This window comes from Nicotiana tabacum, chromosome 17 (assembly GCF_000715075.1).
Source record: "Nicotiana tabacum cultivar K326 chromosome 17, ASM71507v2, whole genome shotgun sequence".
In the NCBI taxonomy this organism is placed as follows: Eukaryota; Viridiplantae; Streptophyta; class Magnoliopsida; order Solanales; family Solanaceae; genus Nicotiana; species Nicotiana tabacum.
In genome coordinates, this window is record NC_134096.1 from 143,446,288 (window position 1) to 143,517,491 (window position 71,204).

The window sequence follows — 71,204 nt, forward strand, 5'->3', positions numbered from 1 at the left end:
AGAAATTGTGAAGTGAAAAGGAAAAGAATGGCGCGTATAAGTAAAATTTTGACGGCTAAATTTATGGCCATGATTACCTCGATAATCGGCAAAAGTTGTGCTGAATCGTGGGATGACGCATTTTTGGGGCATTAAATGCGGAGAGACGTGCGTCTAATTAACCGTCAGAAACCTTCAGAGGGAGTTATAGTAATTCCAGCCAAAAAGAGTGTTTCTACCAATTTTTCGGTAACACAAAGTTATGTCACCGGAAAGAAGGGGGACTATCTGTATAGGGTGAAATATGATATGACACGTGGTCATCTGAAGGAAAGACACATGGAAACCTAAACGGGGATGGCCGAAGACTGCATACTCATTCCGCTTGTCACCGGAAGGGATTACGTTCATAAATGTATATTAAATGCTCTGCGCCTAAGGGTGACAAATGGGTGAGTTGGGCTGAATTTTGGCGGGTCAAGATGGGTTAGGTCAATAAATGAGTCATTGCCCAACCCAGCCCAAAGTGTACTTAGGCTAAGATGGGTTGGGTCAAGATGGGCTAAATAATGGGTCATAGCCCATACCGCCCAACTTGACTCATGTTTTAGAACCATGCTCATCTTGCATAAACAAAGTCTTTTACCTTTTATACATAGGGTAAACCTTAAAATGTGTAAGTTGTGAGGGGGTTTGCGGGAGGTGAGGTGGGTGGTGCAGAAAAACGAAAAAACAGAAAATTGAAAATACAAAAAAAAAGAGTAAAATTGGGGCAACTAAGTAAATTTTTAGATAAGTTGGGTTGAGATCCTTTTGTTTTAGGTGAGCTTCATGGGGTGATGCAGAAAAACGAAAAAACAGAAAATTGAAAATACAAAAAAAAAATATTTTTGCGGGGGTGGGTGGTAACTAAGTAAAATTTCTAGATAAGTTGGGTTGAAATCCCTTTGTTTTGGGGTGAGCTTCACGAGTTATAATTGGGCTACTTCATGGGTCAGAATGGGCTATAAAAAATAATGGATTAACTTGGGCTCAACTCACATAGACCCATGAGCTAAAATGTTATAGCCCAACCCATTAATCTCTGGACGGGTTGGGCGGGTTGGATGGGTTTGAGCTCAAATTGCCACCCATATCTGCGCCCGGTAGCATTTAATAAGGAATTTTCTGCAGCATTAAGAGCGACGGCCCGTTACAGAGAATTTGATATTTATATTCACCGTTACATCTTCGTCAATGACCCTCATAATTGATATTAAAGGAGGGCATGATCCTAGGACCTCCTTCCCTAGACATAACTATAAATAGCGAGCCTAGTTATCATTGTAGAGGACACGAAATTATTTGGCAAAACGTACACTACATTCTATACAAAACTTAATATAACCTTACTTTCTTGCTTTTTGATCTTATCATTGCTGTGTCCGTAAACCTTGTTCCCAGAACTGCCATCTCTGTTGTTTCATCTACATTTTAAGGCTAAGTATTGTACATTTCTTCAATTATTACATTATTTCAGGATCAAATTAGTTTAATTGTCTAGAAACCACGTATAAATTCAATTGTACTATTTTACGGGTAAACAACGCCCCTAGTCAGAGCGCGCAAAAGATGAGTTCGGGCTTCGGATTTATTTCCAATAACATTTGTACCCATTATGCGTACTTCAATTATTTCAATTAGCCATTTTTACAAGAGATGTAATATGTAGAGTTGATGAAAAAGTTCAATTTATATCTATGAGTACGTAATCTGTGACATTATGTACATGTTAAATTTTGCAAATATCAAAATTTCCCATTGGCAATGGAGTAATAAACTAAATCAGACGTTAGCCACCCAAAAACATTATCAGATAGAGATGATTTTTTTATTTTGTGCTTCATACAACTGACACTAATTGTGTGATATTTCTTTTTTGTCTTATAATTTTGTGAACCCAGAATTTTATAGACCCAAAAGTATAAGATATTAGTCCATATATTTGTGAAATAAAAGAGGTCTCATACAACTAATATCATTTGTGTGAGACATACCTTAAAACTTTTTCGATAGAGATACATATGTACTTACTCTATCCGTCAAATTATTTATGATTTTTTTATAAATACAAACTTAAATAAGTTTGTATTCATAGTCACAAAAAGTACCAACTTTCCACTTTGCACACATCAGTTTAGAGGGCAAATCCAGGATTTAAGTTTTATGAGTTCAAACTCATTATACTTTTTTAAGTTATGAGTTTATATTTGTTATTCTTGTAATTTTATTAGATTTTTACACATAAAATTATATTTTGCATATAAAATATAAGGTTCAAATGAACCCAATGCTTTTCAAGGTGCATACGCCCCGATTCATTTAGAAGTTGTTTAGTTCGTGTTCTAGTTGTGCCAAGATTATAGGGTAGGAATGACTACATATAGAATAAACTACTGTACCGATTATTGTTTAATTGATGTATTATTGTCAAATATAGGTTGGTAATGCAATGTAACGTTTATTTCCCTCCTGTAGAGTTTAATAATAGCTTCATTAATTGTATGTAACATTATATTTTATTAATAATTAATAATAATATAGGAGTACGTAATAGACTAATTTTTCTGAATGTCCCCACAAATCAAACTATTCCTTTAACTCGTGGATCGCGTGTATAAACATGACACATCTCCTGAGTACTTGGACCCCGACCCGAGAAAAGAAATAAAGTAGTAAACAACTGATGACCACATGATGAAACTAACGACGAACCCCCACCGAGATCATAACGGCGTGCGTGACTCTTCAGCAATTTCCTCTTTTCTGGATTCTAGTTTCTACTACGGCAGTACACAGTACTGTACCCAATTCTACGATAACCCCAAGTTACTCTCGTCACTTGCTTTTGTCCAATCCTATTCCAACTGTCCTTCCCTCCCTCACAAATTCATATATTCTCCCCTCGAATGGAAAGTAGAAGCAACTTTCAATTTCATATATTCTCTTCCTCTTTAAGTTCCCCTTTTCTTTATATACTTCTACTTCTCTCTTTCTCTTTCCATGGAGGCTGAGGCTGTTTCTGTATCAGTGTCAACAACTATGGAGGGTTTTAACTTTAATGGGCTTTTGAGGTTAACGGGTTGTGTCAAGAATTACGATTGGGGCCGGAACGGGAAGGAATCTTGTGTGGCACGACTCTATGGGCTCAATACTGGGGGAAAAATCGATGAGAATCAGCCCTATGCTGAATTTTGGATGGGGACTCACGACTCTGGGCCGTCTTATGTAGTGGAAGAAGGAAGAACAACAACTGAGAATGGATTTGCTAATGGCGGAGAAAGAGAAAAGCTTACTTTACAAGATTGGATTGAAAAGAACCCTAGTGTTCTTGGTCAAACTGTTCTTCACAAGTGGGGTACCCACCTCCCTTTTCTCTTCAAGGTGACCTTCTATGTTCATTGCTTTTAATTTGCTCAAAGTTTTGGTTTTTTATTGTGATATTGATAAAATAATGCAAAATAACAGCAAATTACGATTTTTGATATTTGGACTAGATAAGGAACCTTTTTTCTTCTGCTATTGATCAGTTCTAGGCTTTGATTTGCGTTATAGGTATTATCCGTTGCAAAAGCTTTGTCAATACAAGCCCATCCGGATAAGGATTTGGCTACTCTTCTGCATAAGGAGCAGCCACTTGTTTACAAGGATGACAATCATAAACCTGAGATGGCTTTGGCGTTGACCGAATTTGAGGCCTTGTGTGGCTTCACAAGTCTTGAGGTACTACTTTTGGTTTGTATATTTGGAGTTCTTTTAGGTTTATCTAGTTTGGGGTAATGCATATATCAGATGCTTTTAAATTATGATATACCCAGCAAAACGTTCCAGTAGAGTTAAGCAACTTGTTTTACTGGATATATATGTAGTAATTATTGGTGCTGTCTAGACTCTAGAGGCTCTGATGTCATAATGATAGAATATCTCTTAGCTGTGAGTATTTATCAGGCTCCAGCTTATTGGGAAAATATTCATTCTTAGAGCACGGTGGGGACTCTAAGCTGATTGTAGGGTTGTCTGACTTAATAAAAAATTGATGTTGAGTTTTTAAATCTTGAAAGTTTGTTTTGTTTGCCTTTTCCTTTTTGAGTATTATTAACTGGACCTTGTTGTTTTTCCCACAACCGGAAGGAATAAAGTAAGGGGAAAGGTCCCACTTAGCTTCTTTTGTCTTCTATAAATAAAAGATTAATTACTGGTTGTGCTCTAGTTAGAGCTTGTATATAATAACTAACATGTGTATGTTTTATTATTCTCTTCCTGTTATATCGTCTGTACTGCAAATTTTGGTAGGAGCAAGTCTATAATGATCTAGAAGTGGGGGCTGGCAACTGGTGTAATTAATAGAGTGCTTTATCACGTGGTTGACAAAAACCTAGCTTTTTGACTTGAGATGATCGAGTGGACTTACACTTCTGTAACTGTTTGGAAGAATTAAAAATACTAGATGTGAATTTGATGACTTTTTTCCAGGAGCTTAAAGTGATTGTTCAGACTGTGCCTGAGATTATTGAAGTGGTTGGTGATACGCCTGCAAAGCGAGTATTAGACTTGAACGAGGATGATGGAGAGGAGAAAGTTAAATTAGTGCTCAGAAAATTATTTACGGAGATGATGTCAGCTAACAAAGATGTGATCACGGAAGTTCTTGCCAAGCTGATTAGTCGTCTAAATATTAAAAATAAGGTAAAGTCTGATTGCTCCATGATTATATGAAAGTTCAAGGTTCTTTTGTTTTTCTTTTGATGTAATTTAACTCTCTTTCTGCGCTTCTACATGGTAGTGACTCATTGATGTGGCAATCTGTAAATTTTTGCTCTTCATTGTCTTAGTTAATCATTTGTGTCTTATTGCACAATTCTCTACCCATCTCTCAATCTAAAAACAATCACTATGCCTCCCCTGATTAAATTTGAATTTTTACGTGTTTGTTTGTATATTCTTGAAGAATGTGGAGCTTGTCCTTACTTAACAGTGTATTTCTATCTAAGCACTAAATTCTTCTGTTTTAGGGTAACTTTTGGTCGTATCATCAGAGTTAAAACAGATTCTTTTGGATTTTATCCCCAAAACAGAATGTCCTGCCTATTTTCTTTTATGACACATGCATGCTCAGCTGATCACTGAGAAAAGTCGGCTATCAAATTAGTATGTAATTGGGAACTCTGTGTCTTTAACTCAAATTTTATGAAGGAGTAGCTCAAATACCCCATTCTTTTGGTTGTGTAGCACATGGGTCATCTCTGTCTTAACCTGGGACACATAAGATATTCTGAAGTAAGTGATTTGCTGAAGATGAACCACATGTTGTCTTGTTTTCTCCTCAAGCATATCTGGAACTGTTGCTGTTTAAATTCATGTTGCACGTTGTTTATTAAAGAAGATGCTTGCACTTTGGTGTTTAGGCAAGGCGGCTGACGGACAAAGAACAACTGGTCCTAAGACTTGAGAAGCAGTATCCAGCTGATGTTGGTGTTTTAGCTGCATTCTTGTTTAATTATGTGAAGCTCAATCCTGGTGAAGCTTTATATTTAGGGGCAAATGAACCTCATGCATATGTATATGGTGAGTGTGTCGAATGCATGGCAACCTCAGACAATGTGGTACGTGCTGGCCTAACTCCCAAACACCGGGATGTTACAACTCTCTGTTCAATGCTCACATATAGACAGGTACAGTCAGAGTCACTATTAGAGGCGCTCTTTCATCCTCCATGTTTTATTAACCTTTGTCATATAGGTTGAGACTGCAGATCATTTGAAGGGGAATATCCTTCAGATCGATCATAGTATACGAGCCCAAGATCCACCAAGATAGTGCTATATTCATATTAAAATCACTTGTATCTTTGATTGAGGCATAAAAGTTCCTAAAGTAACAGTACTAGTGGAAATTAGTCAGCAACATTTAGAATATCGCCCAATACCCCTAATAGGTAGATTTTATTGGTTATGGAAGGCAGGCTAGTTATTTGGCAAGACTACCGAACATGCAAGTTACATGGCATTATGTATCTTTTGATCTAGGAACTAAAATTAGTGTTTTCTGTTACAGTGTTACCCTGAAATTCTGCAAGGTACGAAACTAAATCCGTTCACGATGAGATACCTCCCTCCCTTTGATGAATTTGAGGTGGATCGTTGCATTCTTCCCCAACAATCAACTGTTGTCTATCCTTCTTCTCCTGGTCCGTCCATTTTTGTGGTCATGGGAGGAGAGGGAACAATGACCACATCAGCAGAAGAGACTGTTGCTGAAGGTGATGTCCTATTTGCACCTGCAAATACCAATATTACCATTGCAACCTCCTCTGGTTTGCACTTGTATAGAGCAGGAGTAAACAGCAGATTTTTTGAGGAATGACAATAATAGCCACGTACGCTGGCTCATAAATATAGTGAATCTGTGTTATATTGGCTGGCTCCACTTTGTAATATTAGCATGTGCAGGTATATAACCACTTTATTAATGTATTGTTGTAAGCAAAAACTATCATTGGAAGGGTGGAAATTTTGCTCTACTTTCTTTGTTTCTTCATGGTCTAATATCAACTTTTGAGAACAGATATGGTAAGGATGAGAAAAGTACAAATGCTAGAAAAATAAATAAACTCAGAGGGACTAGGGGTGAGCAATGACTTGTTAGTCTCAAATTTTGGTCGTATTTCTTGTCTTTATCTTCACACTGTATTTGGTTGTGCAAGAATCCTTGCTGATGTGTTGTTGATACCTGGTGCGATTCATCCTTTGTCTGATGGACTCTGCCACTCTTCTCTTTGGCTGTTTCATTCATCTCTTTTGGGTAGAAGATTAATAGTTGCACAGCAGTTAAAGCTCACTCGTAGCAAATGCCAATATTTCATGAAAAGTGAAGCCAAAGAAACCCTGAATGGAATAACTAAATGTATAAATGCCAAACCAAACAATTTAATCATTAAAGTGAAAATGCATATCACTTAAGTGTCTTATTTTAAAGGCTGGACATCTTGGAAGCTAAATTTATATGTGGTACTGATTTAATAGAGTTACAACCGATGAGCATCCAAGCGGATCAAACTGTTAATGATTTTGATCGTTGATCTGCCATCATTGAAGTCGTGCTTATTCATCCCTGAGACTATTCTGTCTAACAATTGGACAGAACTACTGTCTCTGTCCTGTTAGTATCTTGAAGATCATCTATCTCCAAAAGCGATAAAAGTACAAATTCAATCCTATTCTAAAACCTCTCAATTGTCAATATCTTGATTGAATCACGGGCCAAGGCAGTGGTTCTCGAAAATATCCGGAGGCAATATCCCTTCATAATTTTGTCCCAGCTTTATTTAAGCCGTTCATCCATGATAGAATCGATTGTGCACCCTTTGTCCATGAGCAATCTAACATCATATCATGAGCAACCCCTTCAATACAGATCGTCGGGATGCCGTAAAATCTTCCTGTTTCATTGAGTCCCTCCATGTCCTGAGAAAATCACATCATTCATACGTTACTTCCAGAGCACCTGAGATATTTAGCTCTCACAAAGAGTACTTTAAATGCACTTACCACAATGAAATCATCCTTTGCACCCACTACGAGTACTTTAAATGCAGGATCCTCGAGTCGAGGGACAGGAAGAGCTGCGTTGAGCTTTCTTAGATCAAACAAAGGCATCCTTGAGCTTTCAGTCATTAGCTGTTGGTAACTAGAAAAAAGGAAAAAAAGAGAACAAGAAATATTGTAAGAATCTTGCTTGAGCGGCAGGGAGAAATCATGATTTTCCAATTGCGTCAATACAATAAAATAGATGCCTGAATCGCTCCGTGTCCAATTAATCAAGGTATTATTCCAACTTAAAATAAAACTAAACTATCAAGATTGAAATATAAACAAACTTACTAACATAACCTAGGAACTCATAAAACAAACTGTTCACATAAACTCATTCGCTACTATTTGAACTGGATATTAACTTAGGAAATGGCCATTAATGGATTGTTGATAAGGAGGAATCCTCAAGCTGACAGTAGAGTAGTATATGCACCAGTAGCCAGGTCTTTACAAATCAACCAGGAATACGTTTAGTTCAAACTACTGATATTTTTGGGAAAGTGGTAGGAATAACTCAAACGGGTAGCATGTTCAAGAACTAACTTCTTTTGCTACTCTTTGATTGTCCAATAGTACACATAGACATCTTCAAAATTAGGTCAGGCAAACATAATAATATGTTTTATGAAAAATATCGTCTATTTTAACCCATTTTCTTCTTTCATTTGATATCCAAAAAAGTAATAAACATCTAAGTTGTCATTGACTGACCGCACAACCAGCTGATCCTCCATTGCTGCTGAGAAAAATGTTTCTTTACAAAGAGGTAAATCAGTTTGAAAAGCTTTGGCTGCCAGGCTCCGAGTTACCTGCTCGAAGTATTAAAGTCACCAATTTGAAAATCACAAGAATGCAGGAATTAAAAAAAGAAGAAGAATGCAGACATTTTATGCACTTAATAAGGATATAACCACTTACTGATTTTACCACTGACAGTATAGAGAGAAAATTTGAAACAGGAAACAAGAAGCAGACGAAGTGGCTTCAATATGTATATCTGTATGCCTTTGTAAATGCTAGGAAAGGCAATTACTTTGATAGTTCATAGCTGAGATAAGTGTGTATAGCATTTCTTTTAAATTAAATAGACAAACCTTGAAAGCAGCAATAGGCTTGGAAAAGAGATACCGCCATACTAAACCACTGAATAAAACAAAAGAGAAATAAGTTATTGAGTGGAAATAAAATTCGTATCGAAAACAAGCTTTATACAGTACAGGAAGTCACCTATTACCCGAAGGGGGTACTGAGCAAACGAGCACAGCTCCAGCAAGATAGGGCAATAAGCTTTTATTTTCTGAATTAGATCCTGTAGCACCAAAAAGAAAAGAAATACGTATCTGTTTTGAGTAAAAACAACCACTTTAAGAAACTTTTTTTTTATAAGGTAACCACCTTAGAGGAACATGCTTTTGATAAGGTAACCACTTTTAAGGAACATACGGATTTGCTCTCATTGATATGAGATGTCCAACAAACAGCTTAAGCGGTTAATGTGCTTTATGATACAAATAGAGTAAGCACCTTAAATGATACTTCAGGGACCAGAAACCTAGGCCTACAATGTCACCCATCAACATACACACAAATTCTACCCCTCTTTTCGTAGGTGAATATAATGAGGTAAGTCCATGTGGGCACCAAGAGGGTGACAGCACAAGAGAGAGCTATGCAACCCAATGAATAATGAGACTAAACTGTAAAGCTTAGAAGACATATGATGTCTTAATACCATGCTGCTCTATTAATCAACTAGAGCTCAATTGCGAACTAGTTGGTTGTCGACTTTATGAATCCTTTGTAACCATTCTGCTCAATTTAAACCAAGTGCTGCTTAGAGAATGCCATATTTAATTCTTCTCTTTTGAGTAAATGACCTTTTCAAATGAAATTTCTATGTCATTGTACAGGTCTGTGCACAATAAAGTTTCTGTAGCGTGTACATAAAGTGCAAAATCTTGTATTGACCATGAAATATTTTTGGAAAACCTAGAAGCATGAAGGTGAAAGTGTAGATACCCACACAAAAACATTCTTTTTTAAGGGCAAGAAAACACTCACACCACTCCTTCACCTGCCTACACTGAACAGAGTTTGGATCCCTACCCTAATATCACACTTTCTTGAAGAAGTGCAATTTAATACGACAAACATGAAGCCACACAACTCTGTGTGGTCGGGCAAATCTCTACAATCTGAATTTAGTTTCACATCATATAGCCTAAATTGCAACTCAAGACAAATTTCCACTTGGGAATTACCTAGACCGTGCTTAAACAAATTTCCTGAATGAAAGAGATAAATAGCAACAGATCTGATTCTATTTTCATTTTGTATTTGGCCAAAACTAAGAGTTGGCTAAATTAGCCAAATAACGATTTGCATAAGAAGTGGTTCACCTGAAATTTGACCAAATAAGTTAACCACCAAAATGTCTCAAACCACAATTTCAAGTAAACAAAGACTTATATCAGAACTAGACCCCCATTCTTAAGATCCTGCGTGGACCTTCTTTCTTTTGAGGAACTTGAGTTAATAACATGAATAACATTCATTGGAACTAATCTATGAGCTAATGGGTAAACCTACAAACAATGTAGCATGCCTTAGTTTGCCAAACAATAAAGAAAACATGATTACCTTTTACTGCTTCGCTTCTAATATTTGCAATGTAATACTGAACAATAAGCCCACCAAATGAATGTCCAAGCAATACTGGTGGCAACTTGATCTCTTTGTGGATGAAATCAGCTATATTACCCGCATGTGTCTACTGAAAGCACCAGAGTACAGAACTATAAGGCACTGAAGACCATTTCGGTAATGTACTAAGAGAAACTTGAATGAGAATGTCAGCTCAACTCAAGGTCATTACTCTAGTAATTTCCTACCTTCCAATTGACACTCAACTAAAATCTCTAAACACAGAGAAATGTCAAATACCTGGAGCGTACCTGCAACTGCTGCAGCAGGTGAATCACTTTCTCCCTGGCAATGTCAAAAAAGGTAGAAATATATTAATAACGTATATTTGCTACTTTGACAGGGTTGCATTTCTTTTTTGCCATTTATATGATAATGAAATATCATCGCAAAATCACTAGGGGATTCCATTTAAATAAGTACATTAAAGCCAACAAGAATTTACTTTAGGTAGTTGTGAACTCCTTCCTAAATTTATCAGGTCTTGTTTACAAGATAAACAGTAGTTTGATCATTCAACCAAACAGCAAGTAATTCGGTCGGCTAATCGGTCATCAGTATCAAATTAAACATTATCTGGATATTAAAAAGAATTTAAGCAGTTAAACCTACAGCCTAAAAAGAAAGTTAAAGCCATAATATCCATCATATTCGGGCTTTCAAAATACCATGATTAAGCTACTCTATAACTGACCTAGTACTGGCAAATATATGAAAGTCTTAACCTTTTTTTAGCAAAATTATCAATTTTTGAATTCTACATTCTTTAGTCCATGCAATTGCAGTTGTTGAGAACACAGAGTACCTGGCCCAGCAAGCTGAGAGCGTAACAATCATATCCGTTTTGGGAAAAGAAAGGAAGCCAATGTTCAGCCCAGCACCAAGCTGCATGAAAACTTCCATGAATAAAAACTAAAGGTGGGTTATGAGATCTTTTCTTTTCCTCATCTGGGTCACTGAATTGAAGTCCTTTTTGGAAGAGAACCTCCATGTTTAGTCCAGATGGAAGCTTGTGAAAAAGACGGGATTGTCCCTGCTTCAGTTCATAAGGAACCTTCATTTTGTAATCTCCTGTTAGAACAGCACGAGTTCTTGTTGTTAATTTGGTTTGAGGAAATTTGGGGAGAATCAAATTACAGAGTGTAGCCATTGTTTCTCCGATACTCTTTCCTCTGTCGCAGTTTATCGCTTGGAAACTTTTTGTTTCTTTATTATCCCTCGGTTTTTTTGCATCTCGCCCAACTTTACTGATTTTTCTTGATTATGCATTTCACTAAAAAATGATAGGAGTAACAAAAGCACCTTCCATCTTAAATTAATTGTCTACAAAGGGTTTAGTCAAGAGGTTGTTAGAGGTAATGATTCAAACAGTAACATTGGAAAAAATAAATTAAGGATACACGAGTCGGTAATCTGGTGGTGCACTGGTTATTACCTCCCATTCCGTAGTTACGAGTGAAATGAACAAAAAATAAAGATAATTACTCAAGATAGCGGCTAATTTCGTATATAATAATAATAAGTAAATAACATTCTGTTTTTTTTTTCGATTCGCGCCGGAATGTTCCACATTGGGAGTAAAGCGCTCCCCAAAGGCAACTTCATATCCAAGATTCAGAATATGAGACCTTTAATTAAAAATGAATGAATATTTATCACTACACCGCAATCCTTGTTAGTAAATAACATTAGGTACCATCATTATCCATTGAAGTACTATCTAAAACGCAGGCACCATTTACAATTAAATTTTAGTCAATTCATTGCTATTATCTTCTATTGCAATTTTTCTTGTCATCCTCCTCCTTGTAGAATTCATGTATACATACTAAAGACTTCTAACAAAAAATAAGATTGTGCAATATTTTTAAAATAAAGATTAGACATTCACATAACTTAAAGTCTTAAACTATCACAATTATCAAGTTAAAGCACTCTAAAAACTTGAATTATCATGTCAAGGAAAATTGTTGTTGCATGGGTTGTCACGAAATTACAATTCGAACTAGAGGTGTTTAACGGGCGAGCTGGGATGGGCTGTACACAAACAAACCAGCCCGTCCGTTTAATATTTCGGGCTATTAGCGGGTTGTACTTTTTCGAATTTTTTTTGGTCCGTCCGGTTTCGGGCTTAGCGGGCTGGACCGAGCCGGGCTATTATTTTTTTTTAAAGTAAATTTTATTTTTCTTATTCAATGTTATTGATACTTAAGTATTTGTAAATTTTTAAGGCTTAGAATTAAAATTTAAAGTTTAAAGTTTTAAATTTAAAATTTAAAATTTTAAAATTAAAATTTGAAAGTAAGTGACTACAAAAAATTATTTAATAAGACCAATAGGCAATATGTAAGGATCAAGCCCCGAAGGCTTTCATTTGATATTTTTATTGAATTATATATAATACTTCAAATTAAGTTGCAAGTTCTTTTTTGATTTTTTGATTTTTGAACTTGTAAATTAAAAGTTTACAACAATTATAAAAAATAAGAAATAGTACATCAGAAACTGAACTTGAAGGAATATTTGCATCTACAGCAGAAGAAGCATCAACAATGTTAGCATAATAATTATATAATGTTTCTAAATGTTTGTGTAGATCAGAAATACAAGTGTCAATATCAAGAGTTTCAGTTGGTCCAATATCCATTTAAGAATATAAAGCACTGATTAATTGGTGACAAGTGACCATTTTGATAGTAGGGTTTAAAATAGCACCAATTAGGTAAATAAGGAAAATTGGGTAGAAATATTTTTTAAACTTATCTAGCATAGATTCAACAACAGAAGTATATCCTTCTTTCTTCTTCAGATTATGTAGTAAAAGAAAATTTTCAGCAATATGAACTAAACCATTTGCAATAGTAGGATAATAAGCTCCATAAAACTCAAGTGTAGCCACATAAAATTTTTGTAAAATTTTTACATCTTCAATGACATCCCAAGTTCTAGATGTTAACAAACGGATAGGATCGGTACAATGAGAATTAACAACTTCACTTATAGGCATTCTATATTTATAATAATATTTTAAGAATAAATAAGTATAATTTCACCTAGTAACTATTTCTTCATGCATGAGTCTTAGTTTTGTCTATAGTGTACACATTTTTCTTTAAATGTATTTAATCTAGCACTTCTATTATTTCCTTGATACCGAGTTGAACCGGGCTGTAGCCCTTTAAAAACTCTTTAGCGGGCTTAACGGATTCCGGTGTATCGGTATTGAAAAATTATTCGTTTGAAACTCGCTCCCCGCCCAACCCGTCAGCCCGCCCCCAATGTTACAGTATCGGGCTGAACCGGGTTATAAACGGGTCAGCCCGGCCCCGATTAACAGGTATAATTCGAACTTTAGGATAGTGTCCTGAAATTTGAATTGCCATAACTGAACTTTAGGATACTGTCCCGAAGTTTGAACCAAAAGAAGTGGTTTATTTTAAATTGTGACTATATTGAAAGGGAATACATTACTAATTCTGGTTATGTTCTAAACAAGTCCTAAAAATGGCCACTGGTTAGGGGTGTTCGTCGGTCGATGTGGTACGGTATTTAGATATTTCGGTTCGGTATTTTCGGTATTCGATTTCTTAAAATGCTATACCAATACCGTACCTAACTAAATTCGGTATGGTTCGATTTTTCTCCTTTCGATTTCAGTTTATTCGGTTCGGTAATTTTGGTTCATTCGGTTTGAATATTAACTAGTGTATAGAGTCATAGACCGTAATATTCTTAATTAAAGTACTCAAAAGTACAAAACTAAAAACGTTTGTTGACAAAAGTTTTGTCCAAAACTAACAAATATAAACCCAGAGAGAGAAACTGTAGATAAAGGAATAAATTTGATCAATAAAAATGTCTTGTTACTTGCTCAGAGTTAATTGATGAATTCATATTTAGGTTTTTTATATTTATATTATAATTAATAATATGTGTATTGAATGATATATATACAAAATATCATACCTAATACTAATTTTTTTAAAATTTAAATCAAATATCATACCGAATACCAAAATATTAAATACCAAATATCAAAACTTTTGGTTTCGATACGGTAATTCGGTATTTAACAATTTATGCACGGCCCTGCCACCACTGGTGCACTTAACCTAAAGTTTGCACCCGAGCTTGGCCCTTAATGCTTGGCCCAATTACTGATCCAAATATCCAGAATCTGACCCGAGGTCCTTTGCTACCGAGATCAACATCGGCTTTCATGGACTTGTACTCCTCCACAAGGCAAATGAATCTTCTCCATTGTTTAAGTCATAGTTTCGCATTCAGTTTCTTCTTCAGTGTGCATTTACCACTAAATTCAGTTTACATTTAATCGCTTCATTGAAGCTTAAACAGAATAATTGTTGCAAAAATGATGTCCCCAAAGCCACTTCCAGAAAATCGAGGTTCATCTCACTCGGCTACCATTAGGTATATCAATATCCTTTGAGAAAAACTCGCATGTTAATCGTATTTTGATCTTTATGTAGCTTCTCTCCAGAATTAATACTAAGTGATCGTTTTCCATTTCACTGCATTCTGCTTACTTTGATTTGGCATTTCCTGATACAAATTTATGCTTCATTCGTTTAAATTAATCGCTGTGATAAGTATTTGAAGCTATGTGAATTTTATCTCCTCCTAAGACCGAAGGTAATTGACCCCCCTTTCTCGAAGATATCGCAGGAATATTTTTCTTTTTTTTGGTTGAATATTTCTATTTGGAGTTTCGAGGGTTTACCAAAGAAATGTGCTGATTCATTGTCCAATTTACGCCTTGTATTAACTGGTTAATCATTCGAATGTTCTTTTTCACATATTAATTTATTTGTTTATAGAGGCAAGCAAGATTTGAAAGCATGCACATTTGACCCTGTTTAGTGTAGTTTTTTTTTTTTTTTTTTAATTTTTTTATTTAAGTCTTAGAGAATTATCTCCTAGTTAATTTTACAGTGTTTGATGGTATAATGTAGTATTAGTAGAAGGTGATAAGCGAACTCTATAGAGTGGAGTCGAAAATGACTTAAAGATGATAGATATATTTCTCCCTCCTATTTGGTGAAAGTTTTTCCTTTAAGTACAGAATTTAGTAATATTGGCAATTAAGCACCGTAAAATGCTTTTGCCAGGAATACCTTTTTCTTTATGTCATACCAAATATAGGGCCGTTGTTTTCATCAGCTGGTTGAGTCTAAACATGCCAGAGAATTAGTTAAAAATCCTGGAACAACAGATTGAAATTTTGGTCTTACAACAAAAACAACAGCAACTAAGCCTAGTCCCAAACAAGTTGGGGTCGGCTATATGAATCCTTACTTCTCCATTTAAGCTCAACCCATGTCATCATCATACTAAATAAAATAAAAGTGAAAATAAGTTAGATATAAATGAATAATAGCAATAATATTAATATTAGAAGTTCTTTAGCAAGACTAATAATAACGAAATTTGGTCTCACGGAGTACTAAAGTTGTCCAAGCCGATGACTTCCCGCAATATTATGTTTGTATAGATGCAACCTTTATTTTCATAATGGACACACTATCGTTTTATCCAAGAACAGGGAGGGAGGGAGGAGGGGGAGAGAGAGAGTCAGAGAGAGCATTTTCTAACTTCTATTTTACCTTTTATATCTTCAGCGGCTTATTGGGCTGATAGTATGTTTTCCTTGTTTGGTGTGTTCTACTGTTGGTTTTCGGCAAATCGTGGCTTCCCAAGAATTCTGCTAAGTTTATGAATAGTCAGAACATTTATGGCTAATCCTGTTATACTATTAGTATTGAATTCAGAAATTTTAGTTAAGCAAGTTTTCCAACACTCTTATATAAATAAAGCTATCAGTTGTTGATCTTTAAGTGGAAATGGTGGGAAAAAATGAATTTATCATCCTGCTTAAGAAAATGAATTTATCACTGTAGTTTTGAGTCATGTGTGAAGTTTTGCGTACTGTACTGTGAGGCCTCCTGCTCCGTGTTGCCCCAGAAGCTATTACTGATAGACTTGTCCCATTGCAGGCAAACCCCGGTGCAGATAATCCATATTGTTGGGAACTTTATGAGAATATGGTCAGTTTACTCCATGTACCGCTATTTGTCTCAGACAGGGGCTTCAGTTGTTCTTTTTATGTTCTGCTGTCTTCTTCCATCGTGCATATGGTTTCTAGTAGCGCAAAAGCCTTGGAAGGGCAGGGCACTTTCTAATACACAGGTCTAGTAGAGCTATCATTTTCTTCCTTAAATAAATATCGAAAAAGTATTGGAAGGTCATTTCATTGTCACTTATGCTTTTTTGCTGATAATCTTTCTTCCGACAGGTTGTCCCTTCAGTTGTAAATGGTGGTATAACAGCTCTTTACTTCATCTTGTGGGGAAAGGGGCTTAAATCTTGTGGTCCTGTTCGGTAAGTTCAAGGCTGAGTGATATTTTACTGTTCCTTTTTTCCTATCTTGAATTTGGTTTTTGCATCGTCCCTTTTTTCCTGTTCGGTAACTCTGGCACTAATATATCCTGAACTCCTATTTGTGTACATTGCATAAGCACATGGTAGGTTATTCTGGTAAGCAAATTCTTTGGCATATTGTCATTATCTCTTGCGGCCTCTTGTGGTAGTCTATACATGAAAGATTATGATCGTTTTGCTATGGTCATCTGTTTGAATTTGTTTTTCTTCTGTTAATCATCTAGTACCTTCACTTGCCATAAAAAAATTCTTATCCAATCAGGGCCATATTGGGTGAGTATTCTGGTGCTGTTCTAGGAGTATTATCTGGAGTACTGTATGGCAAGAGGGGCCATGTTTGGAAAAAGGTACACTTTTTGATTAACTACTGTTTTATTTATTTGCTTTGAAATTAGAAAAAAGCCTCATACTTTCATGCGACATAATTCTCAGATTCTTGAAAGCATGAACTTGTGGTGGATCTGTTTCTGTCAAATTTATTGTGTATCTTTCATACTGGACTTACACTAGGAAATTTAATTTCTTCTTTTAATGATCTAGTACTATAAGTTTATTTTCGTGGTAGAAAATTGAAAATTCTCTTACTTATTAGAAAGAAAAGCAATTGTAAAATTTTCGACTTTACTCTTTTCTTGGGTGGTAACTCATTGCTATTTTCCCCATCATCAGGTTGGCGGACTCCTTGCAATGCTGGCATCTTTCTACTTTTTATCACAAGGATGGGCGATGGCTTCATATTCTCCATTTCATATCCTTTCTATATTGAACTCTTCTATCTAGTGAACTCATTCTACATACCATTTTGTTCTTCAATTTCCTTCCCTGTTTCTCCCTAGCAGTCTCTTATTTAGCAGCCAACTTAACAAACAATTACCATTTAGCAATGCCTTTGATGATGAGGCACGGACCGAACAGCTAGTAGGAATGAAGGAAATGGTAGTTCCCATTCTCGCTGGAATCTTGTCAGCACTTCGGAGGGTGATCGCAAGACGGGTCTCACTTAAGGTTTGATCCATTCATTTAGCCATATGATCCATTCCACTTTCTATCCTCTCAAGACGGGTCTCCCATTTAGCCATATGATCCATTCCACTTTCTATCCTCTGGTACTTAACTGAGCAAGTAAAAGCTACCCTTGAATATTTTCCATGTCATTTGCACAGAACCAACTGAAGAGGCGACTCCATGCCATAACCCTTACTTCTGCGACGTGCTTTTTGTTTCCTGTTGCCATGTGGGACATGATTATAGTGAGTACATTTTGATACTTTCGATGGCTATGTTGTTAAGAATCTTCTGTTTTACTGTTTTCAACATAATTTAGGAACATTTGGTCCTCCCTGCCCCAAGGGTGTTCCCTTTACCAATTCTTTTATCTCCCTTTTTTCTTCTTCGTCTTCATCATCTTCTTCTACTTCTCCTACTGTTTCTTCTCTTTTAAGTTGCTTGCCCTCTTTGTATGGAGATATTCAGGGATCAAACAATGTAGAGTTGCCGTTTTCAGCATGGGCTTTTTCAAGCAGCATCTTATTTGGGATGATATTGATATTTTACATTGATAGCATTGCAGAGGAAAGGTAGCTTTTTGTGATCTCTGGCTGATCCTTGTGAGATCCTTTTAATTTACTAACACTTAACTGATTGCTATTGCAAATACGGTTTGGTCCTCATCTGACCTTATTGATTAATGTTTAATGTTTTGGCCTGATTGTCTAAAGATCTCTGTTTGTGCAAGGAGTATGAATTTATGTGTATCTTATCCATAACTTTTATCTTGGGGATACACGCCCATTATTGGCAATTAACTGGCAGCATTGCTTCATGGCTTCTTACTTCGAATGCATTTTTTCCCTCTCTTTTGCTTGCATTTCCCTTTTCCATCTTTACTTTTTATATCGTGGCCCATTGCGAGGTAAGAACGACTGTTGTGGAGTAAATAAGTTCCCTTCGTGCTGGGTAATTACTTTTATCATCTTTGATGCCTCTCAAATAAGAGGCATATATTGTGGTCTTTGTTATGTCTTTGGGTATGTTAGATCATATCTTCTCTATTCTGACGCCTTTCTTATATTCTTTGATTTCTTCACTAGACCTGCAAGTCAACGGTCTCATATGGAAATTCTATATTATTGCCAATTTGTAGGTTGCATATGGTTTTCTCTTCTCCAAGGCACTTAATGGTTGCGGGAGGATGCATCATTATCATGGAGATAATATATAAAATGGACTTCTCTTTACTCGGCTTTCTTATTTGTGCTGCCATCTTGGGATTTGGTATGATGCAAATGCGCATACTATTTGTTGCTTTTAGTTAGTATCATAAATTTCTTTCATTGAATCGATATATGTTATTGCATGATATTTACTTTATTGGTTAGTGAGTTGATCTCACTTTTGAATTTTGTAGGCATATATGAAGCTACGTCCTTGGATCGTTCTAGGAAAGATTCTTTCCAAGGATCAAGCTCCAATGGCATCTTGGACGATCAAACTGAAATGTCTCCACTTCCTACTTGATGTGAGCAACCATTTCTCAAAGAATTTGGTTACTTAATTTATTTTCGCCTTTGTTCAGTTGTTGCCTGCCATGTCTCTTTCTGGAAGATGTCACAAGGATGCGCTTTTGGATGAGTTAATGTTATCCAGATTCTTAGATAATGGAGTTAAAGAAAAATTTCTTGACTAGTAACAAAGTGTTTGTAAGCACATAATTTTTGTCTAAACGTATGTTTTGTCAAGCACTTGATTTGCTTCATTAGGAATTATAAGCCTACAGTAAGCAGTAATGAATTCAGATCTTGCTGACGAGAATATTGATGCTTTTGTTTGTCCAGGTGCAATACCAATCATACTTTTGACTCTAAGACAAGTGATGCAAACGAGGAGAACATGTTTTCTGGTATACTCCTTATTGTGTCATGGTAATTGACTCTAAGACAAGTGATGCAACGAGGAGTACTTTCCATGTTATGCCCAAACCATCGAGTGCCTGGAGTCGTGGAAAGCACCGCAGGAATATATAACAAGCAGAAATGTTATGTGCATGTTCCATTTGATGGTTGCCATGTTGCATGTACATTGAATTTATGTTATGATTTGATTTATTTGACAGACAAGGTTAGCGAAATATTTGTACAAACAGTATATATTCCTTTATGGATTTAATTTTATTTTCTCCGCTAGTCTTTCATTATATTATGAAGGGTTAGTAGAATGCAATATGTTAATTCAAAATAATAAAATGCAATTATTTATAATATAAAGATTTGAGTAGTTTAATTCAGAGTTCTAAAATATTTTTACTATTAAAAAGTATAAGTATTTCTATCTTTCTTAATAAAGATTTTGTACCTAAGCCAAAATAATATTAGAAAATCTATTAAAAAAATTTCGGGTCCCAAAAGTTGTGGCTAACGCAACCAACCCTCTTGAGCCACCCATAACTTTCTTTTTTCTTGATGAGGAGATGCCCTTTAATTAACGATAGCTCAGTGTCAGATATTGGCACTAAAGAGAGCTAAGTTATGGATGCGAAATAATCACCGTTTCAAGAAATGAAAGACTTGGTATCCATTGGATCACGGTTTTCTGAAGCAGCTAGTGGAAGGCAATAAGGAAATACTTGGTTAGGTAACCTTTATGAGATTTGAAGTTCTTACCTCGAATACTATCAGTCTTTGAATGAGAGAATAAATGCATTTCATTTAGGACACAGAATCAAGGAAGAAATTCTAATAGTCCACCTTCTAAAAAGGATGTAAATTCACTGAAAAGTGAGTAGATTTCAACTGTTTCAAGCAGTGTTGGATCAAAGATGCAGCTTAAACAAGTTTGTAGTTGAATGAAAATTACACTTTGTTCAGTTACATTAGCCGAAAGCAGGCAAAAATGGGTAAATCTGTCAGTTAGTTCTAGGCTCTGTTTTCTCTGCACTACTTAGTACAGCTTTGGTGAGGAGATGAATAACAATTCCCATGGGGCAAAATAGCAAGCAAAGAGACACAGAATGGCGCGTTTCAATATCGTTTTGCAAACCATCATGATATACCTGCCTGTTTGAAAGAATAAAAAATAGCATTAGAATAGTTGGTCAGTCTGGAAGAGAGTGACTTCTACAGCAAATTCAAACTATGCTCAACGGATTGGCTGGGGCGGGGGGATTCAGGTGGCCTTTTTGAGGGCACGTTTATCTTATCTACAAAGCATATCATCTCGTTCAATTCTAGAAAAAGAAAAGATGAAATTTTTGCAGTTCTATATTGGAGTATTCGGCCTTGGAAAAAGTGATCAATTTTTCATAGGGGTATTGAATAGAGGGACCCCCTTCCTTTTCCTCATCCCAAAAGAGACAGAAAGCATACAACTATGAGGCGTGAGAGAGAGAGAGAGAGAGAGAGACCTCGCAGCAAAAAGATCTACAGCCAATAGGTGAATCCATGCAGATGCTAATGTCATCTCACTGGAAAACATCTTTGCTATACCAGGCAGCTGAACAGAATGAAATATCAAAAATCCGAACCACAACATCAGCACAAGATAACAAGTATCATCTGTTGACCACAAGAACAAACCTCTGGAAGCCAGTATTTACTAGCAAACATCAACCGAATTGTATCTGGTGTCCAAGAGAGGTATAATAGAAACCCGTACAGAAGTCCAAGCACAACATATAGTATGGTGCTTCTCATCAATTTTCTGGTCTGCATTAATTATTTAATCAAGCCTTAACGCAATATATCTAGGAAAGAAGTAAATCTTCTCAACCTTCTTAATTTAAAACTTGTATGCTCTTAACCCAAAGTCAGTATCTTGCAATTAGATGACAAATCAATGCAACTGAAACCATGCCCCAGCAGTTCTACTTCCATGCATGACATAATGGGAGAACTTGGACCAAGTGTTTTTTAAGCTAATGATATAACCACAGAGTTTAAGACGAAAAAACGAAATGTTGCTTTACAGAACTGAGATAACTTACGAGTTGAGCTTTAGGTGCTACAACCATGAGGGTGTAAAACGGAAGAACAGCTGCTGTCCCCAGCGTAAAAACACTGCTAGCTATTTGAGAATTAGGCAACCCTGTGAAATAAGACATCAGTTGTCCCAAATTTGTATGCATACATGTATTTCCAAAATCTCAAATAGATCAATTTGATAGTCCATATACAATATAGTGACAATGTCCTTTTGAGGTAAATTCCAAATATGCGCACTAATTAGTTTGCTTATCCACTCCACAGGAAAGAAAATTTGTAGAAAGTGGAAGGTATTGCCTGCAAATATGTTGAATTCCGTTTGCATTATCAACAATCTGTTCTTCGATATACCACAGCAAACCCAAGAACTTATACATGTCGATAGATTAGCTGTTTAGCTCAAAGTTAAATATTAGCTTGGCAAGAAAATCCTCTAATTAATAACAGCGGCCTAATTTTATAAATAATGTCAAAAGAGGATAATTTGCATTCATCATGTATGAAACCCCCAGGTCAACATTTATGACATCGTTAATAGAGTAAGCGGACATAGATTATGACAATTCATCTCAACAATCTGTTAGTCAGAAGCTACAAACCAATAGCTATTACACCTTTGCCACACTTCTTGAACCGTGAAAGTAGGTTCCTGAAAGTACAATATCATGTTCCAATTTTAATCCTAAATAACAGATGTGTTAGAAGGGAGGTGTCATAAATACCCAAAGTGCATTATTCTGAGATGAATGTAAATTAAGATGAATAACCAGATTTCAGATAGAATATAGCTGCTTCCCCAGAATTATGCCAAGAAAAAGAAAAGTAGCAAAACACATATCAAGAACTAAGATAACTGATAAGACTAAAGAAGCATAAGATGAAAATATTACATATAGCAGACACCCTGCAGCTTTTTCTTTGCTGAAGATTTTGGAGGTTTGGCTGAAGTATTACTCTTGATCCTCCCAGAAAACTCCACCCATTGCTATGCTTACTTCCCCCTTTCCAAATTTCTTGACTTAAAAGGTCAGGGGTTATTGTTTTAAGTGCAGAAGAGGCAGGCTGGTTCCTCCTGATATTTCGTAGGATATGTGATGTCAACGCAGGTGCCCAGCTATCCGTCTACAATAAGTAGTAAGGATTGATTACTTCTAATTGCATAATGATTCGGCAGAAATGGCATTTCATTGTAGCTTCAAACTTGCTAGTGATTAGTGAGTAGGAAAACCTCATTTCTTTCTTTCCGTTACCAAGTAAAGATTCATACTATGGAAGATATGTTGAACCTGAACCCCAAGCCTATGTACAATAAGATAGTAATAGATTGACATTCAATTCATTAAGCCTCCAAACACTAGCATGCCTCACCCCTTTTTCTCTCTCTAATAAGAAGAGGCATCGCAAAGGCTTTAATTCCAAACAAGAATTCAATCCTTGGGAAAAGTACCAGTTAATTCTAGCTGGAATGGTAGAAAAGGTAACTCAACTGAAACATGTATGTGGTGCCCCCCAAATACCAAAAACATCTCCAATTAATAGAAAATTCCACGTAATCTCTGCTTCTGATTGCTTAGTTACTCAATACTATGTACCTGAAGTCTTCACTAGTATTTTAACTGTTCTCAAGTCTTAAATGTGAAATTTTCATTAATTGTTACTATCATATTGCAATAAAGCAACTTCAGATCTAACCAGAATAGTAAGTCGGTACTAGAAGTAAATAGTGTCTCTGACTAAGTACCACAACAAACCCAAATATGGAAATTCAATCAGAGCACATAAGAAGAGGTTAAAAATGCTTCCCATTAAGATGCTTTGAGGAACAACAATTTAACAATAAAAATGAAGAATTTCTAAAAAAAAATCAGACAAGATATATATAATAAGCTACCAATACCCAAGAAAAAAAAATAGATTAGGACATTGATAGCAGAAAGATCATACCTTGAGTGAGAATTGGGAGCGACAAAAGCAAGTAGAAGTTAAGGCCATGGTTGATGAGTATGGGAATTGAACGAAAATTTGGAGGAATAACAAGAAGAAAAAGAAGAATTAAAACATAATGGACTACTCATTCGGTGTAGAAAGTACAAATTAAAGAGAGCAATTGTAGTAACGGAGAGCTTTTAGCAGGGGAAAACAAGACTATCTTTTGGAACGAACAGAGAGTTTGTTGGAATAGACAAAGTAATGGGGACTCTCTAAATTGGTCATGGCCAGTGCCACTGAATTAAAGTGAACTTGGCCAACTTCAAATGTAAAGGAAATTTCACCAAATCCGAAAATAACACTTCCTATTGGATTTGAAAATCTGTGATTGTACACGTGGCGCAGATGCAGTTTGGTTGTTTTGTCGGAGTTTGTTGTTCGGTTCGTAACTTCGTATAGAGACAAAAAGTTTTCCTCTATTTCTGATTGGCTTATCCTTTCACTTGACTAGGAAGATATGATAATGAAAGAATAAAAATATAGCAGAAAGTAGTGAAAACGTTTTTTGAAGTGATTAGGATATTAAACTATAAGGAAGCATTGTTGATTACTATATGCGGGTAAAATCGAACTCAGGATTTGACCGAGCATCCAACACGACAATTTGGGATCGAGAGATGGTGATAAAATCCAGTAGATCGGTTCCTGTTTTACCAAATTAGCCATCGGAACCACCAGACTTGACTTCGAGTTTATCAAGGTCATAACCGATCCCGGTCTTAGCGGTCTCAAGGAATGTATTGCCAGCTTATCCGACAGGGGTCCGAAATTCCCGCAACTAACCGGGCATTAAGTCGGAAATCACGGAATATACCAAAAAAGGGACCAACGATCAACAAATCAAGGACTTTTTTACCTTTTATGGAACAATAAATAATACCTTAAAGGTAGGTTCCTCTAATATATAAAGGGGCTCTCACAATTCATGAAAGACATTGTAACATACACTTATAAGAAATACATTACAATTATCCTCTAAATTCTTATTCTTTAGTATCTTGGTATCAATCAAAGTACATTCAACTCAAGGGTGGTCAATTTTCCTAGGCTAAAATTATCCAACTCGTATGGTTTGCAGTTAATTTATCGTTATTTATTTCAATTACAATCTAATTTATCGTTCCGTATCAAGTTAATCCGCATATCCTTTAAACCACTTACAAATTCAATTGTTATCCGATTTTGAGGGTAAACAGTTTGGCCCCACAGTGGGGCTAAGGATAATAGCGGCAATTTGATACGAATCGCCATAACACACCCCATTTTACACTTGTTCTTTGAAGTATTTCTGATTTTAGGTCAGGATCGAAATGTCAAACCCACAGTCTGTCCCTCTAAACATAGACACAGAATCCGGCCACCATGGCAGGAACAACAATGCAGCGCCCGGTAACGATGCAACACCGATCGATCTTGGTCGAATCCTGGTGGTGGTTCCCATCGACGCCTGTTCACATATGGCCATCGACACAAACCAGCCCACCGACCCCGAAAATAGCGTGCGCAGGGAAGTGCGTTCGATTCCCCAAAACACTCACGACGACGAAAATGATGGGATCAACCTGCATATGATCTTCGAAATGCAACAGGCTCAACATGCGGCGATAACTCAATTGCAGAACCAAGGTCGAACGCTGAGCAGGAATGAACCCGAACTCCCCCGGGAATCCATCCGCAAGAACGAACCAACCTCGGAAAGAACGAGCGAGAGTAAAACGGGGACTAACCCCGAAATCATAAAATTGCTCGAAGAATTTACGAAACGGATAGAAACAGGGGAAAAGAAAATCGAAGCCAATGATAAGAAGATGGAAACCTACAACTCCATGATCGACCAAATCCCAGGAGCACCCCTGATATTGAAGGGCTTGGGTTCCAAGAAATTTATTAAAAAACATTTTTCCCCAAGCGCCGCTTCGAAGCTGATCCCTAAAGAGTTTTGCATGCCCGAAATCCCTAAGTACAACAGAACGACCAATCCAAACGAACATGTAATCTCGTATACCTGCGCGATCAAAGGGAACGACTTGGAGGATGATGAAATCGAGTCTGTGTTGAAAAAATTCGGAGAGACCCTGTCAAAGGGAGCTATGATATGGTACCATAACCTTCCTCCTAATTCTGTTGACCCGTTTTCTATGCTTGCAGATTCCTTCATAAAGGCACACGCCAGTTCTATAAAGGTCGAGACCAGGAAGTCAGACCTTTTCAAAGTAAAACATAGGGATAACGAGATGCTTAGAGAATTCGTTTCTCGATTCCAAATGAAGCAGATGGATTTGCCCCGGTCGCGGACGATTGGGCCATTCAAGCTTTCACCCAAGGGCTTAACAGTCGAAGCTCATTGGCTTCAAAGTAGTTGAAACAAAATTTGATAGAATATCCGGCCATCACTTGGACCGACGTCCATAATCGGTACCAATCAAAAATCAAGGTCGAGGATGATCAGCTCGGGATCCCTTCCGGATCCATGCACCCCGTCAGGATCATCGACCGAGCCAAGAGAGACACCGATCACGAATCTAGATCAAACCGGAATCGGTATCAACCGTACAATAAGGGCCGTAAAAGCAGTGGATCCGGGCGAAACCCTATGAGATATGAAAGAAGGAATGACCAAGGACAGAACAACCGAGGACTCATGGGCAAAAACAGTTTCGACAGGCCCATCGGGCCTAAAAAAGCACCGAGGCTATTAGAGTATAATTTCAGCGTCAATGCCTCTACTATCGTGTCCGCTGTAACACCCAAATATTTACTAATATTTGCATTTTCGATTGAGCATCTTTATAATAAGGAGATATTTTTACTTTGCACTTCATAAACGTGAAATTTACAATACATGAAAATTCCTTACTCTAGGTTGTGTTAATATTGACAAAGAAGTTCCATGGTGTTGCTATGTGTAACACTTAATATTATTTTGATGAATTGTTGTTAAATACATTATAATTAAGTTTTTGGCTGCCACTCTTTTGTATTTATCTAAGGATATTTAGTAGTTGGACAACCATTTTTATTTCATATTTATCCAAAATTCTTAAAGATAACTTTGATTGACTTAGTCTTTCATAAACTCCCCATTTTTATTCTTTCAAGAAAAAGAAAACCCCTACCCTCTCTTCTTCTTATCACTTGAAAACTTCATGAAAACCACCATAAATTTCCACTAAACCAACCAGCAAAATTCGTTCTTGGTGAAGCTCAAGTTGCTCCTCTCTTCGGTGGTAAGTTACTAAACCTGTTTTTACACTTGACAGCTATTAGTGTTTTCTTCATATCATTTTGTATAGAGCTCCATTTTAAGTGATCTAAGACTTTCTGGAAAGCTATTTCATATATCTATAACTCTTATGAAGGAACCAAAACCTGGTTTGTCTTTTATGGAAAGCTATTTCTGGAAAGCTAATTTGCAAGTCAAGCCAGTCTTACTTGAGCAGGTCCAAGAAGCGCGGGAGTTAGATGAGAAGCTTGTGAAACGGGTTGAAGAAGTCCAAAATGGAAGAGAATCAGATTTTACATTGAAGAAAGATGATACCTTATTTTATATTAATAGGTTGTGTGTTCCTAATGATTATGAATTAAGGAAGCAGATCTTGATTGAAGCACATAGTTCGCCTTATGCAATGCATCCTGGAGGTACTAAAATATACCGGACAATCAAGGAGCACTACTGGTGGAGTGGTATGAAGAAAGACATTGCAAAGTTCATTTCTAAATACTTGGTATATCAACAAATAAAAGCTAAACATCAAGTCCCAGCTGGTCTACTGCAACCCTTGTCAATACCTGAGTGGAAATGAGAAAGGATAACGATGAACTGTGTTTCTGGACTTCCACGCACTCAAAGGAATTATGATGCAATTTGGGTCATTGTAGATAGACTAACTAAGAGTGCTCATTTCTTGGCAATCAGAATGGACTACTCATTGGAACGTTTGGCAAAATTATACATTAATGAGATTGTGAGGCTGCATGGAATCCCTATTTCTATTGTGTCTGATAGAGATCCAAGGTTTACATCTAGATTTTGGTCTAGCTTGCAAGAAGCTTTGGGTTCTAGGTTAAATTTTAGTACCGCTTTCCATCCACAAACAGACGGCCAGTCTGAGAGGGTAATACAAATCTTGGAGGATATGCTTCGAGCCTGCATTATTGAGTTTGAGGGTAGTTGGGACAAACACTTAGCCCTGATAGAATTTGCTTACAATAATAGCTACCAATCAAGTATAGGCATGTCTCCTTATGAAACTTTGTATGGGAGAAAATGCAGAACGCCTCTTTGTTGGAACGAGATTGGTGAAATAAAATTGGTGGGTCCTGAGATTGTTCAACAAACTGAAGATAAGGTAAAAATCATCAAGGATCGCTTAAAAATTGCATCAGACAGACAAAAGTCTTATGCTGATCTTAAAAGGCGTGAAATTGAGTATAAAGCGGGTGATAAAGTATTTTTAATGGTTTCTCCATGGAATAAGATTATGAGATTTTGCCAAAAAGGTAAACTTAGTCCACGATTTATTGGATCTTATGAAGTGCTTGAGAGAGTTGACCCAGTTACTTATAAACTAGCTCTTCCACCGGAGTTAGACAAGATCCACAACGTCTTCCATGTTTATATGCTTAGAAGATACCGCTCAGATCCATCTCATGTTCTTCCTATTGAATCTATTGAGGTCAATCCGGATTTGATATATGGAGAAGAACCAATCCAAATCTTAACGCGTGAGTTAAAGGAGCTTAGAAACAAGAGCATCCTCTTAGTGAAAGTTCTTTGGAAAAATCATTCTGGTGAAGAAGCTACCTAGGAGCGAGAAGAGGATATGCGAGTTCAATATCCACATTTGTTTAGGGACTAGTACCACGTAAATTTCGGGATAAAATTTATTTAAGGGGGAGAGAGTTGTAACACCCCAAATTTTTACTAATACTTGCATTTTCGATTGAGCATCTTTATAATGAGGAGATATTTTTACCTTGCACTTCCTAAACGTGAAATTTACAATACATGAAAATTCCTTACTCTAGGTTATGTTAATATTGACAAAGAAGTTCCATGGTGTTGCTATGTGTAACACTTAATATTATTTTGATGAATTATTATTAAATACATTATAATTAAGTTTTTGGGCTGCCACCCTTTTGTATTTATCTAAGGATATTTAGTAGTTAGGCAACCATTTTTATTTTATATTTATCCAAAATTCTTAAAGATAACTTTGATTGACTTAGTCTTCCATAAACTCCCCATTTTCATTCTTTCAAGAAAAAGAAAATCACTACCCTCTCCTTCTTATCATCTGAAAACTTCATAAAAACCACCATAAATTTCCACTAAACCAACCAGCAAAATTCGTTCTTGGTGAAGCTCAAGTTGCTCCTCTCTTTTGTGGTAAGTTACTAAACCCGTTTTTATACTAGACAACTATTAGTATTTTCTTCATATCGTTTTGTATAGATCTCCATTTTAAGTGATCTAAGACTTTCTGGAAAGCTATTTCATAGATCTATAATTCTTATGAAGGAACCAAACTCTGGTTTGTCTTTTATTTATCCAAAAATAGGTGATGAATTACAAGGCATGTGCTGCCCAGATTTTCTGTTTTACAAACCCTCCATATACTACTGTTAGTATGTTTAGCATAACCTTTTGTATAAAATTGATATGGGGGTGATTCAAGATGTTCTGAAATGCTAAGACACATATCTACAACTGTAAATAAGAACACACAGTCTAGTTTGTCCTTTTTCATCTTCAAATCTGAGTCACAACACGAGACAGTGATACTATCCAGAATTTCTGTTTCAAACATTTTTTGTAATTTTCACCAATATCATGTTTAGTTTGACATGTTAAATCACTGAACTTATATAGATATTTTATTATGTATTTAAGGTATATATATCCTTGTAAAAGCTAAGGGAAAGTGTTTGAGGAAGTGGACGGATTTGGTTTGTCTAGGGCGTAGACGATTCGAACGTCCTCAAGTTGTGGTTGAACTATTTTATGGTAAAACACCAAGATTTGTGTATAAACTTAGTAATATTTTTACTTGCTGGAATATTTTGAAATAACCTGATATTTTATTGTTCTTGTCTTCAATTAATAGCATTATATTCGTGTTATATCAAGTATTGCAAGATATTTACTAAATCGCCCACTTGTACAGATTGTTTGATCATTTTACATTCTTGTTGGGACTTTGTCCTTCTTGTGATAGTGACTTTGTCACTCAGCTTGGCATGCCTCTTGATTTGGATCTTTTTCCATCTTGACTTTGGATTTGTAGTTTCGTCTTAAATTATGAAACTTGTCCGTATTAAGTATGAACTAGGAAGCCATTTTTAATATGGTTCTTGATTCTCTTGACTATTGGGTTTTGACCCTACTTGATTTGGGGCTTCGGTCCATCTTAATATCTGATTTTTCTTAGTGTGATGACATGGCGTACACATTGGGCAAAAAATGGATATTTGACAAGCTTTCTTGGATTGATAGTATACGCTTTCTCAACTCTTGAATCTTGAACATTGTTATTGATATTTGGAAACACTTCAAGGGTTGATATTTGATACTTTTGATATATTTTTTCACTTGTTTATGTTTCATTTGAGCTACCTATGACTGAAAATGGAATTAGAGAAGTTAATGTCTCCAAGCCTAAAGCTTATACGCTATTAAGCTTTATGCTTAGTGATAGTTATTTTCTATCGTAGGTAATGTACATGATAAAATTTGAAGACGACCTTATGAAGTAGTCTTTTTGGGAGCACTTATGGAGATCACATTTGCATATGCACCATGGTTTTGTATAGTTTTGGGTATGTTATTTGGAGGCTTGGATATTAAGACCAAAATCTTGTAAGTTGAATTTGGCAACTTATTTTGCTATTTTAAGGTGTGCTTAATAACTCAAGTCTTGTAATATGTTAAATTTACACTTTGTCTTATATATATGTACAAAAAAAAAAACTAGTTTCCTTTTTATACCCGATAGTTTAAAATTTATGTACAATACAAACTTGCAGTGATGTTGAATGAAAGTATAATTTTGTTAGGAAGTTGCTTTAACGTGTTGATTATTCAAGAATGGTTATATCACCTTATGTTTAAATTTTGACATTGTATTTCATTTTAAAAAAATAAAATAAAAATTACGAAGAGTATTTTCGAAAGTAAAACTATTGCACTATGGACCTCATCGCATGGGCCTATTTTCGCTACTAAATTATTCTGAATATTTTTTTAATTAATATCTTCTTAATGTTGTAAGTAGTAAATTAGATCTGTTTCGTAAGTAGCACTCTCCCAAAGGGGTTGTTACAAGTTTTGGTATCAGAGCTAGGATTGTGATTCTAGGATTTTTATTGTGATCGTACCTAATATTTTTGTTATTTTCTTTGTTGAAAATGACTTGGAGATTATAAAATTTTGTATACTTGTTTAATGTAATTTGATGAATTACTTGTGCATATGCATCATGTCCATGTCCCTAATGCAGTGTGATCTTATCTTTTATAGGAATTTAGTATGGCCTCTTCTTCGAATAGAGCTATTGAATCTGTTGATGAAAGTCAGGCCCATTATAATGCTCCACCTCACCTCCAAGAAGGAGATGAGGTACCCTTGCCTAACCTAAATCATCATCGTGTTAGTGAAAATGAAGTGAATAATAATCCAAGAGCAATGGGTCATAGTACTCCTATTATGACTCCTCCATTTTAACAGATGGTTGAGTTCTTTCGTCACTTGGCTAGGACAATGTCAGAATCTAGTGAAATAAATTTTGAGAAGATGAGGAAAATGGATGGAGTTGAATTACAATGGATAGAGCGCATAGAGAGGGTCTTTGAACAACTAGAGTGTACTAATGTTGTCAAATTTAAGTATGCTATCTCTCTTTTACAAAACGATGCCTATGATTGGTGTGTAAGTGTGCCAAATGCAAAAGCAAAACCTCCGGTACTGACTTGGGATGACTTTGTGAAAGCATTTCGTGCGAAATATGTCCCCCATGTCTACTGTGATGCAAAGAAAAAAGAGTTTCTGAACTTAAGACAAGGGAGTATGCCTATTGCAGAGTATCAACAAAAATTTCTCAGGCTTTCTCGCTATGCTGGAGGTATTATTGATGGTGAAAGAGACAAGTGTAGAAGATTTGAAGAAGGTTTGAATGGTTACATTCGAAAATCTGAGGCAATCTTGCAACTCGGGGATTTTTCCAAGCTAATTTCAGCTGCTCTTACTTGGGAAAGAATTGACAAGGAAGAAGCTAGTAGGAGAGAAAACAAGTTTAGGAAGGGTAATTCAGATTATGGCGATCGATCCAAGAAGGGAAAATTTGACTATTCCAAGACTGAAAGTGCATAGAAGTTATCATATCATAAGTAGAATAAGCCAAATTTCTCTACTGCTAGTACTCCAAGTTATGGCCAAGGCAAAACTTATACACCTACTTGTGCACAGTGCGGAAAGAATCACTATAGTGCATGCAGAAGAGCTTCTGGTGCTTGTTTTAATTGTGGAAGTATGGATCATAAAGTGAAGGATTGCCCTAATCCTAATCCTCTTTCTTATACACATACCAATGGCTCATTTCAAAAGCCTATCACTACTCATTCTCAAGCTAATAGCGGTGCAAGACCTAAAAATATGCAAGCGGCGGGTTCGGGTGGAGTTAATCAGGTTAGTGGGTCGAGATCTACTGCACGAGTCCATGCTATGAGATAGAAGAATGACCAAGATGGCCTGGACGTAGTTGTTGGTAAATTTCACTTATTTGACATATCTGTTGTTATATTATTTGATCCTGGATCTTCGCACTCTTATGTTTGCTCATCACTTGCATTTCCTGATACTGTTAAATCTGTGAGACTTGACTTTGATGTGTTGGTCACGAGTCCATTAGGTCATCAGGCTGTTGTTAACAGGATTTACCGAGATTGTCCATTCATGATTCAAAATCTGGTCTTCTTTACAGACTTGCTTGAAATGCCCTTCCAAGACTATGATGTTATTGTTGGTATGGATTGGCTCCATAGGCACCATGCGTTGGTTGATTGTAGGTTGAAGCAAGTGACTTTTAGAACTCCTGCATACTCACACATAGTAGTTCAAGGAGAAAGATCATTGACAACTAATATTATTTCTGCCGTCTTGGCAAGGAAGATAATTTGTCAAGGTTGTGATGCCTATCTTGCTCATATAGTCGATACACAATTGGGGAGTACAAGTATTAAAGACATACCAACCGTGTGCGACTTTCCTGCTGTATTTCCTGATGATCTTCCTGGGTTGTCTCCGGAAAGGGAGATTGAATTTCCTATAGAGCTTGTCCCTAGAACTACTCCTATTTCTATTGCTCCTTATAAAATGGCTCCAGCTGAATTAAAAGAGTTGAAGGCTCAATTGCAAGAACTTCTTGAGAAAAGGTTTTATTCGTCCCAGTATTTTGCCTTGGGGAGGTCCTATTTTGTGAAAAAGAAAGATGGCACTCTTAGGCTTTGCATTGATTACCGACAGCTGAACAAGGTAGCAATCAAGAACAAATATCCACTGCCTAGAATCGATGACTTGTTTGACCAACTGAAGGGTGTCAGCTTGTTCTAAAAAATTGACTTGTGGTCTGGATATTATCAGTTGCGCGTGAGGGAGCAAGATGTTCCTAAAACTGCTTTTAGGACCAGGTATGGCCATTATGAATTTTTGGTAATGCCATTTGGTTTGACAAATGCTTCTACTACATTTATGGATCTAATGAATCATGTATTCAAGCCTTATCTCGATCAATTTGTGGTGGTGTTTATTGATGACATTTTATTCTATTCTAAGAATAGAGAAGATCATGATAAACATCTCCGGAATGTCATGCAAATTCTGAAAGAGAGGCAACTCTATGCGAAGCTTTCCAAATGTGAATTTTGGCTGAGTGAAGTGGCGTTTTTGGGGCATATTATATCAGCTGAAGGTGTGAAGGTTGATCCTAGTAAGATTCAAGCTATTGTTGATTGGAAACCTCCTAAAACTCCAACTGAGATTAGAAATTTCTTAGATTTAGCAGGATACTATAGGAGGTTCGTGAAGGGCTTCTCTATTATAGCTTCTCCTTTGACCAAATCTTTGGGGAAAGACGCCAAATTTGTGTGGGATGAAAAGTGTCAAGAGAGCTTTGAAAAGTTCAAATCCTTGTTGACACAAGCTCCAATACTTTCTTTGCCAGCTGAAAGGAAAGATTATGTGGTATACAGTGATGCATCTCACAGTGGCTTGAATTTGGTAACTTATTTTGTTATTTTAAGGTGTGTTAATAGCTCAAGTCTTGTAATATGTTAAATTTACACTTTGTCTTATATATATATACAAAGGAGAAAACTAGTTTTCCTTTTTATACCCGATAGTTTGAAATTTATGTACAATATAAACTTGCAGTGATGTTGAATGAAAGTATAATTTTGTTAGGAAGTTGCTTTAACGTGTTGATTATTCAAGAAGGGTTATATCACCTTGTGTTGAAATTTTGACATTGTATTTTATTTTAAAAAAATAAAATAAAAATTATGAAGAGTATTTTCAAAAATAAAAATATTGCACTTTGGACCTCATCGCATGAGCCTATTTCCGTTACTAAATTATTCTGAATATTCTTTTTAATTAATATCTTCTTAATGTTGTAAGTAGTAAATTAGATTTGTTTCGTAAGTAGCACCCTCCCAAAGGGGTTGTTACATTTTCCATCAGACACATCAAAGATACCTAATGGCCTCGACCTTTGCAATCCGATCCATCCCAAAGGGATCCTAACCTTATATGCAAATATCACGACACTCACGATCACAGAACAGAAGATTGTCGACAATTAAGGGAAGAAGTAGCCCGGCTGTTCAACAACAGGCATCTCCGAGAATTCCTCAGTGATCAGGCCAAGAGTCATTTCAGGAACAGAGATTTGAATAAACAAACTGAACCAGAGGAACCTCAACACGTCAAAAAGATGATCACCGGTGGAGTCGACATCCCCCAGGGACAGATGTTGAAGCTCACCAAACTTTCCATCACAAGGGAAAAATGGACTCGAGATTACCTACCGGAAGGAACCTTATCGTTCAATGACAAAGACGCAGAGGGGATCACACAACCCCACAATGATGCACTGGTAATATCGATACTCATAAATAAATATCGAATTAAACGTGTGTTGATTGATCCAGGTAGCTCAGCCAATATCATCAGATCGAGGGTCGTGGAACAACTCGGCCTACAAGGTCAGATCGTACCTGCATTCCGAGTCCTAAACGGGTTCAATATGGCCTGTGAGACCACTAAAGGGGAAATAACATTACTGGTAAATGTCACCAGAACCATTCAGGAAACCAAGTTTTATGTAATCGAAGGGGACATGAGATACAACGCTTATCTTGGAAGGCCATGGATTCACAACATGAGAGGAATACCCTCGACATTACACCAGGTGTTGAAATTCCTGATGCCCAAAGGAACCAAAACAGTGTATGGGGAACAATCGACCGCAAGGGAAATGTTCGCAGTCGATGATGTGATCTCGACATCCACACTCACAGTATATAATAGTCCGAATCCGGTGATAAAAAATGGGGCCAAATAGCAATCACCGATACCAACCTCGACAGAATTGGAGGAGCGGGGGATAGACGATGGTGACGACTACGGAGTCCCCAGGTCTTTCATAATCCCCGATGACTCCAACACTATAAAATCAACAGTCGAGGAACTGGAGCAAGTCGTATTAAATGAACACTTGCCCGATCGAAAGGTTTACCTGGGCACGTGGTTAAACCCCGAGCTCAGGAAAAAACTCATTCAATTTCTTATAGCTAACAAAGATTGTTTTGCTTGGTCCCTCCTCGATATGACAGGGATACCACCAGAAATAACCACTCACAAGCTAAGCTTGGATTCGAAGTTCTACCCGGTCAAGCAGAAGAGGAGGCCCCAGTCCGAGGTCAAACGTGCTTTCATCAAGGACGAGGTATCCAAACTCCTTAAAATAGGGTCCGTTCGGGAAGTTAAATACCCGCATTGGTTAGCAAATATAGTGGTAGTTCTCAAGAAAGGGGATAAATTAAGAATGTGTATAGACTATAAGGATTTGAATAGAGCATGTCCTAAGGACTCCTTCCCATTTCCAAATATCGATCGCATGATCGTTGTCGTGACCGACCATGAGATCCTCAGTTTTCTCGATGCCTACTCCGGGTAAAATCAAATACGGATGAACCCGGATGATCAAGAAAAGACCTCCTTTATCACTAAATACGGCACATACTGCTATAACGTAATGTCATTCGTGTTAAAACATGCCGGTGCCACTTACCAACGCCTAGTAAACCGGATGTTCGAAGAACAAATAGGAAAATCAATGGAAGTTTACATTGATGATATGTTGGTTAAGTCTCTGTGAGTAGAGGACCATTTAAAACACTTGCAGGAAACCTTCAACGTATTGAAAAAATACAACATGAAGCTGAACCCGGAGAAGTGTGTGTTCGGAGTTGGATCAGGTAAATTCCTCAGATTCATGGTATCCAATCGGGGAATCGAGATTAACCCCGATAAGATCAAAGCCACCGAAGATATCACGGTCGTAGATAACATAAAGTCCGTGCAGAGGCTAACCGGGCGCATAACCGCTATGGGGCGATTTATCTCGAGGTCCTCTGATAAGAGTCACCTATTCTTCTCATTATTGAAGAAAAAAGTGACTTCTCATGGACTCCGGAATGCCAACGGGCCTTGGAAGAGCTCAAGCAATATCTATCGAGCCGACTGCTACTCCACACGCCGAAGATAGACAAACAACTATACCTATACTTGGCGGTCTCGGAGATAGCGGTAAGTGGAGTCCTGGTTCGGGAATAAAAAGGTACGCAATTCCCAATTTACTACGTTAGCAGAACTTTAGGTGAGGCCGAAACTAGATACCCCCACCTAGAGAAATTGGCGCTTGCTTTGCTAAGCGCCTCTAGGAAGTTGAAACTGTATTTTCAATGCCACCCCATACGTGTTGTGACTACTTACCCATTGAGAAATATAATGCATAAACCCGAACTCTCGAGACGGTTGGCGAAGTGGGTCGTTGAGGTCAGCAGGTACGAAATTGAATATCGGCCTTGAACTGCGATTAAATCTCAAATTCTGGCAGACTTTATGGTCGATTTTACGCCGGCACTGGTACCCCAAGTTGAAAGAGAGTTATTATTGAACTCGGGGACTTCTTCGAGGATCTGGGCCCTCTTTACAGATAACGCCTCAAATGCAAAAAGGGTCCAGACTTGGCATCGTATTAAAACCACCAAAGGGCAATATAGTTAGACAATCTATTAGAACTATAAGATTTACTAACAATGAGGCCGAATATGAGGCCATGATTGCAGGTCTCGAACTAGCCAAAAGTTAGGGGGCGTAGATGATCGAAGCTAAGTGCGATTCACTCCTTGTGGTATACCAAGTTAATGGGACCTTCGAGGTAAGAGAAGAACGAATGCAGAGATACCTAGATAAATTACAGGTAACACTACACCGGTTCAAGGGATGGACTCTACAACACGTGCCTCGCGATCAAAACAACGAGGCCGATGCCCTCGCTAATTTGGGATCGTCGGTAGAAGACAATGAGCTCAATTCAGGGGCAGTCATACAACTAATGAAATCGGTAGTCGAAGAAAGCCATGACGAAATAAACTCAACGAGCCTAACATGGGATTGGAGAAACAAATACATAGAATACTTGAAAACCCAAAAACTGCCCTCGAATCCAAAGGAATCGAGGGCCCTACGTACAAAGGCAGCCCGATTTAGTTTGTCTGAGGATGGAACCTTAGTCAGAAGAACGTTCTATGGCCCGATTGCGATATGTTTGGGACCGGGGGATACCGAATACGTTTTGAGGGAAATTCACGAAGGCACCTGCGGAAATCATTCAGGTACCGAAGCACTGGTCCGAAAAATAATCAGGGTTGGTTATTACTGGATAGACATGGAAAAAGATGCGAAGGAATTCGTACGAAGATGTGATGAATTCCAAAGGCATGATCCGATGATTCATCGAGCCGGAGAGCTGCTACATTCGGTCTTATCACTATGGCTATTCATGAAATGGGGGATGGACATCGTTGGCCCGCTTCCACGAGCACCCGGTAAGGCCCAATTTATTTTATTTATGACTGACTATTTTTCTATATGGGTGGAAGCCTAGGCATATGAGAAGGTCAGGGAGAAGGAGGTCATCGACTTTATCTGGGACCATATCATATGTCGGTTCGGAATACTGGCTGAAATCGTGTGCGACGATGGGAAATAGTTTATTGGCAGCAGAGTAAGCAAGTTTATCGAAGACCATAAGATAAAAAGGATCTTATAAACTCCCTACCACCCTAGTGGGAACGGACAAGCAAAATCCACCAATAAAACCATAATCCAAAACCTCAAAAAGAGGTTGATCGATGCCAAAGGAAAATGGAATCCTGCCCGAAGTCCTCTGGGCATATCATACAACTTCAAAGTCTAGTACCGGGGCTACCCCGTTATCGCTGGTTTACGGTGCCGAAGCTTTGATACCGGTCGAAGTCGGACAACCAAATATCAAGTTCCAATATGCTACTGAAGAAGCAAATAACGAGATCCTGAACACAAGTCTAGAACTACTCGACGAGAGACGTGATGCCGCCCTCATTCGAATGGCAACCCAGAAATAACGAGTCGAGAGATATTACAATCGAAGAACCAACCTTAGACACTTTAATGTCAGGGACTTAGTATTGAGGAAGATCACGTTAAACACTCGGAATTCGAATGAAGAAAAACTGGGACCGAACTGGGAAGGTCCGCATCAGGTTATTAAGATCACCAGAAAAGGGTCATACAAACTCGGAACAATGAACGGTGAAAAATTACCTAGCAACTGGAATATAACCCACTTGAAACGATATTACTGCTAAGGTATGACCCCGATCACCTTCTCTTACTTAGCTACATTTTTTACTAACAATTGCAGACACCCAACACAATTTTTTAGGCCTGAAAGCATGCGTTGCACTCTTTTTCCCTTGATTCGATTTTGTTTCAAATGTTTTTTTTGGCAAGGTTTTTAATGAGGCAATAATGAAATTGTGCTAACTTACAATCGAAGTCAACACTATTCGAGGCTTATCTACGACAAACCCCGAACACTAGGTGGCATAATCCGGGGGGAATGATTTTTTCTTGTGCTCGAGCAATCTAGGCTCGCTCAATAATAAGAGTTTCTATAGAGGACAAACGGTCGATTGAACCGTGCCCACATAGATCACCCGAGCCCGGACACAAGATACAAGTTTAACTTTGTATACTACGCACAAAATTGAAATGAAGTCTATGCCTTTTAGATAAAAGTTCCTATCCTTTCAAAGATTTTTTCGATTGGTTCCCCAAAGATATCGAGCCCAAAAGCCACTTCACTTGGGGATTGATTATTTAGCGTTGCCCGAATTAAAAGGCTACGACCATTCCGGGTTAAACAAAACTTGAGGGAATAAAGCTTATTTGGCGTTGCTCGAATTAAAAGGCTACGACCATTCCGGGATATAAAAACCTGAGGGTAAGAAGCCTATTTGGCGTTTCCCGAATTAAAAGGCTACGGCCATTCCGGGATATAAAAACGCGAGGGTAAGAAGCCTATTTGGCATTGCCCGAATTAAAAGGCTACGGCCATTCCGAGGTAACAAAACCCGAGGGCAAGAATCTTATCTGGCATTGCCCGAATTAAAAGGCCATGGCCATTCCAGGATATAAAAACTCGAGGGTAAGAAGTCTATTTGGCATTGCCCAAATTAAAAGGCTACAACCATTCCGGGATAACAAAACCCGAGGGCACGAAGTTTATTTGGCATTCCCCGAATTAAAAGGTTACGACCATTTCGGGATAAGAAAACCCGAGGGCATGAAGCTTATTTGGCATTGCCTGAATTAAAAGGCTACGACCATTCTTGGATAACAAAATCCGAGGGCACGAAGCTTATTTGGCATTGTCCGAACTCGAAAAAACTACGATTATACTAAAAACGGCTCGGAGACGTACGAAGCCCGTGACAAAAGGTACCTTCGACAAAATTATAAAGGAATTATAAGTACTTTGGGAAACATTTTGATTCATACCGAATTGCATTGCCTTAAGAAAAATCAAAGGCAAAGCCTGTTCGAAACCCCGAACAGGACCTAGCTATTTAGTGCTAAGGCATTTCAATCTTTTCAAAAAATAAAGAGAAGGACAAAGGAAAAACTCAAGAATTATCGAAAAACTTGTATTATATATATGATCTTTACAAAGGCGTAAGAAGCCCTGACAAAAAGTACAAAATACAAAGAAGAAAAAACAAAATCAAACGGAAGCCGCCTAATCTTGGCCGGAGCCCGCCTCGTCATCGGGATTCCCGGGGTCTTCTCCATCCTCGAACCTGCTTGAGTCCTTGGAATCCTCCTCCTCGGGATAGACCAACTTTCTGGCCTCGGCTTCGAGCACCTTGGAATCCTTGATCTCGGCCGATAAGTCAAAACCCCGAGCGTCAACTTCCTCGATGGCCTGTCTTCGAGATTGCCACTTCATATGCTCAACTATATTTTTTGATTGGTCTTGAGTAGGTTCGGCATCGGCCTTGTACTGGTTCACCATTTCAGCAGCTTCGGACTTGGCCACGACGACCTCTGACTTGGCCGTTTTAAGCTCCTTGACCAGGTTATCTCGATCTGAGCCGGCCGAACCGAGCCAAGATTGGAGCTCCTCAACCTTTTTTGTTTGAACCTCGGCCCTTTCCTTTGCTTCTCTTAGCTGGATTTCGGCCGAAGTTAGTTGTGCCCGACCAACCTCTTTTTCCGAGGCCAAACGATCCATTTTGCCTCTCCATTCATCGACCTCATATTTGACTATATCCATTTCAGCTCGGAGCTGAGCAATCCGATCGAGTTTTTGCTGGACATGCAGATTTTGACCATCAGTCACTAAATCAAATTCATCATCACTTACTTCGAAAACTTTTACCTGATCGACCAAGTCGGCATGGTCATTCCGAGCCATTTCTAGCTCGGTATGAAGTTTCTTAGTCTCCCCTTCGAGCTGCTCACTGAGAAGTTTAAAAGCGTCTCTCTTCTCAGTAAGCTCTCGAACTCCAGCTTCGATTTATTTCAGGTCATCCCGGTACCTCAAAAAAGTATCGTGATGAAGCATAGAAGCATACGAACAAGAAAAGAAATGCTAAGTTATCTGCGAAATAATCTAAGTGTAAATCAAAAATTCACTTAGGAAAGCATGAAGTTACCCGGTTCAGCGCCTGTTGCGCTTCATTAAAAAGGCAGAGTGCATCCACTTTATTCATCTTAGCTTGATCATCCTCGGTCACCAGGCACCGAAGATAGCTGGCCACCCCTACGGGGGCAGAAAGAACCCGGGCATCCTCCGGAAGGGAAACAACGATGGTGCATTTCCGATCAGGATATGCACTCGGGGCAGGGAACCGATCGACCAATTTCGGGCTCGAGAAAGGCCCGCTTGATTCAGAGGGTGAGATCTTCCTCGGTATCTCTAAATTGCCAAATCCAATGGCGTCCTCCGTGGCCGTCGAATCCACACCGTCGAACAAACTACGGAAGAGGTTGTTCGATCTATGGGCCTTCTCGATGGGACGTTCTTTTGCAACTTGGGCTTCGCTAAACATCGACTCTGTGAACGAGGGTGACTAGGAAATCTATATCGGGTTGAGTGCTTCCTGCGGGGCTTTTCCCGCATCTCGGGAAGCCTCAGCTCCTGCCTCCACCTCGGCCTCCCCGACATGATGAAAATCGGCCTCGCCTCCCCTAGTTTGGAGGCCCTTTGCCCTTTGAGCTGCAATGGCATACTGGCCATCAGATCAAAGGCTTCTCCTTACCCCTCGGACAGTGCTTGACCACTGGTGCTTCCCTTGGGTTTATGCGCCAATCCTTTCCTTGGCCTCTTCTTCTCAGGGCCCGGAGAACTCGGATCCTTTTTCCTTTTCTTATCTTTATCCTTCCCCGAAGCAGGGGGATCGGTGAAGATATCATCATCACCGGATGGAGTCCTCATCTAGACATCTTTTGGTAAACCTACAAAAAAGAAGTAAAAGCAAGTCAGAAATCGATAACGCGAAAGGGAAATCAAAGTCAGTTGAGAAAACTCTTACCATGGGAACGAGCCTCACATCGGCCCTTCGAGAGCTCGCGCCACGAACGCTCAGAATAAATCCTTTGTTTTACAATGCCCTCGACCCATTCCTTGAGTTGAGGAACCGCATCCGGCATCCGAGCAACATCTGTACCACCACAAAATATAGATGAGATAAGAGGAAAAGAAAAGAGTAACGAACAAAATCTTAAAAGTGAGATTATACTTACGTTTCATATTCCACTTCTCTAGAAATGGCATATGCTCGGTTGGGATCAAATCCGAGGTCTTCACTCGGATAAAATGTCCTAACCAGCCTCGGTCCCGATCTTCATCGATGCTGAAAAACGGAGCTGGGCCAGCTTAATCAGTCCACCTCGATCTTGCTCACGAAGAAGCGAAGGAGAATTGCTATCCTCGAGAACGAAGGATGAATTTGACCGAGGGTTACCTCTACCTCTTATAGAAGGAAATGATGACTAGATCTAAGGGGCCCAACGTGAAAGGGTAAGTGTAAATACTTAAAACACCCTCCACGTGGGTAGTAATCGCTTCCTCAGGCGTGGGGATCACTACGTGTTTATCAGCCCAGTTGCAATCTTCCTTGACCTTGACAAGGACACTATCGGTGACCGAGCATATATATCTCAAGACCGGCTCACACCGGCCCGGTACCGAGGAGGTTTTCTCGACATTGAAATCAACTCCGGTTGGGCATCCCATAGGGACAAATATTTGCAGAGGAGGTTCTGGTGTCGGTTCCTCGACAGCGACAAACGAAATATTTTTCTCAACAACCGATCGCGAAGCAGAGGGAGTTTCTTTTTTAGGAACATATTTTGAAGTCTTTGCCAGTGCTTTTAAATAGTGAAAAAGTGGAGAAAGGGAGATGTTAATGAAAGAGAAGGTATGATTGACAGATGAGCAACTTTTACGAAAGTTTTCAGAAAACCAGAAGGGAAGAAGTTTGAATGTAAGCCAGAAAACTAGAGAGTGAGAATGATGAAGTTTCTTAAAGCACAAGAACAAAATGTTTGAATGTAAAGTTCAAATGAATAAGTGAGAGGATATTTATAGTTTTCCAAATGACGGTACACATCTTGGAGTGGCCGACCGTTAACTGACACACATTTAATGCCTAGAAGACTGGACCGATGGGACATTTCAAATGTTCTTATCACTTACGTCATGATTTTGTCGCTTACGTCACGATTTCTCGAAGAGGAAATCAGGAGCTCACATCGTTTCTCCTCATTTACTCTCTGAAAAATGAGGGGACTATCTGTATACGGGTAAAATCGAACTCAGGATTTGACCGAGCATCCAACACGATAATTTGGGATCGAGAGATGGTGATAAAATCCCGGAGATCGGTTCCTGCCTTACCAAATTAGCCATCGAAACCACCAGACTTGCCTTCGAGTTTATCAAGGTCATAACCGTCCTCGGTCATAACAGTTTCAAGAAATGTATTGCTAGCTTAACTGACAGAAATCACGGAACATACCATAAAAGGGACCAACGGTCAACAAATCAAGGACCCTTTTACCTTTTATGGAATAATAGAATAGTACCTTAAAGGTAGATTCCTCTAATATATAAAGGAGGCCTTACAATTCATGAAAGACATTGTAACATACACTTATAAGAAATACATTACCATTATCCTCTAAATTCTTATTCTTTGGTATCTTGATGTCAATCAAAGTACATTCAACTCAAGGGTGATCAACTTTCCTAGGCTGAAATTATCCAACTCAGATGGTTTGCAGTTAATTTATCGTTATTTATTTCAATTGCAATCTAATTTATCATTCCGTATCAAGTTAATCCGCATATCTTTTAAACCACTACCAAATTCAATTGTTATCCAATTTTGAGGGTAAACAATTACATATCCCCGGGATTGGGATTTTCGTCTCATTCGTTCAATTTTTGACAGGTTTATTTTATTTTTTTACAGTATTTTATAATAATAATATTCGCACCTGAACTATACCATCCATTACCTTTCACTAGCATAAATATATGTTAAACTAAGGCTGTCTAACGGGACGAGCCGTCCCGTCCCACTTAATTCTAAATGGGATGGGCCCATATTAAACGGGATACGGGATGGGACGGGATAGCCATTTCATCCCGTTTGGTCCCGTCCCGTCCCGCCTGTCCCGTCCCGTCCCGCATGTCCTGCGTCTTATTATTATTATTTTTTTGAATTCTAGTCGTTGGAAACGACTCCAATTGCAAAAATAGTCGTTCCCAACAGCCAAAAACGGCTATAATTGGCCTCCCCCCTCCAAATTTTTTTTTTAATATAACCCCTAAGTTTATTAAATTATACTTTGACCCTATTTTCTACTATAAATACCCCCATCCTTCTTTATTTTTTCCCACAAAAATCAATCATTCTCTCTCAAATCTATTAATTCTTCAAGTTTCAATATTTAATCACGGTGCACTCGTTCCATCTCCTAATTTTAATATATAATTTTTGCGTATCATTTTAGTGTTTAATTTTTGTGTTTACTTTACGTGTTCTATTTTCGTATTTCATTTGTATGTTTTATTTTTGTGTTAACTTTTTAAATTTAATTTCATATTTAAATTATGGCACCTAAAAATGTATTTGACTGTAAAAAAACTAGTAAAAAAAGTAGTAAAGTTGAAAGTAGTAGTAATCCTAATCCTAGTCTTAACCCTAACCCTTCTCCTAGAATTAGAAAACATATAGGTGAAATGACTCATGTTGATTAAACTTCATTTTTTCAACCCCCGCATGTTATAATATTAATTTCGGAGAACAACTAGATTATGAAACTTTACAAAGACAATTTGACAATGCTATTTTTATTAAGGGCGAAGAAAATGAGGATGAAAAAAATGAGGAAGAAGATTTAGATGAAACACCCACTAGTCCCGCAATACAAGCTCCAACTTAGACTGAATCTCGGTCTGGAGCTTTACCCCCTGTACCTCCTATATTTAAAATTAAGAGGTGCAAAGGGACTTGTTTTTAAAATTTATCAAAATTTAGCAATTCAAGAATATGAACATCTCCCGAAGACTTCCAAGCTAACATAATTCTTATGCTAGAATCTAGATCAATGTTTGATAAATATAAATCTATAGAAACAATAAGTGGTGAAACTGCTCCTTCTACTTCTAAGTTTAGAGTAGAAATTCTTATGGGAAGATATGGATGATATAACATATTTTGATTCCTCTATTGATGATGAACTTGATTCTTATCTTAATCAAGGATTGGAAAGTATTAAAGACGAAGAAGGCAACGAACAACTTTTGGCATGGTGGAGGGAGCGTGGCAAGACTATTCCAATACTTTCAATAATGGCCCGAGATATCTTTGCTATTCAAGCATCATCAGTAGCATCGGAGAGTGCTTTTAGCGCGATAAGATTTCAAATCGGAGATCATAGACATTCATTAGCGGAGGACAGCCTAGAGATTTCCGTATTATTCAGAGATTGGATTAATTCAGAAAGAAGAAATCTTGGTTTTGAAAAATTAACCACTAGGGAAGAAGAAGAATACAATGAGATACTTAGCACTGAGAGCGATGACGACATGTAACTCATGGAACATCAATCAACATTGCCAATTCCAGAACAATGTCCGAGAGAAATTATAGATAAGTTACAACGAAATTATATAGGAGCTTACAAATATTAGTATGATAATTTGTAATTGGCTACTAAGAGGCCTAGTTCAAACAGAACCCTTCCTAGAAGGTGGTTGCGCAGATTATGTGCTCTTCAAAAGAATTATATTTGTATGTGAGATTTGAAAGTTCTATTAATAAAATATAAGGCTCTAAGCGTTGAATTATTTTTATAAATTATCTTACACTCTTACTTAGTTACTTAATGGCTTGAAATTATATTAAATAAATTATAACTCTATTATAAATTTATAATTAGTAGAATATTTCATTACAAGTCTTTTGTTTTAATATTTTATAATTCTTTACTTAGTTTCCTAATTTTTGTTTAATTTTTAATTTTATTAAATAAGTCAAAAAACTAGCTGTTGCAAACTTTAAAAACTTAGTCATTGTCAAAAGAATAGGCGTTGCCAAACTCAATGCTTAAATATATATTTTTTTTAAAACGGCACTTAAGACCCGCGAACCCGTCCCGTCCCATCCCGTTTGTTAGCGGGACGGGATGGGCCTACTGTCCGTCCCGTCCCATCCCTTTTGTTACGGGATGAGATGGGCCTACCATTTTGTCCCGTCCCGCCTAAATGTTATCCCGTCCCGTCCTGTCCCGTTGGACAACCATATGTTAAACTAAGGCTTAAACAAATATAAAGAAATCACCTGCAAAAACTTAAACGTCGATCTCTAAGATTTGCATTCCCTCATAAACCATCAGGCGAAACCATTAGGCCGAAGGGGACTTCTTTTTCTTGTTATATATAGTATTTTAATCCTTTTACTTCTCTTATGCACTTCCAAAATCAGATACTCTATTAGATTCCGTTATACTGGTCTTCCAGTCGTCGAATACATTAACAAAGAACCTCTTTTTAGCCCGTAAAGTTAAATTAAGAATGACTGCAATGCTTGTTATTTTCATGTACACAACTCAACAATGGTTCTTTACAAAGCCAGAGGGTGTAGGAGGAGTCATATTAATCTTTCATCCATATAAAATGAACTTTGTTCTGTTCTTTTTAATGTTACACAATGAAAATGACTTCCTCATTTATTCTACCATGCAATCTTACCAGATAAAGTAATTAGTTTCTTTCTTTCAGCTCTCCCCCCTTGCCCCCCTAAACGCAGAAAATAGGAAAATTGCAGAAATGACTAGGAGATGGTATGCTCATTCAGCCATGAAATAATGTCACCAAAAACTCGAAGTATCATTTCATCCGGCTCACCCTCAAGCAAGGCATGATAAGCATCCTCATAAAGGATCAGTTTCTTGTCCGAACTACTTGCCCTCTCATACAGTGCTTTACTGACCGATGGATCTGTCACTATATCATTCTTTCCGTGCAAGATTAACAATGGCAGAGAGACCTGTAAAATAACATTACTATCACTATGTAGATTACATTTTGATGTAACAAAGATTACATAGGCTGATTGCATGAAAGTTGGAATTCAATTATGCTTATTACCAAGATCCTGGCAGAAGTTGCAGTATAATTGAGGCTAATATAACATAGAAGTTTCAGTTTTGAGTAGTAAAGACACTGGATTACTGTAGAAACATGTACATTTTTATCATGCAGTTGTAGAACAACAGTGACATCAACTTCACTGCTCCAATTCACCTTGACACAGGCACTAACAATCACCATTAGCAAAGAAAGTATACAATCAACTGTGTAACCAAGAAACTCAACTATGCCTCGATCCTTTTTATCAACTTTTATATTATCACATATATAGGGATCTGGAAAGATCCAATTCTGTGAAGTTCTTGCTCCCTACATTAATCAGTCCTCAAAGCGATAGAGGGAAGATTTTTGTGGATCCAGGGTCAGCCTCATCTTTGTAAAGAGATTCAAGTAATTTCAGAATACTAACCTGCTGGAATACAAAATTTGAGATAACTAATATCTAGTGTTCTGGTGCTACACTTCCAACAATGCAGGAAAAACTAATTAACTAAGGAAAGCATCACAAAGATAAAGAGCACAATAAGGAGTTAAAATGAGGTACGTGACACCCTTTTTTGAAAGAATTAGCATAAATTAATTTTCCAGTCAGTACACTCTTGCTCTTATCGCCCATCCCTTCTCATTCAAAGTACTGTTCTTTTGCAGAAAGGAAAGTTCGCAACTTAATCACAGTTATGGATAGTTGTCTACGCTATTTGTCAAGATAAATGAGTACAAGTGTTTCCAAAACAAAAACAGTACAACATGATACACCAGCTAGAATGAACAATAAAGTTAAAAAAAAAGCATTTATAATATCAAGAAACACTTAGGACCTCATTAAATACAAAAACAGGACAACAAAATTGGGGGGCAACCGCCATACTGAAAACGGAAAAGCTTCACAAATCAACCTTTAAACAGTTAATGCGGTGATGAGTTTTTACACTACATAAAATAAAAGTTGGAAGACGTTACACACCTTTTCCAGTAGTCTCTCTATCTCTTGGGTGGCATTCAGTAACTCCAGGGCAGTCCGTATACGGGGTTTATGTTTGTAAGAGATGATATTATAGGCAGTCTGCATACAGAAGAACCAGGTCGCATCTTATATGATAAATTGGGCGCGGTACATACATGGTCAAGCAGGCGTGTGTGTCATTATGAACTCCTAAAACCTATCATGTCAAGCAGGTGTCTGCATGTCAAGCAGGTGTGTGTGTGATATTTCTGGCACAAGCACTATTAGACTCTAATATCCTGCAACCATAACTTTCCTGAACTCCTAAAACCTATAACCTTTTGAAGCTGATTTGCTACAGAAAACAAAGAAATACGTACCAGTTCTTTCTTCTTTGCATCTCTGACTGCCAATTCTCCCAAATCCTGCGTCGGAACTAGCTTCTGTGTTGGGAGGAACTTTGCGACGCCAATTAAAATTTGTGTTACTAACCATGGTGGAACCATGTTATCTGCAATCTATATGACAAACCTGTTATCTCTCTATGTGAATCAGATATCAGAAGCATCAGTAAGAATTTAGATGCATTTCCAGAAATATACTTTGCACATAGGTGCCACAAGAACAGCACCATTCCAAGCATTAGGTTGCTTCTGGTGAACTTTCAAAGCTATAGCTCCACCCATGGATTCCCCAAATAGGAAGCTTGGTAGATCATGCAACTCTAGCTTTTCTGCAACCAACAGTTAACTGTCATTTCTCCAGTATAGTGTCAAGAATTACAAGGAAATGAAACTTAAGCTCGCGTTGGTCACACCTTCACATGTAAGAACTTTTGAATTCCAATTCTACATATTATTTGTTTCTTGAACCTCTCAGATGAACTCCATTAAATGATGATGATGATGAAGTTGGTTATCCAATTGAGTCATACCTTTAACTTTCGAATAATGCTCAATAACATCATCGACCAGCTTGTCGAAACTTGGGATATAGCCATGAAGACCTTCTGAAAGACCAAATCCAGGGTAATCCATTGCAACTACTCCATAACCAAAAGATGCTAATTTCCTTGCAATGCCTACAGATAAGGACAGTTATTACAATGTCCTTTTTTTAAAAAATGACTTGTCTGAGACTTCAGATGCTTTTGCAAGCCACAAACCTTCGACTAAAAATGTGCATGTATCCCCATAACCATGACAAAAGTAGACAACAGCTTTGGGATGTATCTCTGGAAGCCAACTTTTGGAGAAGATTTCCAGCCCTCGAGAATTAACCTCATAAGACTGTCCAGCAGAATGTCGAATTTGTACAATGTAAATCACATAAATATTATGGCTATAACATCCAAATGCCAATAACTTATGCTAGATATGAATATATACGCTAAAAAGAGACTTCTCATTTGCCTTAGTACACGCAAGGGAAAAAACGCTAATACCCAAAGCATCCTTGAGGGACCAAGTCATCTTTCACGAACTATCCCCTTTTTCACTTGCAAGAAATTTAATGAATATGATTTATAAGAACGTTTACATTATCGATAATATGTAATAAAATTTGGAGCTTATAATCTTATGAACCAAGCATATCACCTCCCAAATGAGTATTTGAAATTGTCTTATAATCTAAATTTAAGGTTGACAGTTAAAAGTGGATGTGAAATGGAAACTAAATCCCAATTTAATTCTTCTTACGCCATCCAATCATTCCTATGCGAAATCTCAATTCCCAAATAAGAAGTGAAGCAAACATCATTTACTAAAACAGCAGGACCGATAAAAAATCACACATTAGCTCCATCTCTTTTTTATTTTTATTTATTTATTTTTACGAGCTATCAACGTCATCTCTCATTTGAAAAGGCCAAGTAGAAAGAAGGCCATATCCATAGTTTGCTGTACTACAAAGTACACAACAAGCAAATGATACACAAATTGACTGTTTTAGCAAGGAAAATTAGGCTATAAAGCATCAAACCTTTCCAACAACATTAGAAAAAGGAAATAAGAGCGTAAGCTTTACCTCCTCCATCTTCAATCCAGCATGTGTCACCTGGTGCAAAGATAGAAGAAGCAATCATTAAATGAACATGAAAGATGAGTAAGAAACGCGTTACTTTCACATAGGATCACGCCCACTTGGGCACTTTTCTCCATTACAGTAGACGACAAAGGTAAAATATTAAATAAGTACATCGGTCTCAAGTCTCAACTGTCAATGTTTCCAAAAGTAACAATCTTAATGAAGAAGGCATAACAAGCTTACACTGGAAAGTACATTTGCAAAGATGACGTACATAAAACAGTTTTAACCAGATAAATGCTTCCTTTACAAGATTATACAATTGACAAATGTCCTTTCATCTTTTTAGGAACCAAATGAGGATTGACAAGATTAATAGCTATCCGTCTGATGTAAGTTGGAAAAAGCCAATTTTGTTAACACTATTTTAAGTTTCTTAAAGCCATAAATTCTTTTTGGCCTGGATTTAGGAACAATGTGCCACTAATGTTTTGATCACTAATTGACAGAAAAGGGAATGCTCAATCTTGATATGCCCTTGAACTGTTAACAGTTGTCCAAAGTGAATTCACACGATAGAGAACCTCTTGAATCAATAAGCAAATCCACAAAAGCAATGGATACTGTTATCAGCACCCCAACTGCACTGTCGTTAAATCCGCCAGCAGATTATATAAGGCGATATGTTCAGTATGGCTGAAAACATTTTCCTTTTTCCTTAGTGTTTAGTTATCTCGAATTCTGGAGAATATTTTCGTGCAATAGTTTCCATCAACAGAGCGAAAATGACTTCACTCACTTATTATTTTTCCTTTACAAAGATCCTAAATCCTAATCAATGTCACTTACTTCTATTAACTGTTTTTTCTGTCAACCTTAAGTACTCAAGATTATGCCAAAACACTATTCTCATACCTTATCCTACATCTTGGAAAGTTACCATATATCAACCAAATTTTATATCCAATCAAACGCTGGAAAATGATTCAAAAAAATTATTTTTCGGGGTAAAACATTTCCCACTAAAAACGTCCATATCAAATGCACCCTAAAAGTAGAACATTAAATAACGTTTACAGTCTATTTAGCAAGAAATATTTAATTTATTTAATTAGTCCCACGCAAATACTTCAGTCCTTTTGCAGTTTGCACCATTGACAAAAACCATCAAGATAAGATTACAATCAGTCAGTTTTATGCAATAAAAATCCAAACTTTGAAGCAAAACGTCTATCTTTTTTTCTATTATATTAAGAATAATGACAATCCAAGATGGTTGAAATACCTTGAACAAGATATGATCAATTGAAAGCTGAATATCCTTAAAAGCCTCCCTAGCACGACGTCTGGCCTCCACGTTGTCCATATCTGCATCCAATATCTTCTGCAATCCCTCACTTATGCCTGGAAATTTCTTCTGATTTCCCATTGCAGAGCTCTCTCACGTCAAAGAAACTCTAGGCAGAATTAGATTGAAAAAAAAAGGGAACGAAAATTAATGCGCATAGAATCTATTGAGTGCCTTTGATAATATTGCTATATAGTAGTCCTTAGTCAATTCAACATAACGTATCATATTAATACTTTTCTAGAAGGTGGAAAATTTAGAAGAAAAAGAGAAGTACATTGGGATATGCAACTTTGACGACAAAATTTTAGTGGTGTGGGATAAGTTGTTTTTTTTTTTTTTTTTTTTTCCTGGTTTATTTTAAAGCCCATTTTAATTAGTTTAACAAATTGAGAAAATTGAAAGTGAGTGTTCGTACCTCGGGTTGATTATGTCCCTTTGAATAAAGGATCATAGTATTAAAGTTATGGTTTGGCATAATCCTAAGAATGAAGTATGCGCGTTACGGCTCTCGTGTGTTTGACCAATTTCGGAGGTTGGCCAAGGAATAGGAAGTCAAGTACAAACATGTATTGGTCTAAAATAGGAAAAGATACCTTCTTTAACCAAATAGCCCAAAATCTTGACTATTAATTCATCGGTTCCATTTGTACATGTTATTTACTCAACTCCTATTCCCTACTCAATATATTTTTAGTAAAATTGTAATGGATTTTACTAAAAATTAATATAAGATTCACATAAAGGGGATTAGAGTGGAATGATATATTCCATAATAGGTTTCATTCTTCTTACATAGTTTAAATCTTCAAATATTAGAATGTAATAGTTTAAAATCCATAGTAAAAAAGAAAAAGAAAATGTTAAATCAGGCCCCTTAAATAGATTTTTTAATTATCTAATATTACTTTTAAAAAACTGATGTTTAATTATTAATGTTGATTTCTAGAATTATATTTATTAATTAATGAAGATTAAATTTTGCTCCAAAACTGTGTATTTCCCATACGAGGAGCGTATTCACCGGAAAGCAGGGGTTGCCAAAATTAATTACTATGCTAAGTTCTTGTTACCTTTTCCTTTCCCAACACCACTGGCCACTTTCGAGAGCCATGGACCGTTGCTTTTCTCTTGCCGCCGATTGAATCGGTTTTCTGGGCCGATTAATTTCTAAAGATGAATTGTGGCACTAATCCTATGATTCAAGTTGTTTGTCCCAAACCTCGTCCAGTAAGGCATCCAATTTGTCATTCCAAATTGAGGTGATTTGATCTATTTCTCTTTATCCGTATTTTTAATTGGTTACCCTTAATTCTGTAATTAATTTCGGGGTTTTAATGGAGCATCAACAGTAATCAAGCTGAAACCTTGGATTCAAAAGCTGGAACAGAACTTTTTGATCTCATCCTAAAAGAGGTAGGGGACTTTCTATACATTTCTGACCTGAGCACATTGCAATTTAATCTCTATGGATTTTGTTTGTTGCCTTTGTTTCTTCGTGTTATTCTTATTATTTCACTAAACATTTTCCCAGGAAATTATGTGTACATTTTCAGATTTAGGGCAATTTATACATGATAAACCTTGTAGTATAAATTTGAATTAGTTTTTTCTTAAAGGCTTTCCATGTCAGAGGGTAAGGTAGAAGAATAGAGATCTAGTCCTTGGTAATATTGGAACCTCGCTAAGTTATGCAAGATATATATATATAGTTGCAATTATACTAAGTAGTTTGTCACTGTGAAAATCAACATATTCATCTGCCAATGGTTGTTGATTTCAAACTAGAGTACGATGTGATCTTACATGTGCAACAACAGTACTATGTTGCAAACTGCCTGCAGTGGTTTCTGCAAAGTTGGCGTACGTAGGATATTTCATAAGTGGTGTTACAATTTGAAGAAGTGGACTAATGAATAAATCACCATAATGATAAGTAGTGTCATTTTTTATATTTATCTTCAATATTTTTATTTTTCTTAGACATATCTTAGACAAGAGTGGGTTGCTCTAGTGGTGAGCACCCTCCACTTCTAACCAAGAAGTTGTGAGTTCGAGTCACTCCAAGAATAAGGTGGGGAGTTCTTGGAGGGAGGGAGCCGAGGGTCTATCGGAAACAGCTTCTCTACCCCCAGGGTAGGGGTAAGGTCTGCGTACACACTACACACTACCCTACCCAAACCCCACTAGTGAGATTATACTGGGTTGTTGTTGTTGTTGTTGTAGACATATCTAATAAAAAATTTCGACGAAGTGTGTCCTTTGACACCGCATGCAACAAGATGCATACGCCTGTTTGATCAGTGGCGGAGCCAGAATTATCCCTAAGGGGAGTCAAAATATAAATAAGCAAGCATATAAAAAAAATTAAGGGAAGTAAGTACATAGTATATATACATAAAAATAAAATATTTAACGTATTTACGCGGTATAATTTTCCGTCGAAGGGGTGTCAAGTGACTCCACTTGCCAATGAGTGGCTCCGCCACGGCGTTTGATGCCTAAGTTAATGGATATAAGTTATAAACACGACAATAGATAGATCTTTTACACCATCAGTATATCTTAACTTTTTATAGCAGGATAGTTACAGTTTTTATCAGGTTGTTTGTTTGTCATAGCAATTATTGGAAAATCGAAATGCAGGAATAACTGATGTGTAAATCACATGACATGATATATGGCCACAAACCTCCACGGCTTATGTCCTCAATAGGCATTCAACACAATAATTCTCATTGCCTTAAATGTTTTTACCTGTACTCCTGATATCAAACTTCATCAGAGTACTAAATGTGCACTACCAGAATACTCTTTGACTGTATAGATCATCTTTTTTACTTACCAATTGTCCCACATACCTTTTCTGGCCTTTCTATACTTAACTGCTGCTGTTTCTTTTTGTAGCACCGTTTCAGATGGTGCTTATGTTAATTACTTGTTCAATCGGAAACGCTAAAATTGATTATCCAACTTCCTATGTGGTCTAACAGGATGGCGTAGCTGCAATGCGATCAGCATCATCTCCTCCTTTTTTCACAGGGTCACCGCCTAGCCGAGCGATGAATCCATTAATTCGTGATGTGTACTTTGCAAACTATGGAAAGCAATTAACCTGTACTTTATCATCATCACCAAGTCCATCTACTTCAGCTTCACCTTCTCCATCATCGAGTTGTAAAGGAAGGTCATGCGCAAGGACAAGACTTGAGGCAACTCAAGCAACAAATAGAGTGGAAGGCTTTGATTGCCAAAACTCTCGCCTGACTGCTATGGTTTGAACCTTCCTTTATGAACTGTAAATGAAAGGAATTTTAACAGCTGAATGTGATTTTGTTTACTATAAGAACCTATCCATAAGAAAAAGATAAAAGAAAATTTTGACTAGAAAAAAGAAGACAATTTTTGGATGGTAATTAGCAATAGAGGCAAGTTTGAATTTTTCTTGTATATTATGCAAGGATGTCTATCTCTAGCAATTTTTGATGTAAGGTGGTTGATAGCTAGGTGATAAATTTTGTTCGTTGCCTGTATATATCTAAGTGTAAACAGGAGTGATTTTCTTGAAAATATGTAATATTGTATATATGGTGGATCTGTATTTTTAAATCGTGGGGTAGATTCCGTTCGGTGGTACTTTATAAATGGTAATTTAGTTATATGATCCTCTTCGTGTTATGGAGTAGTATTTTTCTTTCGTTTGGACGATCTAGTCCATATGTTGCTAGCTAGTACGTGTGTTATTGGATATAGATGTGGAAGTTTGTATAACACAATACACCAATTGCAACTTACAGGAAACCCCAAATAGATGTCTGCTCTTATTTTCTCTAAAGCTTTATCGACCTTTCCAAAAAATAGAAACCCATCGTCCTCTGTAAAGAGTTCTTCAATGTAGCCAAAGAAGCAAGAGTTGCAAGCCAAAAATTGGTTCAACTGCATGAACGTCAATCTTATTTATGTCACAAGATCAATGATCAGTGACACAAAAATCCAATTTCTCTTACTCCCTCCGTTCCAGTTTATATGAACCTATTTTCTTTTTGGTTCGTTCCAAAAAGAATGACCAATTTTTAAATTTAGAAACAATTTAGCTTAAACTTTTAATTATATCCTTAATGAGAAGCTTTTGTAACCACACAAATAATCTGAATCTCTTTTTGACTTGTTTAGGACTATAAATTTCAAAAGTCTTTATTTTTTCTTAAACTCCATGCCCAGTCAAGTCAAGTGAGTTGATTAGGGTATATATCTTTGTCAGTTAAAAGGAAAGGGAGAACGAGCGAAACAGAGTGGCGCGTGCAGAATGATTGAGACTAGTTAAGGGCTTAAGGCATCGTAGAACTTGTACCAGTAGCGGCACTGAGGATCAAAATTAATACAGCATTAATTATATAACGCTATAAATTATTATGGATGCAAAATTTAACCACTACGTATATTCAATCTAAATTTTCAGTGGCACTATAAAAACCAAAGACTGCCACCTTTCTTCCTCGAATTTATCACACTATCTCCTCGTACTATTTCAGAGTAGAAAGTTCAAAAGAGTGATGCCATGCCATTACAATTACAGAACCACCAAAACTGAACTAAGAGTTCATTCATTTCATTCCCCAAAAGAAACAAATCGAGCTCACTTACAGATCTCTAGAAAATCTGAAACAAACTGACACCTAAAAAGTATATTCTAGAAACCCACTGACACTTGTGTAGTACGAGTGATTAGCTCCCATGCAAAACCTTATAAACTCTAAAACTCACAAAATACCAAAAACAAGAAGCAGGCTTTCACATTGTAAAATTCATCCATGTGCCCAAAAAGTGGTCGGTGTTTTTTTGGAGACTTCTACCTTTCCCCTGTTGGGGATTACAGGTTTAAATGCTATGTGCTATTTCCCGTTCCAGTAAATGACGTTTTTAGCCTTTTTTTGGTTCAATTCTCAAAATTTTGAATTCATTTCTTCCTCAAACTATTTAAACTAATACTTAGTAAGATAAAAGAGTTTAACTTCCACGCGCTAGTGGTGTAAACTTTTGTTACATTAGTAGATGGCGGATACGAGATTTTCGCTTAGAGATTCAAAAAAAAATAAAAGGTCAAAAAATGAAAAGAAAATTGTGGTTAGTGAAAATTGAACCAACTACCTCACAGAGGATTTGAGCCCCTTGACTACTAAGCTATGCTTTTAGCTATGTCAAGGGAATTTAAACTGTAATATAACGAGACACAAAACAAATTTTGCCTTATATGTATAGTGTAATTTTTCGGCAAAGACGGTTTGGGTGAAACCACTCCCGCCCCTAATTATAGGTAAATCGTGTATAATAAGTGGGATTAGTAACTTGAAAAGTACAATATGTAACATGTTACAACATATTAAAAGTACATTGATCATGTAACAATCTCTCTACATTGTAGTGCATTATTGTATAATTTAATACAACTTTAATATGATGTCATGACCTTTTCAAAACTACCTTACTTTTAATATTTTAGACAAGCTTCATTAAATTCAATAGTATATCATTATTCTCGTAACGGACAAGAATTAGCCAGCCTAGCCTCGACCCTCGTCTACCTGTTAATTACTCTCTATCTATCTTCAATCACTTCCAGTAGAAATTTTAAGAATACATGTAATCAGATTATCAAAGAAGTACGGCTCGAGATTTAGTTCTCTCTTATCTTCCTTTTAATTTTTGCATGAATAAGAAAAAGCAAATAATGCCTTCTCAAGTATCCAAAATTTAAGACAATTTTAAGGAGGAAAAAAGAGTGAGAGGTTTGTGTCTGATTATGTGCTGACTCATGCATGCACGCATATAATCCAAAAACCTTAGCTTTGCTCCCCTCAGTATATATTCCCCCACTCAGTCCCTGCACTCATCAAAGCACAGCAGAAAATCTTCTCTTTAATTTTCTTCTTTTCACTTCTAATCTTTTTGTAGTCTCTATTTTTTGTTTATGGGATCTCTTTACGAAGGTGATGAGGTGAAGATTATCCAAAGAAAAGTAGAAGAGAAGAAAAAGCTGCAAAATGAAGTGATGGAAAATGCAGATTCTGAGGAAATAATGCCTTTAGATGTAAAAGATTACGAAGAGCTGGGACTGATAATAGAAACCAGCGAAGTGGAAAGTTTTGAAAAGACTTGTATAGATTTTAACGCTTTGTTTTCTGATTTCTGGCCTGATCAAGAAGAGACAGAAACTTACAAAAACACCTCATCATCATCAGCTGGGAGCAACATTTCAATGGTATTGGAGGAGAATTATATTAGTCCAGTAATCCCTCAATTAGTGGAGTTTGAGAAATGGATGGAAAGTAATTCTCCAGAAAGATCAGGGGAAGAATTATGGAGAGGTTATAATTTGGATTTTGAGGAGGAGAAAGATGATAAGATTATGGAATGGATTTGGTATCCTTACAGTTATGAAGAGTTCTTGCGTTTTTATGAAGGATCATCGTCATAACAGGAACTGCTAGTACTAATTAATTAAGAGACTACTTTTTTTCTACCTGTTTGTCTTTTGTGTAGTGCCCAAAAATAAAAGTCTCTCTAACAAATATATGAACTTCGTCAGTTACATCAAGTGTTGTATCAAACAAACAAAAATTAAAAAATGGGGGTGTGTTAGTTTTGCAAAATTTCGCCAGAATATACAGAAGATGTTGGTTTTGCTTGAAAATTAGACAACAATGTTGTCATTGCCCCAATTGAAAATGACAAAAGGGAGATTAATAAACTTTCTCCTAGTACTCCTGAAACTGGATTAACGAAGCCCTAATACAAGAAACAAAAAGAAACTGAGAAACAGTGCAAAAATAAGGCATGGATATATACATATATATATAGGAGATGGTTATGAACTTTGGAAGGAAAAAAAAATTGTTACTTAAAAGGGATGCCTGGAAAAAGAAAGTGCTCCTAATAAAAAAAGATAATGCAATGGTAATTAAAATATGGAACAAGCCACGCTTACTAATCAAACACTTAACACGAAAATTGACATAATTAATGCAATTTATTTGATAAAAAGGAAAGAAAGAAAAGGCTACAGAAACGCAGTTAACTCAATATATCCAACAGCATTAATTTAGGCAGATCTTAGAGGGTCTCACTGGTGAGAGAAATGGAACCAACACAAACATGATGAATATCGATAGCATAAGATGAAAACAACAATGTTAACAATGGCAAGCAAATTAGTAATGGCTAAAGCTATATTGTAAAAGATATCTTCAAGTAGTAATTGTTTTTGGTCGGGAGGAGTATCTTGTCGCTTCAATATCATGTCGTACAAAACAGTTTGTGATGTCTTTAAAGAAATTACGACAATTGCTAGATAACCGGTCTGGAATAACAGGAAGCCCATGCCTAACTGCAGCTTATTATTAGGCAGCCCTTTCTCAATCGTCATTTTTGTCCTTCTTTATTTTACGATATATATATGTATTTAATTAGTTTCAAGAATGGGAGCAAACTAATGGCAACCTTATATAGACAAATGAGATGAGTATAAATAGAGGATTACATATTCCTAAATGATAAGATAACTAATTGGAAAAACTCTTTCAAAATCTTTATTCAAATGATAATAGATATATTATGTAACAGTATCTCCCGAAAAACTGAAGATTAGTTAATATGATCCTATTATTACTATCTTCCACCACATGGCTGGAATTCTAATAGGATTCTAAAAGTAAGTTTTAAACAGGATCGTCCTTGAATCGAGTGCAATATCCCAAAGAAAACAATTTGCTAAATTTTCCAGAAGTGATCAGTTATAAAAATCCACGAGAAGATCCTAAATTAAGGCTGATCAACCAATTAAAAATATATGCATTTGTCAGTGTCAACACCAATTAAACGACTAAGGTGTATACGGGTAAAATCGAACTCGGGATTTGACCGAGCATCCAACACGACAGTTTGAGATCGAGAGATGGTGATAAAATCTCAGAGATCGGTTCCTGCCTTGCCGAATTAGCCACCGAAACCACTAGACTTGCCTTCGAGTTTACCGAAGTCATAACCGGTCCCGATTATAATGGTCTCAAAGAAAATATTGCCAGCTTATCTGACAAGGGTCCGAAATTTCCGCAACTAACCGGACATTACGGCGGAAATCACGAAACATACCAAAAAAGGGGATCAATAGTCACCAAATTAATGATTTTTTACCTTTTATAGAACAATAGAATAATACCCTAAAAGTAGGATTCCTCTAATATATAAAGAGGGCCTAGAAATTCATGAGAGGACATGGTAACATACACTCATAAGCAATACATTACCGTTATTCTTTAAGTTCTTATTCTTTGGTGTCTTGGTGGCGATCAAAGTACATTCAGCTCATGGGTAACCAACCTTCCTAGGTTGAAATTATCCAATTCACGTGGTTTGCAGTTAATTTATCATTATTTATTTCAATTAAAATCTAATTCATCGTTCAATATTGTTGGCCTAAGTGAAGGTTGGTTTTGAAGATTGACAAAGGAAGCTCAAGCATGAACCAGGTCCATCCCTTGTGTGCATAGATACGGGCAGATTTGAGGATGTTGGATGCACGTGAAGGAGATAAGCTTAACTTGGTCTAACTAATATCTCCTGATCGAAAATGGTTGCATAATTGATAAGGAGAATGACTCCTTAGTCAAAGAGAACACTATCCAAGATAAGGGAAGAGTTAGAGGTTGAGATCAACTAGAACTCTTCCACCAAGGAAGAGTAGCATTAGAACTCTAGTTATTTTCTACTATACTAACTCTATAAATCGAAAGGATGTTCTCATTCTACAGGTGACGCACAAAAGCAAAAGTTAAACATGAATTGGGAGCAAAATAGCAAGGCATTTTGCAAGCAGTTCGTATGTAATTCAAGTTTGCGAACCTGAAGCTACATGAATCAGATAAAAGAACCAATTCCAAGTGTCTGTCTTTTATTCTAGTTCAATTGTAGTAGGTGTTTTCATAGTGTACTTTTCAGCTTTATTTAGAGGCAATTGTAATAGGTACTTAGAGTATTCAAGTTAGAGTTAACTTGAAGTTGTCGCAACAGTTAGAGGCTGTATGCCACAACGGGATTAGAGTTTATTCTAGGTTTACAAAAGTATTTTGTAAATGCAGTTTTTGGCTCAGTGATTTAGTAAAGAGTTTTGAAAAAATTACTGGGAAGTAGGTCGTGATTTTTTCACCTTTTGAGCCATGTGTTTTCCACATAAAAATCCTTGTGTTCTTTAATTTCTGCATTTATTATTCCGCAACAGTAGTATAAGGAACACATAGAAGAACCAGGTCCTTCTATAATCTGTGCACGCAAAAAATTGGACGCCACACAAATCACCCCTCTCTTATATGGTATTGAAGTTAAAAATATCAATTGGTATCAGAGCAGGTTATCCTTGAAGAGGCTAACACCTTAGGAGAAGATCAAGATGAGTGCACCACCTGAAAACTGGGAAGGGAAATCCACTGCAAGGCCACCACTCTTTAACAGCTAATATTACTCTTGGTGGAAAAACAGAATGAGAGATTACATCATAGGAGAAGACTATGAGCTATGGGACATTGTCACAGATGGTCCACTGGCTACTATGAAGATAAATGCCGAAGGAGAAGAGGTGCCAAAAACAAGAGTTGACTGCACTGCTGACGACTTGAGGAAATGTGAGAAGAATGCTAAAGCCAAGAAATGGCTTGTTTGTGGACTCGGTCCAGATGAGTACAGTAGAATCCAAAGGTGTACCACTGCTAAGAAAATCTGGGACACTTTGCAAGTGGCCCATGAAGGAACACCTCAAGTGAAGAGGTCCAGAGGAACACTACTATATTCTCAATATGAGAATTTCACCATGAAGGAAGGGAAACCATCCAAGAGATGTATACAAGGTTCACCACACTGACAAATGAACTTAAGTCTCTTGGAAGAATTATTTATGAAGAAGATACAGTTGAGAAGATTCTGACAAAGGTTCTGCCAGTTACTTGGGAGAGCAAAATCACTGCCATTCAGGAATCAAAGAACATTGCCACTCTTAGGTTGGATGAGCTAATTGGAAATCTCACTGCTTATGAACTTAAAAGGCAAACCATGAAAATGGATGTACCCAAGAAGGAAAAGAGCCTGGCATTCAGAATCACTGAAGGTTCTGATCTAGAGGAAGATGAAATGGCTATGATCACAAAGGACTTCAAGAAGTACCTAATGAGAGGAAAGGGTTCTTCAAGAAGTGGAGGCTATAGCAAGCCAAGGGTTACTGAAAAACAGATAAATGAGGGCTGCTACAAGTGTGGGAAAATTGATCACCACATCAAAAACTTCCCTCAATGGGAAATTGAATGGAAGAAGGAAAGAGCTAAACGAAGAAACAGAAAGAAGGAACAGGTTCATCCCAAGAAGAACAAATGATCAACAAAGGCTATGGTTGCTGCTTGGGGAGAAAGCTCTGATGAGGACTCAGATGATGAAGATAGAGATGAACAAGCACTTATGGCAATTGGAGAATCCGATGAGGAATCTGAAGTAAGTATAATCTATCTAAAAGACAAGATTAAGTTTTTATTTAAAGAAAGGCTATCTGAGTTACTTCTAGATTTCATTGATGAATCTGAGGATATAAACAATGAAAATGAACAACTGTCTAAGGAATGTGTGATTTTAAAAGCAAAGTGTAAGAACCTGGAACTTAGAGTTAGTGAGATTGTAAGTGAAAATACTGCTCTAAAGAACCAGGTTCATGAATTTGAATCAAATGTCCTAGAACTTAGATATGAAAACTTAAAACTGAAATTAGGAACAAGTAAGAAGATAGCTGATTGCACACAACTCACTCTAGAAAAAAATGTAGGTAAACTAAAAGATGAGTTGTATAAGAAGGATGAGCAGGTAAGAATTCTTACAGAGGATCTAGGCAAGGTCAAGAATGAACTAGACAGAACTTGTAAATGGAACAGGTCCTCCGATGCACTATCATGGCTACAAGAACATCATAGTAGCAATAGAAGAGGAATTGGTTTTGGGAATCTGCCACCTAAAAGGGATCCCAAAAGCAAGTATTTCACACTTCCTGAGAACAAAATTTGCACACACTGTGGTAAGACTGGTCACTATAAAAGTGAATGCACTACAAAAGAAAAGGCTAGTCAAAAGAATTAAAAGTTTGCTCAAGGGAAAAATAAGCTGCCAGGTTGGGCTAAAAAGAATTTGATTCATCCTTTTGCCTATAGAAAGGGACCCAAACTAGTTTGGGTTCCTAAGCCTAACCCCTGATTTCCTTTTGCAGGTCCAAATGAAGGGGAGCAACCATATATGGTACATGGATAGTGGCTGCTCAAAGCACATGACAGGAAGCAAGAACCGATTCCTTTTACTTGAGGACCTCAAAGGAGGTAATCTCTCCTTTAGAAATGGGAAGAAAGGTGAGATCATTGGGGTTGGTAAGGTAGGTAAAACTGACTCTCACTCGATTGAGAATGTCTATTTGATAGACGACCTAAAATACAGTCTAATTAGTGTATCACAACTATGTGATAAAGGTAACTTGGTAGCATTTACCTCTACTAAATGCTTTGTGATTAATCTTACCACTGACAAGATTGTTTTGTAGGGAAAAAGAGTGAACAATATATATATTGTAGATCTGTCCACACTATCAGAAAATGAACTCACTTGCTTAAGTGTGTTGGACAATGATCCCCTCCTTTGGCACAAGAGACTTGGACATGCAAGTCTGAGTCAACTCAACAAATTAGTCTCCAAGGACTTGGTGATAGGACTGCCTAACATCAAGTTCAAGGAAGACAAAGTTTGTGAGGCTTGTGCAAGAGGGAAGCAGGTAAGATCCTATTTTAAATGCAAGAAAGTGGTAAGTACCACCAGAATGATGGAACTGGTCCATATGGATCTCTGTGGTCCAATGAGAACATTAAGCAGAGGTGGTAAAAGATACGTGATGGTGCTTGTTGATGATTACTCTAGGTTTACTTGGACATTGTTTTTAACATCTAAAAATGAAGCATTTGACATGTTCACTTCTTTTGTTAGAAAAACTCAGAAACAACTAGGTAATCAACTTGCATCAATTAGGTCTGATCATGGCACTGAATTTGAAAATGCTAAATTTGCTGAATTTTGTGATGAGCATGGCATAGATCATAATTTTTCTGCTCCTAGGAATCCACAACAAAATAGAGTAGTTGAAAGAAAGAATAGGACACTTGAAGATATGGCTAGGACTATGCTTCTTTCTAGTAAACTGCCCCATAGCTTCTGGACAGAAGCTGTAAATACTACATGCTATATCATAAATAAATGCATGACTAGACCTCTTGTTGAGAAGACTCCCTATGAGTTACTTAAAGGGAGAAAACCAAATATATCCCATCTTAGGGCATTCAGATGCAAGTGCTTTGTGTCACGACCCAAACTAATGGGCCGTGATGGGCACCCGGTACCTTACTCAACCAAGTACCAATGTAACGTATCTTACTTATTACATCATCATAGGTAAGTGATCCAGAAGGGCCGCATGAGGTAAGAAGAATAAAACACGAAAGAACACTCGACATAAAACGACCCAACCTGATATGCTGACTTATACATATGACGTACGGGCCTATAAGGCCAAAATAATCACTAGTACACTAAACATAGGCCGACAAGACCATACAATCTTTCATATACATGACATATGTCTACAAGCCTCTAAGAGTGGATAAATACCATAAAGGTCGGGACAAGACCCCGCCATACCAAATAATACACGCCTAAATCATACTGACCAAACAAGTAACTCCGGAGCAAATGGAGCGCACCAACATCTTCTGCTGAGCTGATAGCCTACTTGGAGGACTCTCGACCTGTCTATCGGGACCTGCATGCATGAAACACAGTGTCCCCAGGCAAAAGGGACGTCAATACAAATAATATACCGAGTATGTAAGGAATGAAAATCAGTAAACAATAGACATGAGAGAAACATGGAGTAAAAGACTCAACATGTATATATGAATAGCTTTGTGAATCATTTAATATTATAATGTCATGCATGTGCATATAAATATCATTCCATGTATGGTTATATGCGTTCATAACATCATCAAGCCTCTGAGGGCATCCCATCATATCATTTCGGTTACTGTGGGCAAATCATCAACGTATACCAGCTGATCAAGTGGTGGTGCGTATATAACGCCGTAACCTTTTCCCCTATATATATATATATACGTGTATATAACGCCATCTGTTCATGGGTCAATGTATATGTATAAATGCATGAAATGCATAAAAAATACGTTAATAAGATTTTTCGAAATATCATAAAATCAATATGCCTTTCGGATAAACTTTATCAAATACGTATTTTTCTGAGACACATGAACAGAAGATATATTAATATTTAACATGGGGAATCAAGAACGTAGGCATCTCTAATACATCTATGAATAGAGTCATTTATGAAATATTTGCGTTTATTCATTTCGTTTGTATCGTATTGATCATGCTAAAAGAAAGAAGGGGAGCCTTAACATACCTGAATCGATTCTCTTGACAATCCTTTTAACACCGTTGATTGCGACAACGCGTAACGGCAGATCGAAGTAGGGAAAAATTCTTATGATATTCTTGAGAAAGATTGCGCCGTTCTCCCTTATAATTGCCAAATCTCACGTTTTGATATATGACCCTCATGTTCCTAAGAATGGATATGTGACTCTCACATTCTTAAGACTTACAGTGGCTTTCCTTTGTTAAATGTATATGTGATCTCACGTTCTTAAGAATGCCAAATCTCTCATCTATAATTTAGAAGGGTCTTATATTTGGATTTGTATGGGCCCCACTTCATGTGGTGGCTTAACCACATAATCATTTAGTTTTCCACCTTTTCTAATGACTTAAGAGTCATAGATGTTAAGGTTGTTTGCTGCCACGTGGGTGGTTATCCATTCTCAATAATAAACCACCAATTATCTTAATTAAGTGTTAATCTCTTACTAAAATTAATAATTATCCGATTATCCACATAATTAAAAATTATCTTAATTTACTTAAAATACTACTCACTTTTAATACACTTTATACACCTTACTATCATGGCCATGTGGTACCTTGTATGGTACTAGTCCATAAATATCGGGTATTTTAGCTCGGGTCGTATTTTATCCAAAATGTCAAACTTCGACGAAATTCATTTTCTTCGATTTGCTTACCCTCTCACCTTCACGAATTTAGTCGTCACTTGTTTGAAATAGCATAATGCTTATAATCTCAAAATAATCCCATTCCCGAACTTACATCGATTAGCTTACGACGAAACTTTAACGTATGAAAATGCGGGATGTAATATCTCATTTCCGAGCTTTCATCAATTTACTTAGGGCGTACTTTTACGTACCAAAACATGGGTGTAACACTTTGTGTACAACAATGGTAAACACTCCTTAGGCAAGTTTGATCCCAGAAGTGATGAGGGAGTATTCTTGGGATATTCTTCACATAGCAAAGCTTATAAAGTCTATAACAAAATAACTATGTGTGTTAAAGAAAAGTATTCATGTGGTTTTTGATGAAACTAAAATTCTTTCTGAGAGACATGAACATGATGATGAAGCAATTGGGCTGGTAAGAAACTTAAATGAAACCATAACCCAGACTGAAGCTGCACTGGAAGAAGGAACATGTGATGGAACAGGTTCTTCCACCCAGAGAAACATGATAGGGGGAACAATACAAAGAGAAAATGATCCCCAAACCTCAATGGAACATGTCCATGAATATGTTCCACAACAACAAAACACTGAAGGAATATCAAGGGGAAACCAGTTGGTTGTGAAACCTTACAAGTATCAAAGTTCTCATCCCATTGAGAATATAATTATTGATCCAACCTCTGGAATCAAAACCAGATCTTCATTAAAGAATCTTTATGCTTTTGAAGCTTTCTTATCTCTTATTGAACCTAAAAATGTTGTTGAGGCTTTTCAGGATGCAAACTGGGTAAATGCAATGCAAGATGAACTTAACCAATTTGAAAGGAGCCAAGTTTGGCATTTGGTACCAAGACCCTTAGACAGATCAGTAATTGGGACAAAATGGATCTTCAGAAACAAACTTGATAAAGATGGAACAGTTACAAGGAACAAGGCAAGGTTGGTGGTTCAAGGATATAGCCAAGAGGAGGGCATAGACTACAATGAAACCTTTGCTCCAGTTGCAAGGTTAGAAGTAATAAGACTCCTTATAGCCTTTGCTGCTTACATGGAATTCACCCTCTACCATATGGATGTCAAGAGTGCCTTCCTCAATGGCTATCTAAAGGAAGAAGTGTTTGTCAAGCAACCTCTGGGCTTTGAAATAAAGGAGAGTCCTGATCATGTATACAAACTTGACAAAGCACTTTATGGGCTCAATCAGGTGCCAAATGCATGGTATGAAAGATAATCAAAGTTTTTGCTTGAGCATGACTAGAAGAGAGGTAAAATTGACAATACTTTATTCTTGAAAGAAAATGGTAAAGATCTCTTGGTAGTTCAGATATATGTTGATGATATAATCTTTAGAGCAACTACTGATACGTTAAGTAAAGAATTTGCTAAACTAATGGGGAGTGAATTTGAAATGAGCATGATGGGTGAGCTTAATTTCTTTTTAGGCTTACAAATTAAACAAAATTCAAATAGAACTATGATCCATCAGCAGAAGTATGTAAAAGAGTTGCTTAAAAGGTTTAAAATGGAAGACTCCAAAGAAATTGACACTCCTATTGCAACAACTACAAAGTTGGATATAGATGAACCTGGTTCATCTGTTGATCAGAAGTTGTATAGGGGAATGATTGGCTCATTGTTGTATCTCAATGCTAGTAGGCCTGGCATTGTTTTTAGTGCATGCCTTTGTGCAAGATTTCAGGCAAATCTGAAGGAGTCTCACTTGACGGATGTCAAGAGAATTTTGAGATATCTAAAAGGCACCACTGATCTTTGTCTTTGGTATCCAAAAGGTAGTAATTTCAATCTTGTGAGATATGCTGATACCGATTATGTAGGTTTTCTTGTGGATAGAAAGAGCACCTCAGGTATGGCACACTTTCTTGGATCATGTCTTGTGTCTTGGGCCACCAAAAAGCAAAATTTAGTGGCCTTATCTACTGCTGAAGCTGAGTTTGTTGCTGCTGCCTCATGTTGTGCTCAATTGTTATGGATCAAACAATAATTAATGGATTTTGGAATTGATGTTGGTTGTATTCCCATTTTTTGTAATAACACCAGTACAATTAGTATGACCAAGAACCCGGTTCATCACAAGAGAACTAAGCACATAGATGTTAGGCATCACTTTTTGAGGGATAACTATGAAAAGGGGTTGATCACTGTAGAATTTTGTGCTACTGACAAGCAAATAGCTGACATCTTCACAAAAGCCTTAAGTAGAGATCACTTTGAAAGGAACAGATTAGAATTAGGGATGGTTAACATCACCTAACAGGACTAGTTCAGAATTCACAATGAAAAAAAAAAATTGGTTAGAAAATCTGGAAATTGTGTAAATAACTAGGTTAATTTTTGCTCAGTCTCATACGGCAAATAGTATACTGTGTGCCATGTGTTAAAATGACTCATTAATCTCTAATAATATTTTCTCTATTTTGGCAAATTTAGACATGCACAAGAGGATTTTCAATGAATAACCTGGTTCATCAATCAATGCTGGTTCATCTAGATAACACAGTATATTTTGTACACTCTACATAATTTGAAATAATAATATTTGAATCATGAGAAGAGTTCTACCTAAGTCCATATTTCTCTTAAACTTATCCAATTAAATTGAACCAGTTTCACTCAAGAGAATCCTAACCAAATTAAAGCACCTAGATTCTAGGGAAGACTCCACCGTCTATTCAAAACTGACATTTCAGTTTGATTAGACTTCTAATTACCCCCTTGGTTCTGATGAGCCTACCACCACCTATTAATTACCCCTTTCTTTAAATTGATCATCATCTTCTCTGCCTTCTCTTCATAAATCTCAAACCGTCGAAAATTCTTTCCATCTTCTTTCATTGTCCAAAATTCAATCTACCTCTTTTCCTACTTCCAGAACCAAGCACAAAATGACTAATCCTTATGATAACCCTGGTACACCTCTACCATGCTCCTCATCTTCAACCACTCCTCAACCTAAGAAAAGAAGAGTAAAAATGCTTGCTCGCAAGACTGTGGCTGGAAGTGCATTATCAAGAGAAATTAAATGCACAACTAAAAGCTAGCCAAGACCAAGAACCCTAGAACTCTGACGACTCCTTCAAGTTTGCGACTGCGGGGATAGAAATTGGGTCTTCTGATACTGAACATGTAACCTCTAGCCCAAATACTACCACTGAGGTCATTTTTGAGTTGGCTAAAAATCTAGAGAATAGGTTTATTTTGGTTGGATCTTTGGTGGATGTAGAAACCTTTGAGTCTAGAAGGAGAGGTGGTAAAAATAAAAAGGGAAAAAAAAGGAGAATGAGGGCGCTCGTAGTGAAGAAAGGGGAATGGGTAAAAGAGTGGTTGATTCTTCACCCACTCCTGATAGAATGGCTATTTATGGAGCAGATAATGTAGAGGAAAGTGTCAAGAAAATAGGGGAAAGTGTGTCTGGAGAAGCTGCTGAAGGGCTGGTTAAACTTGGGCAAAATGAAGATGAACCCGGTTTATTAGTTTAAGAAACCCTCGTAGAACTATTGAAGAAAGTAGGAGACATCTACAACCCCAAGAAGAAGATAACTTCCAAGGCTAAGACCCCTGGCACTGCTAGAGCTACCAAGAAAAGGAAGGCTGCCCTTTCTGACACTGTTGAAAGTCCTCCCTCACGAGAAAGAGCCACAAGAAGTTAGCTAAAGCAGAATCAGAAAGTGTTGCAAAGATCCTTAAAAGAAAAAAAAAAAAGAAAAAGGTGGACAAAGGGAAGAAGAAGGCAGGTGAGCCTGGTAAGGTTGTTGATGTTGATGAGATGGACCTGGTCCATCAAGATGAATATGTGATTGCAGAAGTGGAGGTTCAGACTCCCAAACCTAAGAAAGACAAGACTTCCAATAAGAAGTCTACTTCCATGTCAAAATCTACGAAACCATCCACTATGACAAAAAGGACCAGGTCTGCAGTAAAATTCAAACAAGTAAAATTTGCTGAAGAAATGGAGTGGAGAAGAGGACAATGAATCAGACAGTGAGAAGGACAAAATGGCCAAGTTTGGAAAAAGAACAATTCTGAAGGGTAGACTCCTCGGGGATTTGGAGGAGGAAGGGATGGTGCTGCTGTTGGAGAAATTAGAAGTGCAAGGTTGGAAGGACATGGTCCTTCAGATAGATGGCAGGTTGGCAAGGGGTGAAATTATTAAGTTCATGGCAAATGCTGAAGTGAAGGATGGAAGGGTTACTAGCCTGGTGAAAGGGGTGCAAATATCTTTCGATAAAAAGGAGATGGGTGAAATTCTAGGCGTACCTGCTGAGGGGTACAATGATTACACAAAGTTGAAATGGCCAAGTCTGGAAAACCTTCCCACTGCCCTTGCCATCACCAGAAAATTCAGTGACAATGAGGAGGAACGTGAGCCCAATGTTGTGTACAAAAGTGAAATGAAGCCACCCTACAAGGTGCTATTTGAATCATCAACAAGTGTGTTCTGCCTAGGCAAAAAAGGAGGCACATTTCCAACTTCATGGACTTGGTTTTGATGGAATGCTTGGATAGTGAGAGGCAGATTAACTGGCCTGGATTTATAGTCCAGCTTCTTGATAGGGTTATCAATGGATCCAAGGCTCATGCCATTCTCTATGGCTTCATTCTCATAGCTGTGCTTGCACACTATAAGGTGCCCCTGAAGAAGTGGGAGATGGAAACAATCAAAGATCATTTTAGGGCTAACACTCTGATTGCTTGTGATTATGAGGTCCATGTCACTCCAAATGAACCCGGTTCATCCAAAAAGACACCAGTCAATAGCAAGGTCAGAGCCTTGGTTCAGGAGAGTGGGGCAAAGGAGGCTAAGATAGCAAGGCTAAAGACACGGTTGGCTGAGGTAGAGTCTGAGAGAGATGCTTTCAGAACTGAACTAGCAAGGGAAAAGGAGAAGAATGATGAAATTCTTCAAGACATGCTGAAACTTCTCCAAGCCAAAAACCAAGCACCAGTTCTTCCAATCCTTAAACTCCTAGCCCAATGTAGACCCTACAGTGACCCAGTTTGGGATGTTTCTTGTTTGCTCATGTTTTCAATATTTTAATTTCTTTTTGTGTTTTGTGGAAGAATTATATCAACTATTAATGAAATTTGCTGGGTTTTTGCTCTAACTGTCTGTTTATATTTCTCTGATAGTTTAAATTCTTAGCTTGATTATTGATGATTAATCCATGAATGCATTTGACGTAGCCCCAATGGCCATGAGTAAGTTTTAAAATCTGGGAATCACACATTTTTTATGCAACTTTTCGATGATGCCAAAAGGGGGAAAGAGGTTGTACTTTACACTTTGAACAGTGATGTTTCACTTTGAACAATGATGTTTATAACCTAATGAACCTGGTCCTTGATGATACGTGATAAAAAGGAAAAATGTTTCTAACATTGTGTTGATGTTGAGCTAAGTTGAAATAGGGCCTAAGCTTATGAAAAGCATAGAGTTCGTCATCATCAAAAAAGGGAAATTTTTGGCCTAAGTGAAGGTTAGTTTTGAAGATTGACAAAGGAAGCTCAGGCATGAACCAGGTCCATCCCCTGTGTGCATCGAAAAGGGTTGCATAATTGATAAAGAGAAGGACTC

General features: G+C 37.2%; 5 protein-coding genes and 1 long non-coding RNA gene across 7 annotated transcripts; 3 read left to right on the forward strand and 3 right to left on the reverse strand.

Annotated features, from left to right (window-relative positions):
* Nucleotides 1-2,655: 2,655 nt before the first annotated feature.
* On the forward strand, nt 2,656-6,536 carry LOC107812706 (mannose-6-phosphate isomerase 1). The gene is made up of 5 exons (XM_016637858.2): nt 2,656-3,402; nt 3,574-3,741; nt 4,492-4,704; nt 5,424-5,690; nt 6,073-6,536. Exons 1-5 carry the CDS (start codon nt 3,022-3,024, stop codon nt 6,379-6,381), a joined length of 1,338 nt encoding a protein of 445 aa, XP_016493344.1. The 5' UTR covers nt 2,656-3,021; the 3' UTR covers nt 6,382-6,536.
* Nucleotides 6,537-6,943: 407 nt separating this feature from the next.
* LOC107812707 (uncharacterized) lies at nt 6,944-11,600 on the reverse strand. The gene is made up of 8 exons (XM_016637859.2): nt 11,119-11,600; nt 10,554-10,598; nt 10,251-10,380; nt 8,838-8,919; nt 8,705-8,753; nt 8,322-8,419; nt 7,566-7,704; nt 6,944-7,481 (listed from the first exon to the last, which is right to left on the reverse strand). The coding sequence occupies exons 1-8, from the start codon at nt 11,461-11,463 to the stop codon at nt 7,320-7,322; spliced, it is 1,050 nt and encodes a 349-aa protein (XP_016493345.1). The 5' UTR covers nt 11,464-11,600; the 3' UTR covers nt 6,944-7,319.
* A 2,881-nt stretch (nt 11,601-14,481) lies between these two features.
* LOC107812709 (uncharacterized) lies at nt 14,482-19,949 on the forward strand. The gene is made up of 11 exons (XM_016637863.2): nt 14,482-14,744; nt 16,328-16,520; nt 16,627-16,712; nt 17,035-17,119; nt 17,442-17,520; nt 17,647-17,777; nt 17,936-18,022; nt 18,246-18,349; nt 18,916-19,046; nt 19,180-19,290; nt 19,607-19,949. Exons 1-10 carry the CDS (start codon nt 14,686-14,688, stop codon nt 19,287-19,289), a joined length of 1,065 nt encoding a protein of 354 aa, XP_016493349.1. The 5' UTR covers nt 14,482-14,685; the 3' UTR covers nt 19,290; nt 19,607-19,949.
* Nucleotides 19,950-20,496: 547 nt separating this feature from the next.
* Nucleotides 20,497-24,007, reverse strand: LOC107812708 (protein ABA DEFICIENT 4, chloroplastic). 2 transcript variants are annotated; one of them, XM_016637861.2, is made up of 6 exons: nt 23,693-24,007; nt 22,639-22,870; nt 21,751-21,851; nt 21,344-21,472; nt 21,172-21,260; nt 20,497-20,824 (listed from the first exon to the last, which is right to left on the reverse strand). In XM_016637861.2, exons 1-6 carry the CDS (start codon nt 23,738-23,740, stop codon nt 20,674-20,676), a joined length of 750 nt encoding a protein of 249 aa, XP_016493347.1. In that variant the 5' UTR covers nt 23,741-24,007; the 3' UTR covers nt 20,497-20,673. The 2 variants fall into 2 exon arrangements, with proteins under 2 accessions (XP_016493347.1, XP_016493348.1); XM_016637862.2 differs by lacking the exon at nt 21,344-21,472.
* Nucleotides 24,008-46,559: 22,552 nt separating this feature from the next.
* LOC107812710 (caffeoylshikimate esterase) lies at nt 46,560-51,602 on the reverse strand. Its single transcript, XM_016637864.2, has 8 exons — nt 51,330-51,602; nt 50,045-50,074; nt 49,182-49,305; nt 48,951-49,097; nt 48,619-48,749; nt 48,397-48,534; nt 48,038-48,136; nt 46,560-46,969 (listed from the first exon to the last, which is right to left on the reverse strand). The coding sequence occupies exons 1-8, from the start codon at nt 51,471-51,473 to the stop codon at nt 46,754-46,756; spliced, it is 1,029 nt and encodes a 342-aa protein (XP_016493350.1). The 5' UTR covers nt 51,474-51,602; the 3' UTR covers nt 46,560-46,753.
* Nucleotides 51,603-52,478: 876 nt separating this feature from the next.
* Nucleotides 52,479-55,048, forward strand: LOC107812703 (uncharacterized). The gene is made up of 3 exons (XR_012701514.1): nt 52,479-52,654; nt 52,745-52,808; nt 54,386-55,048. It is a non-coding gene; the product is annotated as an uncharacterized LOC107812703 (long non-coding RNA).
* The last annotated feature ends 16,156 nt before the right edge of the window (nt 55,049-71,204 follow it).

What these genes read in the sequence shown, in the direction of transcription:
- LOC107812706 (XM_016637858.2), top strand. Translation starts at nt 3,022, where the DNA reads ATGGAGGCTGAGGCTGTTTCTGTATCAGTGTCAACAACTATGGAGGGT. An exon ending in GTGGCTTCACAAGTCTTGAG is followed by an intron (nt 3,742 to 4,491) that starts GTACTACTTTTG and finishes ACTTTTTTCCAG; the next exon opens with GAGCTTAAAGTGATTGTTCA. An exon ending in CAATGCTCACATATAGACAG is followed by an intron (nt 5,691 to 6,072) that starts GTACAGTCAGAG and finishes TTTCTGTTACAG; the next exon opens with TGTTACCCTGAAATTCTGCA.
- LOC107812707 (XM_016637859.2), bottom strand. Translation starts at nt 11,463, where the DNA reads ATGGCTACACTCTGTAATTTGATTCTCCCCAAATTTCCTCAAACCAAA. An exon ending in GAGGATCAGCTGGTTGTGCG is followed by an intron (nt 7,705 to 8,321) that starts GTCAGTCAATGA and finishes CCTTTTTTCTAG; the next exon opens with TTACCAACAGCTAATGACTG. An exon ending in CAAAGGATGATTTCATTGTG is followed by an intron (nt 7,482 to 7,565) that starts GTAAGTGCATTT and finishes TGATTTTCTCAG; the next exon opens with GACATGGAGGGACTCAATGA.
- LOC107812709 (XM_016637863.2), top strand. Translation starts at nt 14,686, where the DNA reads ATGATGTCCCCAAAGCCACTTCCAGAAAATCGAGGTTCATCTCACTCG. An exon ending in TCTCACTCGGCTACCATTAG is followed by an intron (nt 14,745 to 16,327) that starts GTATATCAATAT and finishes GTCCCATTGCAG; the next exon opens with GCAAACCCCGGTGCAGATAA. An exon ending in GGGGCCATGTTTGGAAAAAG is followed by an intron (nt 17,120 to 17,441) that starts GTACACTTTTTG and finishes CCCCATCATCAG; the next exon opens with GTTGGCGGACTCCTTGCAAT.
- LOC107812708 (XM_016637861.2), bottom strand. Translation starts at nt 23,740, where the DNA reads ATGGCCTTAACTTCTACTTGCTTTTGTCGCTCCCAATTCTCACTCAAG. An exon ending in TAGCACCTAAAGCTCAACTC is followed by an intron (nt 21,473 to 21,750) that starts GTAAGTTATCTC and finishes TAATTAATGCAG; the next exon opens with ACCAGAAAATTGATGAGAAG. An exon ending in GTAGATCTTTTTGCTGCGAG is followed by an intron (nt 20,825 to 21,171) that starts GTCTCTCTCTCT and finishes TCTTTCAAACAG; the next exon opens with GCAGGTATATCATGATGGTT.
- LOC107812710 (XM_016637864.2), bottom strand. Translation starts at nt 51,473, where the DNA reads ATGGGAAATCAGAAGAAATTTCCAGGCATAAGTGAGGGATTGCAGAAG. An exon ending in TTGATCATATCTTGTTCAAG is followed by an intron (nt 50,075 to 51,329) that starts GTATTTCAACCA and finishes TCTTTGCACCAG; the next exon opens with GTGACACATGCTGGATTGAA. An exon ending in GCATTATTCGAAAGTTAAAG is followed by an intron (nt 48,750 to 48,950) that starts GTATGACTCAAT and finishes TGTTGGTTGCAG; the next exon opens with AAAAGCTAGAGTTGCATGAT.